Source organism: Atractosteus spatula, chromosome 21, assembly GCF_055471065.1.
Source record: "Atractosteus spatula isolate fAtrSpa1 chromosome 21, fAtrSpa1.hap1, whole genome shotgun sequence".
In the NCBI taxonomy this organism is placed as follows: Eukaryota; Metazoa; Chordata; class Actinopteri; order Semionotiformes; family Lepisosteidae; genus Atractosteus; species Atractosteus spatula.
The window spans coordinates 14,933,848-15,005,936 of record NC_142726.1 but is presented as its reverse complement, the minus strand read 5'-3'; the positions used below and the strand labels follow the sequence as shown (position 1 = coordinate 15,005,936).

Genomic DNA, 72,089 nt, shown 5'->3' with positions numbered 1-72,089 from the left:
GTCAGCATGGGAAAAAAAGGACTTACTCCTTATGGAAGAAACAAAATCTTAATTCTTTTTTTTTTACTTAAAACTTTTTCAGCCAAGTTCCCTCTGCTTGGAGAGATGGACTTGATTGAAAAGCACTGGTGTGGCAGATCAGGTCAAAACACGGAAAGAAAAAAGATTTTCTGCTCCTAATTCGGATATAAAAAGTGACTTATTTACAGACCACTGGTGCGATGTAAGGTGTCAGTTTGGGAAATATAACAAACTGTCTGTCACAACAGAATCTCTCAATATAAAAACTTTTAAAGTGCAAACCATAAATCATTCATTTGGGATTAATATTCTGATGTGGAATATAAAACAAATATCTAAGTCATTTTACATTTTGGCACTTTTAATTCCCTAAAAACACAGAGGAGTATCAAACAAAATGCCCAAGTGCTGTAAATCTCACTGCAGGAACACAGTTTCTAAGAGGGTCACTGAAGAGTCACAGATTTGAGAACCTATAAAATTGTTTCTTTATGGCTATTCCAATTGTTGTACATTAGAATTATGTGCATTGTATTACCTCTAATGAATGGCATAAATTCTCAGTTTACGACTAAACATTTATGAGGGAGGGTAATTGTAAAACATATGCTTTTTGCTTTACCAATGTTAACCATTTTTGTGCCTTGAGTACAGATTGGACAGACTTTTTTCATTAAGAGATTTTGTATGAAAAAGGGTGACTTTTGCACTAAGAGACCTCGGTTTTTAACAAAAGAGAAGAAAGAAATCCATCTAAAAAAGGATTTTACCATTAGAACTTTCACCCCAAACACAGGTACAAGTTGTCACTGAAAAAAATGGCCATTTTCTTTTTCTTTTGTAATAATAAGAATGTTGCACCTTTAGTCTTTAACCTATGCAGGCTTCACTAGACCTCTTAGTTCTGTTACTTTATTTGGCTGATGATTTTGTCTAAAACAACTTACCTTTGTACCCATTTATACAGCTGCATATTGTACAGGAGTGATCTGTGTCATCTTCCAACAGCTGTGCCCCTCCTGGGAACTGAACTCATAACCTCCCAATTACAGTCCAGAGCATATTTTATCCAGAGAACAATTTCATTTTTTAAACGCTAATCATCTGATGGGAGCTATAATATTCATTAAGTGCATTCTTCACACATTTATGTCCATAAAGACCTAATATTAGACAACATAGACAACATGGGACACCTTTGCATAAAGCTTTTTCTTAAATATTATTATAAGTAGGAAATTCTTTTTATAAAGTTGCTCAAACATAACATAAAATGAACATGATATTTCTGCAACAGGTGCAGTCCAGCTCTGCCCCCTGCCAGTATGTGATAACAGTTGTTCATGGTCTCAGAGCGACACTCCCCAGCAGCAAACTCTTCTGTGCCAAAAGACTGGGTGATCTGTCACAGGAGAAATCGAGGCTTCAGGGGTGTCATCACTTCTGAAATTTGCTCAGTGCCAGTAAGCCTTGCTTCGTATATACACATATAGACACTCATGTCTGTTAATCACTGTTCCAGACTTGTATCTGGGCTTTGTTACAATGAAAAAGATGTAAAAGGACCATATTTTGCACTGAAGCATAAAGCTCAGAAAGCCATTTTCACAGTTTTTTAAATATTTAATCTGGATAATGTTACTTTTCTGCTGGTGTGCGGTCTGCATCTCTTTACTTCCTTGGCACAGATCCACGAGCTTGCCATGCACAATCCATTCACAGCCACCACTGTTAAAATCTATCCCACAACTCATTTCCACACAGAAAGAGATAGCCGTTTCCGATGTGTAAATCATACGACATTATCTGGACACGGGGCGTGGACACTCTTAGCAAACACTAGCTACCACCCACAGACACAGATACATCTGCTCAGAGTGTTTACTTAGACCTTAATAGAAAATCCAGAGCCATGTAAATTCTATAAGAGCTTTATAAGTTCATCTTGGATAACTGCATCAGTGGCATACCTACGCACTCGTCTGGTCATGTGACACTCACACCCCTGTGTGATTGACACATCTCTGCTTAAAAACCTCTCCTGCTGTTGGAAGAATGCAAATGGGGGGCACAGTTGTCGGGGCTCTGACTAGAAGGTTGCGGGTTCAAATCAAAGGTGAGACACTGCTGCACTCTGGAGCAAGGTACTTCACCTCAAATGCCACATTTCCAGCTGTATAACTGGGTGTAAATGGAAGTCTCGTTGGATAAAACTAAAGCACCCAGCACAAGCCAAGCAAATCTGTAGTATTGAAAAAAAAAACACACATACACACAGCAGGTGTGTGTAGGACAGAAAACCTGCAGTGGAAAGAAAGAATGCTTTGCTTGGTGCAGCCTGCTTCCATTCTTCCAAGATAACCTGTGATTTACAAGTCTCCATTTGGTGTTTAATAGCTGTATAATGCTAGTGCTGTTTGGTTTTTCACTAGCTTGAAATACGGTTGTTGATAGAGAAGTCCCCATAATTATGTCAGGTCTTTATGTGTACCACTTATTGCATGTGAGGTAACAGGAGGTAATAAACAATAATGCACCTTAAAGAGATCCCCTGGTCACTTTATGACTTATCTATCAGCAGTTGTTAGGCATACAGCCATGATGAAATGGGTGCAGGCATTTGCAAACATTGTGCTCTTCTAACTTGTTTAAAATCACTGTATTTTATCCATTATTCTGTGCTGCAGAGAGGTATAGTAATTTCTGTGCATCATGGGTTGGAGAACTCAGTTTGATAGTATTTCTTCCTGTATATAGATCACCTTACTTACTAAAGGCTTCTAGAAACCGCAGAATACCCTGATAGTTAACATCTTTTTTTTCCTTGCCTTCTTATGCGATAAGCTAAGCAGTGAAGGGAATTTCTAGAGCTAACATCTTCACAAAGTTTTTTTTTTTCCACAGAAATGAACATGATAAATTTTCACTATATCTCTAAATGACTAAATCATAATAACTCCTACAACTATGAATACAGTTTTAACAAAGGCCTGCTCCCCTGATATAAGCGATTTCCCCTAAAATAATTGGAAGCCTGTTAAAAAACGACCGCAAATGAAGCATTCTACAGTGGAAACTGTGTGAGTCCCTTTTGACAAATATAGCAATTAAATGGTGTTATTATATCTATATTTTTCGTCCCACACTCCATCTATAATGGGCTTGGTACATTTCAGATTCACTAGTCTAAAAGAATGAATGAGAAAAAAGGGATTAAAATATCTTGCTAGTACATTGCGCTTACTTTTTAAAACGTGTTATCTATCCATATTCAGTTATGTTAATATAATGATGAACAATATTACATAAAGGGCATAAAAATTGACATTATGAGTGTCGGCCAGTTCAATGCAGCGATTATGGCAGGAGTCTGTATTCAGCTATATTCCAGTGCTCTCATCAGTCTTTTGTATGCTGTTCTTTGGCAAGAGAGAAGTGCGAGGTGATAAGGCGTAGAAGACATAATCAGAGACCTTCATTTCCCATTGACAGCACCATGCAGTCAATTCACAAACATTTTCATATCAATATTGAGCAATTTCCCTACATTCTAATCCATCAAAGTGGGCTATTAATCCTCCCTGCACTGTTCTCTTTTCAAATGCTAACAATTTTCTTCTCACAAGCTGAAACATTTGTCCTACAGCCCCTTGCACAAAGACACCGCACTGTCAGCAATGATTGATCAGAGGTATAATGTAAATGAGGAAAGCAATGTACATCATATCAATGATGCTGTACATCTGCACCTGAAAAGATACTTATTTTCCAGATGATTAGAATGCATAAGATAATGAAACCTTCACCGCAACAGCTTTTGCAGTCCTGGCCTTTGCAAAAAAAAAGAGTATTTATCTTTTGTAGAAAAAAAAGAGTTTCTCCTAGTCAGCTGTAAGAAATGAATGAGGAGAATGCTGACAGGGTTGCATCTGAAAACAGTCGTAGTCCTGCTTATTGAAGCTTCTCAAGGCTGAGCTCTGAAATATTTTTAGAAATACAAAATCAAACGGAGAAAAAAAAACTTCATACATATTTCCACTAAAATAATTCTAAAATATTAAATATATCAAGTATTTACCAAAAATGAAAACTAAATCCTTTAAAGAAAGTGAAGAAACCTGCAGTAGCTGAGAGCTGAGAGATGTTTTGGGACAACAGTAGTAAAATATGAAAGAAAATATAGGAGGCCCATTAGTAACACATTTATCATCTCCTGTAGATTATTTAAAACAATGACAGGGTCAAGTCACTTTAAATACCTCAGGGAAATCAACATTTGTCATTGCAAAACAAACCTGCCTCTTAAGTCACAGTATTAATTCATTCCTCTGAGGAACTGAAACTGCTTTTGCATTCTGTAGTTTAATTTCATTTTTGCAAAACCACTGGAAACAAGTGCACTGCACATTTTATTTTTAGATAATTTTGCCCTAACTCCATCCAGTACTTTAATGAAGTCAGCTCTGCTGTTATGTATTACATATATACTATATATTGAACTATATGATTGATTAAATTGAATGAAATGATCAATTCTTTGTCAGAACAATACAATATAATGTTTTTGATAAGACATTTATCACAACTCATTTCCTTTACTGAACTGAGATACACACGCTCAAATTCCAAAATAATTCCAGAGCTTCGGAGATGAATGGTTCAGTAGGAAACATAGTGAACTTATGGGATATGTCTATCAGCAAAAACGTCAGCTGAGACACTTGGATCATCCTCAGCCCGGTCTTTAAACACACCAGTAGGTTGGATTTTATTCTCAGGAATGTTTTTTTCTGTAAAACTTCTCTTTCTCTCTAAAAAGAAATACTCAGCTTTAAAGTATAGATCAAAGAACTATTAAAGAAAATGAGTTTTCATAAAACATATTAGCGAAAACAAGTGTCCAAGAAAAATGACAAAAAATTCCTAAATACTACTGAGGACCAAGCCAAGTGGAATGTTAGTAAAGCTCTTAGGGAAGAAGATTGGAATTCTCCTGATAAAGTAGCTGTTTAAGAATGAGCAGCTATTTAACTAAAGCTCAGATATGAGACCGTGCGGTATGTAAATAAGAGTTAAATAATGAATGCATTCCCTTTAGTTTTATTTACTTAAAAAAACACACATATTGAGACAGACAGGAATTAGGGCACATTTTAAAAGAAATGCTATTCAGAAGGAAGCTGATGCTGGAATATCAGTGATTATTTTTGATGTTGCAATTTCTGACACTTTGATGCAATCAGCGAATAGCCCCAGCTTTCCACTCTCTCCTGGGAGCTGACTGTCATGACTGAAAAGCCAGTGGGTAGATAATTATCTGAGATCAAACCTTCCTAGTTAGTAGGCAGGAGCAGGAGGCAAATGCCAAAAACCAGCCAATGTTTCGCAAACGCATGTTCAAGGATATTCTAATTGCTATAAGTGGTTCCTTCAGGACTGGCACTTCAAAAGCAGCCCGGCGCATGATGTCATCACTCTCACTCTCCAGCACATTCACAATAGGTAAATTAGGGAAGAGGGCAAAGACAACATGCAGGAGGAGAGTTTTCTACTTTCTTGGCTCTTGGCCTATAAATCAGCCCCTGTTCTAGAAAGCAGCCATAGTACAAACATCTCTCTCTTGAAACATCTGTGTGTGACGCTGCATGGCAAATAGTCTACTCCAAGATGCTGGCACAAACATTATTTCCACTGCACACATACTGTCCAGTCATTGTTTATTGGACTGGCCGCTCCTTTAATCCTCTGAATCGCTACATCAGAGTCAACATCTGGAGGGGGGACCTTTTATCATTTTAAAATTCTAATATTTTTACAGTGTTCATTCCATGCTGGCATTTCTATCTCAACGACACCAAAAATAATAACAGAAAAGCTGACATCAAGAAAACGCTAAAACCAGGGTTCATTTCTGTTAATTATGTGCATATTATTCGCCTGTAAAACTTGGTCAGAAATAGGCAGTTTTTATTCATATTTTGCATTTGTATTACAATTACGACCTCTCATCCTGTTAAATGCTTAAATACTTCCCGTAGGAAGCAGATTTTTTTAAATGAATGCATGAAGAAGAAACATTTCTCAAGACAGCCCAAAAACTTTTTTTCCCCTTTTTGTGCGTGTGACTTTTCTGGGGTCATTGAACAATCTCATTAAACTCGTCTTCTAAAGAGAGTGGGTCCTATTCACACAGTTTAGGAATTTTCAGACATTCACCATGCACCCCTCTGCTCCCCTCCACTAGCAAGAGAACAGCAATAAAATAATAAAATTAAGTTTTGGTTGAAAGAAAAAAAATGGGGTCCGTCTGCCCTGGGTATAAAGCCCAGCGTTTAGCATAACAAAGCTTTTCATAGCTTACTAATGGCTCCCCATCTCTGACACCATGGAGTACTATCTGTGCTATGCCCCTTCACACACTGCTTTCAAACACAACTGTTTCACTTAATTCTTTCACCTCCTTCAGTTCAAATGCAATAAAACCTTTCACAGACTGACAACCAGAAAGGCAGGAAAGCTTCCAACTGCTGTATAATTCAGGGAGCACCCTTTCTTATTTTAATTGCCTCCCTAATTGGTAATGTTTATGGGCGCTTCGTCTGCCTGCGATGAAACCAGCAACCAGGTCCTGTGCAATTATGGGGAGAGACAATGCGGGAAAACAGGGGGGGAAGAAAAAGGAATAAGAAAGACAAATTGCTGTCGGTAGGATTCAGAAGAGGGAGGGAAAAAAAATGTAGAGGAGGAGGGTTTGGGTCGGAGGGGGAGATAAAACAATCCAGCAAGTTCAAGAAGCTACACAAACTACTTTTAACCAAAAAACAGCAAAAAAGAAAAAGACGGAACCCCTCTGCCGCCCCCCCCCCTCCTCTGAAGAATAATGTAAGGCATCACCAGGAAAGAAGTGATGTCAAGTTGCACTTATCCAGCAGTAGGGGCCTCATCTTCTTTGCTCCCTTTTGATGTTAGCCTAACATGAAGGACAGAAGGCTATCTGGCGACTGTCAGGTTTATAACTGCTCCCTCTCGCAGTGGCTGGAGATAAGGCTGTAAAGCGCAGCACTTGATGGACTTGATTAATTCCCTGGAACGAAGGTTTGTCTTCCTCAGCTCACTGAATGACTTCATTCTAGTAGATGAGGTCACCAGAGTCAAGGCAATAAAGTAGCTGATATTCACATTAAAGCCAGCTTTCAAAGCTGTCAGCCCTGAGAGAGAAAAAAATCCGAGTGTTTCTTCTTTAGTTCGTCTTTAAATGAAAGACAAGGAGATCCACTGCCCCTCTCTTTCACACTGTTGGCAGAGTGATGGTAATTGGCTGAGGAATAAATTAAAGCAAAGCCACAGTGACCAATCACAATTTACAAGCCGGATATCCCTGATCATTTAAAACTGCGTTAAAGTTTACGTTCTTCCCCCAGCAGGTTGAAATTAAATTAGTATGACAGGCAAAGTACAGCCCATGATGATGATTATTGTTGTTTTTATTATCATTTGCATTGTCTTGAACGACATACTGACATATTGTACAATAAATAGGGGTAATAGAGAATAATAAAGAATATTGGGGAGACAAAGACTCCCTGAACAACAAAATAATAATAAATGAACTGGTGCCATCTCACTCAGCCGTTCTGCAGAAAATAAAATATATAAATCAGAATGCATATATATATAAGTAACTTTCAATTCTGTATTTATGGCATTATAAAAAGGGGGTGCAATTTCTTGAAATGTGCAATAAATTTAGTTTTGCTGAATTGCACTTGCCATCTTATCATGACAGTTGCTTTCTCTATACAGTCCACTGAAGTCTAGTCACTTCATATAATCTGAATTCACAAATCAACTGTCGTCTCCACTTCAGCGATTCATCGCTGATGGGCCTTTCACAAGGTAAAAAATCTCCCCTGAGTTGACAAGAGTAATAAATGGAGAGGTGAGGGCTGCCTATCCATCCTGCTGCTGTACAGCGCAGCCTGCGGTGACACATGGCAGCATAAACTCATAAACCAGCCCCATTTTTTGACCTCTGCGAGAGAGTGGAAACAGAGGGGGCGTTTATGATGATCACTATATTTAACAGCCAATAATGACTGAAATAACCATTTAAACCTTTTAGAATCCAGCAGCCCGGTGGACAGCTGTGCAGGAATGATATATTCTGTCTCCATGATGACAAGGTCATCATTTCAAAGGGAGGAAATGAAATGCAAAAAAAAACCCCTCAAATGCCTTTCACTCATATTCCTCCAGCTGTGTTCTGCTGTGGGGGAGAAACAGCTTCTATCAAATGGTGAGCAGAGAGGGCAATTTCTGGATCACTAAACTGGGGTGCACTGGTGAGGACAGAGGGCAACTTCTTTATCAGTAAACTGGGGTGCACTGCTAAGCAGAGAGGGAGATTTCCTCATCACTAAACTGTGGTACACTGGTGAGCAGAGAGGGTCATTTCTTTATCTCTAAACTGGGGCGCACTGGTGAGGAGTGAGGGCCAATTCTCATCACTAAACTGGGGTGCACTGGTGAGCAGAGAGGGAGATTTCCTCATTACTAAACCAGTGCGTACTGGTGGGGCTTTGGTATTATTCTTTAGGGCAGGCACACTCCAGATCACTTCCTTTAACCTTTGCCTTTACAAAATGTTCAGAGAGATGTTTTTAAAGTAACTTCTTTGCTTGCTGGAGTGAATCCTGAAGAGATAACAGGTCAGAATTTTTTGCATTCGACATACTGTTTACATCTGCAATGGCTTCATTATCAAGACTTGGGAATCCCTTGAAATGAAGCAATAAAGAAGGTGACACAGTTGGGTGAGGATCAGGGGATTACAATGCGATTTACAGGAGATAGTTACAAAACTATAATAATAATAATTTATAGAAAGCAAGGTTACAATTAGTTGAATCCTTTAAATTATAAACCTCGTTATCTGGAATTCTTTAGAAACTGAACCTGAATTATGGCACAACAGTGTCCCTGGACTAAGATCATAACATCAATTAATTAAACATTGGCAAAGCACAGTTCTGATTTTCAATAAAGTCTCGAAACCTAATTGAGAGAAATCATGAAAAGAGTGCTATGTCACAAGCTGGCACCTGTTCAAGCAACATATGCTCGCATAATCTTTTAAAAAGCACGATCCAAGCCTAAATTTAATTATGTAATAGCACAAATGGAATTACACTGCAGATACAGGAGGGCATAGATACAATGCATTCATCCAATAGGCTCAGATCTCTTTCATTTGTATATCACAATTATTGCAGAATAATTTCTGTACCTGAGAAATGTGTCTGATCCCAGCTGCCTTTCCACTCCCTGTCTATTAAAATTAAAACAGAAAACACTACAAGGCTGTTTCCTAATCCAAGTGACATGCAGTGCTTTATGGAATTGAAAAGAAAATCATATTACTGTACATTCTTCTAATAGTAAGTAAAGAAAAGTGGATATAAACAATAACATAGGTGCACATTGAAGATGTTATGCCAGAATAAAAGCATTCCAGTTGATGGAATGTGAAGGTACTCTAATGTTTTGGCAGATGTTAAATAGCTACATAATCCAGCATGAAAGAATAAAATTAATGAATTAATTAAAATCATGGACCACCTTTCAGTCAGCACACTCTGAGCATTTAACAATTTAAAAAACAAATGTTAAATTGCAACGATGTTACAGAAACAAATTCTTATTAGGTTACAGTGGCCAAGTCAGAATATTATATAAAGGGGTTTATATGTACTACAACCTTATTTAAATGCAAGAGCTCTTAGCATAGAAGAATGCGATTCTGTGCTGAGCAGGCCTACAGAAACAGAACCTGTTTTGTGTGATACAAGCTATTTATAGGGAACAGACTTTATTTTAGATGTGAAGGAAACAAGAATCTTTTACAGATATGGTAGAGCTGCATTTTCTATTAAAAAAACACATCCTCAGATATCGAGGTGATACATTGAAAGAAATCACAAAGCATACTGGGTCACCTTTAAAAATATTCTATAAAAAACCTATTTAAGCACCTTATGGGCTCCAGTGTCTTACAGAGCCACTTTAAACTGTGAATGCTGTACTTGGCACAAAATGATAATGTTCCTAGAGCACAATAGCCTAATCTGCATAGCACAGGTAGCAGTTTGATTGTCTGCGATCTGCACCCAACAGCCTGCTAGGTTTGTTATGGCATTAGAAAAATGCATCCCTTTGTGCCTCGTGAATTAATTTAGGAGGATTTACAGAGGGATTGTTTATCTGGAAGTTTTCCTGTCTGTGATAAAGAAGCTAAACAAATCTGGCTGTGTAAATACTGAAGTTTTCACTAACTCACAGTTAATCTGGAGTGTGTTTAAGATTCAGGCCCTAGATTTAAACATTCCCCCTCTACACACACGTACAAAAGCCATACTGCAAAGAGCCTATTGGAAGAAGCTGACACTGTCACAAAAGATGGCTTATTTTTACTGATTATATGTAAAGAAACAAACAGAACTGATTACATTTTCTATTATGTTTTTAATAAATGTTAAATAAATGTGACAAAACATTATTACAGACTGTAGATAAAATATTCAGGTCACCCACTCTACACTCCTTCACTTTTTTAATCCAAACAGAGCACAATTTTACTTCCTAAGCTTACATATTAATTTCAGTGCCACTACTTAAAGACCAATCTTAACTGCTCACACTTCAGGAAAAATACCCTTAAAAATAACATAATGGGGAATGGAGCAAAATCTTTATATTCACTTTCCTGCAGAGAAAGGCAAGTTGTAGATTTTCCTAGAACTTTCTGCTACCAGACTCTTCACACAATCATCAGTAATGAAAATAAATATTGTTCAAATCATAACTACTAAGCCCAAGTGCAAACAATGGATATTTATAATATCCACTCAGTGTGTATTATCTCTTTCTGTGTCAAGCAACTCTGCTGGTATGTAGAAATTGTTTTTAGTGGTTTGCGCAAAGGATTAAGGCTTCCCAGAGATGACACAGAAAACTTTGTTTTATTACGTGGCAGAGAAAAATGGAAACGACAGGCTGAATCTAATTGTTTACCAGCTGACACTTCTCTGCTGTGGCTGCTGATAACTTCCCTAACACCAACTTCATGTTTCAATAACACAGCAAATGACATGCCTTTGATCATCGCTTGAAGTTGATAAGTCTTCTTATCTGTTATAATGTTTTCAGTTTTTTTTAATTAAGGTTATTAGCAGCATTAATAAAAAAGTAATGCCAAGATTAAAAAAATGGTGTTAGCATTAGAATGCGTAAATTTTATAATCTATGCGTCTGTGTAGCCAATTTCCATTTCTAAGGGATTTACATACCGAGCACCTCCAGCACTAAATCATTTAATATCACAGCAAATCCTAAAGGAGACGCAGCAAAACTAAGAAAATCATCGGGGCCATACTTAACTTTAATTACTCTTCTAAAATCAAGAATTAGCCCTCCAGTCAAATCTCAATAATTCGATAAAAAAATTAAATGTTCCCCAACACAGGGTCTAGATGGAGAAAATAACAGAAAACAAAGCCTGAACAAGGAAAAAACCTGGGGAAAGAAAGAGGTTCTGCAAATCCATATGCTAATAAATGGACTTACTGCATTAGTCTGCAACAGTTCCAACCTCAGGTGTTTGTCATCTGACCCTAAAAGTATGACTAAGAAAACATGCATACATATAACATTTAACATATACGTATGTGTACCTACATATTGCTTCACTGTAATCACACTTTCTATTAAATTTTCCACTGGGACCTAAGAAAATCCTAATATTTAAAGATGCAAACCTGTGAGAAGAGCATTCCCACAGCTAAGCTCTCCAATTTAAATCACTTCACAGTCATGGTGCAACAGACACCTCAGGGCTGAAATACAATAGCTCATTTACCGCAGGATTACTGCTGAAGTTTTGGGGATGTGGGAGGAGTCTAACAGCTGAATCCACAAACTAATAATGCAGTAAAATGATATCACAAATATTTAAACTAACTGCCTACTACGAGTACAGTTTAAATCTGAACTAATCACCAACACTTTGGTTAGTCAGATATGCATGATACCCTGAAGTAATGAGCTTGTATTCAATTCTTTTTCCTTTATCTATGTGACACTTTAAATGCAGTTTGCAGTAAAAAGAATGTTTAAATTTAGATACCAAGAATCTTTCGACTCTTAGAGGAAATTTGTTCATACAGAATTCATCTTGTTTTCTGTGTAATAGCCCTTTTGCTGTTCCACAAGTGAAATCTACGATTAGTGAAAAAAACTAGTGAAGCTATGGACTCTTCCATGAGTGGTATGTGATCTGCCCTTGTGCTGCCCCTCCCAGCCACAGTGTGGCAGTGTGGAGTGCAGTGCATCCTCACCAGAAGCAATGGACTGGGGGAGGTAGGGAGGATTCAGATGAATTCCTGGCCCACTGTGAAGAACTGTGCTTCTGCATTAACTCTCTGCAGGTGAACTGACTCTTCAATTCCCTGACTGAAGTGTCCAAACGGCCAGAGAATAGTCTTTCGCTGCACTCAGGTGAAAATGGTTTTTGCGCATGTGTAATGAAGTTGGCCAGTGAAGTCCTCATCTTGCTGCTGGAGAAGGAACTCCTGCTTTAGTTAAGTAGTCAATGGTTTACCATACGTAGCTGTTAAGATAAAGCAGTACACATGAGTACGTGTTTGCCCATTCCCATATCTGATGTATTTTTCTCCCAGTTAGAATGAATTACTATTCCATTCTTAAGCAGCTTTAGCAATGGCAACATTTACAAAGAGCTGGATTATACACAGTGACAGAGGTCTGAGTCTTCTCCGCAGCCAGTGCGTATCTGTCATCCTCTCCACTAGATAAAACTGTTTGTTTGATTGGATTTTCACCTCTGAGTGAATTCAGCATTCCGCTCAAATTTATCATTTCCACTTGCTACTTACAATTTTTCTTTATTTAAAATCTTATATCATTCTGAAAAGGAAAAAGGTGATTTGTAACAACCAGAAGACACAAGTGGAAACTACAATGGTATGTGGGTCTTAACACAGCTGCTCAAACCTGTGTTGAAGCAGATATACCGACCTCTTTTAAGAAATACGTGGATGGGATCCATTAGCAACCAAACCAAAAATACGTGGATTAGCTATTAGCAACCAAATGAGTTAGACGGCCACATTGTCTCTAGTTGTTGCCAACACTTCTTATGTCCCATGTTAAAACTCCCATAACAAAATCAACATATATAAATTACAGAAACTGACGAAGGAGCACTGTTAGAACAAGAGCAAGGGTATAAACAGGGGTATGTGCTGATCCAATATATAAAATGCACAGCTCTTGCCGGTATTATTCAGCACAATAAAGTTCATTTTATACTAATTAGAAAGCTTGCAGACATTTGCATACTAATCCACACTCTATGCGTAGATTACCAGAGCAGGCTCAATGAGATTTGAAAGCAAGCTTTCAGGAGAAAAAAAAAGGGAGAAAGAAGAGCAAAGATAACAGCCCGGCAATAGAAGACTATAACAGTGCATATACTTAAGGTAAAGCTTTTATCGCAAGGAGAAGACCTTTCTTATGTAATCTGTGATTTCATTCAGCTGTTATATCAGATGAGTGTTTGAGAAAAGAAAACCCATTTTGCGGAAAACGTTCTCCTGAAAAGGATAGACTGTTCTGTAGCATGCCCCAGAATGTTGAACTAGCTGAGTGGCACTGGAGGTCACTAGAATTATTTGACAAGTGGTACATCTGGTGTAACAGACAATGATACAGCCTTAACACTCATTTAGAGGTGTCGTTTTCCAACCTGACCCTCGTGGTAAAATGTTATTTTTCAATGTTATGAAACTTGATAGCTCTCTGGTGAAACAAGAATCTCCAGTTATAATATAATACCTCAGCAAGCACTGATGGACTTTGGAGACTGCAAGCTTCACCTCACCTAACAGCTTCTCACTGTTTTGCAGAGTCTGTCTTCAGTTGCTGCTCTGACTGCTTTATCAGGATAAATGCTGCTTATTACAGATTTCTTTAAACACCTTCTAAGGGCAGAAGAGTCATGTATGAGTTTGAGATTGCAGTGTTCTGGAGGGAAAAAAAACGTGTCGTATATTTTATCAATTCATGACAGCCTTATTATTGGCCATATCGTACAGTATGCACTGCTGCAAAATTATTGTAAGGTCTTAATACAGGCAGGCTGAATTTTACACCATAGGTATGCCATTAGATCTGTAGTATCAGAGAAGCCTACATCGCTAAATGCAATAAAAATGGAAAAAGAGAAACAGCATTAATGAAGATATATTTAAAAGTCTTGAATACCAAAAAACAATAAAGACAAAGGAGAGCTTGAATCCACTGCTTGGTCAGGAAATGAAAAAACCAGTGCAGCTGAAAACAGTCACTTGTATTAGGAGTGGGGGATACTCCAGTGCCTCCTGGAGAAATGTCCACTGACACACACAGTGCTGAGTGACACGGGTTTGACTCCCTCTGGCCCAGAGGAGAGGGGGCTTTAGAGAGTGAAGGTGTCAGAGGTGGCATCTCTGCAGCTAAAACCAATGAGGGAGGAAAGAGAGGAAGGGATAGAGGGGCTGGGGGGCTGGTCTTCAAAACCAGGCTCTGCCATCATTCAAAGCAGATGGCATCTTTCTTAATCTGTCAGGGCTTATTTTTGGGAGCTGGTCTCTGGCAGACCTCTTCATAATTGCTATTAGGCATGTGCAGGTCGTGCTCAGCCAAACCACCTAGGGTTTGGTTGGGAAAGCTCCAACCCAAACTTAGTGGCTCTCGTCCGTTTTCCTGCAAGCTTGAACTTGTGACAGGAACTGAAGATCCGTTTTATTTTCCTCTCTTTTCAAGATAACAGTTACAGCCCATATGTGACAACCTTCCTGAGTTTCAAGATCTCTTATATTTCAATAGATCTTTTTGTAAAAAATAAGTAATAGCTTCTGCTCATTACCACTAGAGGAGGCAGACCTTGGTACACTTCATAAGATGCCAATCCCCAAAATTTGTTTTGCTTACAGGACATACACACAAAGTTTTTGAATAAAAAAGAATACTGGGTCGGTTGATCGGCTCTCAATTTTGTTAAAACTGTTCTTATTTTTGTTCGAACTACAAAAACCCTTTTATTCAGCTTCAGCCACAACCATAGTGTGACCCCCAAGACTAAAAAATAAACCAGAAGCCCAAACCCCTCCAAACCCTTATTTAAGTGATTTAGTATTGTTAAATACTAAATCACTCTGGTAGTGCCAATAAGTATTATTTTACATAGGGGTATTCAGTAGTCCTTACAAACAGGGATTGGAAATAGCGACTCACAGAAAGGTGAACACAATCAAGCCAGCATCAACAGCTAGTTAAAACTGACATTTACAGCCCCGATTATTGAGTTGCAATTTTATGAATTGCACCTAATGGGGCACACTGAGGTAACTTTGCGTTTATATAACTGATACTATATAAACGGCAATTTGCATCCCCTAAAATGAACATTTGACAATCCCTCTCCCCCCCCCCACGCCACACAAACGCACACATACACACAGCTGCTGACTCAGACGAGATAATTACACGGACATTTCTTCTGCAGAAAGAAACAGAAGATGACAAGAGAAAAATGTGGGACTATTTCTGATGCACAAAAATCCTCTCGAATTGCCAGCTGTCTGAATATGGTAATGTGGCTGTAGATGCAGACCAGGCCCAGAACCTTTAATAGCACCTTACAGACTTATCTCTCCAATTCCCCTTATCCTCCTCTATTTTATGACTAGCTTTAGGAATGACCTCCAGCTAGGCCGGGCCCTTGTTCCATCAAGCTTTTTTTCCCCACTCTTTTTTTTTTCTTTCTTACAGAAAATAAATTAAAAAGGTGTGACCTTGCTGTGGGCTTGCAGGGAAAATGAGGCACATCTTGTCACGAGCTGAAGAGGCTATTTGAAACCCGGTTTGTTCAATTTGAAAGGGCTGCTGCTTCACTCCGATCAGGGGTCCAGATAACGGCGATGGGATGAAAAGGGGAGGGAAGAAACGTTTCTTTTTTTTTCCGGGAGATGAAATTAAAACACAGGCGATGGAGGTTCACTCAGAGTCAGAGCGCCTGCTTTGTGTGGAGGTTTTTATCTGGGGGTCCTATCAGCCACACCTTGTGCCAGCACAAGAGGAGGCACTTTCCTTTGCTCACACAGATCCCCGTTATACTGGGGATGGGACATGGACTGCTGGCTGATAGCGATCACAGGACATGTTGGCCAGGCAAACACTACACCCCTTCCTCACAGCAGGTCGCGGAGCAGAGGAAAACTCCCGCCCAGTTTTCATACACCTCTTGGCAAAAGGTTGCGAGTCACACTATCGCCATCTCCGTCATGTCTTCCTCAACTTTGCATTTGCAGGGCCGCTTTGCTATCGATATCAACTGGGCACGTGAGTCTCTTCAACTATTTCTTGATTGGGATCAGAAATGTATTTAGCCGGGTAAAGGGATTGTATCGGCTCTCTCAACAGTGTGTAAGCAGCTAAAATTGATTCACGGGAATGACTGCTTTACTAACATGCGTGTCCTCCTTTTCCAGGACGAGTGGCCTCAAGTCCTGTGGCTTTGGACTTCAAAACCTACTCTCAGTTTTGCTTGAATCCTTCCCTCCCGCGTTAGCAACTCTCCCTCGTCGTAAAATAGCTCCCCTTATTAAAAACGACACCTTTTTTTTTGCGGCTGCATTTGCGCTAATGCAGTGTAAATGTTTAATGAAAGGAAATGTAAATCTCATTGATTACATGTCACATTGCACACGCTGGAACACTTTTGCAACATGTCACAAACCCTACAAGCCACAATCCACACAACCAGAGCTGGGCAATTAGCAACCAAGGTGAAGCCTATCACTGTAGCTCAAGAAACTACACAAGTCATACATGTCAGAGCCTAATATATAGAGAGGTTTAAAGGTATCATGTATCATGGTCGTAATTAGGATTGGAATGCTGTATGTACCCACAATGCTACCACAATGTGCTTTAATTGACATAAGAAAGAAAGGATGATTAAAAGTTCCTTCCAAGAGCAACAGACAGCCACAACAAGGAGCCACACACTACCAGTCTGTAACGGTGAATTCAGAAAAGCCCAAAGAGCTCCAACAAAGGTCAGACTGACCTCAGGATTCGAGCAATGTCAGACTCATTAAATTCTAAGCTGTACAAAGAGCTATGACTTGCAGGCACTTGGACCTAAGAGGATTAAGGTAAGTGTCCCACCTAAAAGCCTACGAAAACAAAGATTAATCTGTGGACCTGAAGAAAAGCAGAATTTAACTTTAAGCACTGATGTAGAAAAAAAGGGGAAAAAAGAAACATTGATAACCTCATTGTGTTTTTCAAGGCATGAATACAAGTGGAAGTTAAAATTATGAGAAAAATGTAGCCTATTCATAGCTAAAGGCAGGGTTGGCTTACGAATACTACTTAAACACAATAACAACAGCACAGGCAGGGTAACCCAGATGTCTCTTAATAAGCAGGAGAGTTTCTCAGAACAGCTTATTACGCTTAATGATCATTTTATGCGGGGGATGTTTATCTCTGTGATTAATCAGTGTTTACCTATCTGATTTCCTGCGTCATTTCGATGAGTCAAGCCATACAGACACACAAGGAGGTTTGCTTATGGCGGCGTTCTTATTCTTCGCTCACGCACAGACGATTCCTTTTCACCTCCAAGAAAATGTTTTACGTTGATTCTGTTCTGAAAGCTACAGCTGCTCCAACCACTCCATCACACCCACCATCCCATGTAGTGCACACTTCGAAAGAAATGGCCTGGGATTCGCATTACAGGATAAAAATGAAACCCAGCTGAAGTGTGAAAAACTGTAACAAAATGTAGTTAGTCTCTAATCGTAGTGTCATCAGAGCTGGCTGGACATGATGGCTATATTTCCCAATGCCCGGCTCTGCGTTCAGCTGTTTCTCACCAAATTCTATGATTGAAACCTGCATGTTCTCTATGTCGTTCTGCACTGCCCAAGATAATAATAAATCATAGAGCTTTATGATGTGCAACATCATTTCTACAAGTGATGCTACTCTTCCTTGAGGAGCACATGCTTCAAAATGGTGACCTCTTGCTGAGTGTCCTGAAATCTCTCCAGATTTTTTCACACAAGGGTAGAATACTCAGTAGGAAAAAAACAATCAAATTAAAAGCTTTGGGGGCAATCTTCGACCTCTTAAAGCAATGATCTTACATGATATTTATCCATGATCTGAGAAAGCAGATACCAAAATTTGAATTTGTCACCAATGTTACAATTTGGGTTGAGTTTTGGCCTGGGATGCCTTCTGTTTGGAGTGTTCTTGTTCTCTGGGAGTTCCAGTCTCCTCCCACAGTCCAAAGACATGCTGGAAGGGTTAACTGACATCTCTTAATTGTCCCTGGTGTGTGTGATTACGCATGCACCTTCCCTGTGAAGGACTGGCATCCTGGACAGGGAGTAAGTTAACTTGTCCCTGCCAGATTGGACTCATTCTTAATCTGCCTGGGACAAAGTTATTATTTGAAATGGATGGGTGCATATTAAGAGGTCACAAGACAAAAAGTGCTGGAAATTATATTTGTTTTGCTTGGACAAAGAATAGAACCATAAAGTACTAATCCATTATCTCCTTAAGCAAGAACTCATTGACAATGAGTACAAAGCTTGAAAGACTAGTTACAGAGCTATATTTTCATGAAGTCTATATTTACAGAGAAACCACTGGATGGAACTTCTATTCTGAAGGGAAAGGGGAGCAGTTTCCATCTGGAGAACGCATGCAATGTTGGCAAATTTGCGTCCTGATGATGAAGAACATATTGAAGGTCAATTTGAGCAGTCAATCCCTAGATCTGCTGCAAAACGTAGGGAACAGCTGCTTTAACAAGCAGCATTGTCTTTAATCAGACACTGACTTCCAAGAGGAGAGATCGGGTGCATTTCACATATTTTTTTCACAACCCACTGTGATTTCAAGAAAAAAGACTCACGCACACAGATCAGTGTAATATCTGAAATAAACAGTCAGTTATTAAAAGTCACTCCAAAAAAAGGTTTATAAGAAGATGTTATACTCCCGTCCCAACAAGAGACCCATCAAACCTTAAATCTTTATGCGGCTTAACCTGCATTGAATCGATACCACACAGGAGGCTTGTGCCGAGTGCCTCCTGGTAAGAGCATGTGGGGTTCCAGGCCTCACCTTGGCCGATCCAGAGGCTGCCACGTCACTGGCCAGAGAGCCACTCTCACTCCTCAAGGACTGCAGGTCACTGTGGAGGTCCTGTCCATCCGAGGGGCTCTTCCACCCGGGATCGTCCGGACACCACACTGCCTCACCGGCTCGGGGCTTTCCCAGAGCTGCAATCTCCTCCCACTTCCCCTGCGGAACACCACAGAGGCAGAAAGTAAGGCCGAATGTTGATGTATACAGAATACAGTACCCTGCCTTTCACTCCTATGTGCAAAAAACACTTGAATTGCTGGATTCAAATCTGACTACTCTGGTTACAAATACAGACAAACAGCACTACTACATCACATGTTGGGCAGTATAGTGCAGCAGGTGAGCCCTGGGTCACATGAAAGACAGGTGCAGGTTCGAGACCCTGCTGCGGACATTACTTTTGTACCTTGACCGAGGTATGACACCCCAGTTGCTCCAGTCCACCCTGCTGTATACGTGGGGACCAGCATTGCTGGGGGTGATCTCTGTGATGGACCAGTGTTCTATACTCACTTGCTCTCTAGTCCCCTTAACACTACAGACACCAGGATGAGCTCTGATATGGACTTTACCTTTTACTGCATCATAAAGATGCAATTGTTATCACTGGCTATCCCTTGCAGTACAGGATTGGCTTCTACGATCCTGAAAGTGACCCATGACAGGATTTGCACACTCACTGGCAAGTAGATATAATAAATCTAATAATACATATATATAATAACACAGGTGGGTAGCTGCGTCAGCATGTGTAGGCTGCAAAGGAACAAGTAATAGGTTTATTCCATGCTGAAAAGAGAAGAAAAAAAACACAATGTTTCGGCCGTGGAGCCTTCTTCAGGTATGAGGTAAAAAAAAGAGGCTTTAACCCATACTCTGCTATAATGAAACATTCAGCTGCTTCTCTTCTTCGTATTGTAATTGTCTATTGCTTGCAACACTGTTGGATACGCCAGCCCCAGTCTGTGCATATACCCCAGAGGTAGGGCAGTCTGGGTGCAAAAGCCCAAAAGCACTGTCTATACACAGACACCTACTGAAGAAAACAACTATTCCAATTCAGACACTAGAAGAAGCCTCACTATGGTGAAAGAGTCATGTCAGATTCTGAGAGCTGCCAGCCATAGGCTGCTGAAGAGAAAAACTTGACCAAACTTTCCAAAATGTGGATTCCTGCTGTTACCACCATTGGCTTCTGAGTAACAACCTGCTAAACGTCACGCAAATTGGATTTTATCAGGTCTGTATGAAGCCACAAAAAAGCATAATATTTCAATAGCTATGAAGTTGAAGAGTGTTTACAATTCGAATGAAAAACCTTAGCCTGGCAAAGACAGTTAAGATACAAAAGGAGAATAATTATGCAGTAAAGCAGGTACATTATTATAATAACACCAATCATGAGATCAGTCATAATCCAAAGGACAAATGGTGCTCGGTTTTAGTCAAGAATAGGAAAATAGTAATACTGGAATCACTATGTGGGGATTTATTAAGCAACATCTGAAAAAAAACACATCCATTTGTTTTATTCTGACATATTAATTTCTCTTTTTTCTTCTGAATAATTATTATATTACATTATAGCCTAGAGAACTATAATGGGCTCTATTAATTCAACATATTTTTTGACTTATGCTAAATTTCTCAATTGTTCTCACATTTTGTATTTAAATATTTCATAAGCAGATGTGAGAAAGAGAACAAAGGTCTGTCAGTTAAATGAAAAATAATTGTTTCTTAGCTAATTTGCACTATGAATTTTCTATGCCCTTTATTGGCATATCATGTACTACTCAGAATATAATACAAATGTACAAAATGATTTTTATTATTCCCAATGACCACTGCAAATGCAGATAAATTCAAAGACGACAGAGAAAAATACATTTTCTGGCAAGTGCACAGTATCTCCTTTTATATAAACCCTATTGCTTTTGTGCCTAGTATATGCAGTGTGCATTAAACACACACACACACACACACACACACACACAAGTTTTCCCTCAATACCCACCAAAAACGCATCTACTCAACATGATAAAAAAACAGCAGCATCAGTTTCAATAAGAGCACTGGCTTTCAAATTGCTTTGGTGTCCTACAAAATTACCATATGAGAGACTATTTACAACTCTACAAAATTTCTATCTGTTTCTATGAAAGTTACGTCCATCGCTATCATGGAACAAAATGAAAAGCCTGCCTTACTTGTTGCATGCAATTAAGCCTCAACAAAAGACAGCACAGGCAGTTTAACATTTCATAGGGCTGTAATTATTCTTTAACTGTTAGAAAGTGCTGTCCCCTAGGAACTAATTACTGAAAAGCGCTCATCACACACAAGATATATACAAACAAATCCTTCAAGCACAAAGTAAATGTTTAAAGATTAAAAGGGACGAATACAGGAAGCCATACCAATCAGTTTGGTTCAGTTAATTACTAATAAGAATTGCAGCCCCGTTGTGTTAGATAATTATGACACCAAATCACACCTCAAAAGAAGGGCCTCTGGCTGACTGTAATATAGATCTAATAATCAGTGTAAAAGTAATCAAGCAAAAATGTAGATAGGCTGCTAGGGATGTGTATAGCACAACAGGCTTATTAACGGTATTACATGATAGCTTCAAGAACACAGGGAATCATGTTAATATGGGTAAAACATCATTTGAAGGCAGAGAGAGAAATTGAAGTGTTCCTATTAACCTTCCCACCTGAGGTGCAAGCCACTGAATTCAGCTAAGAAGGCTTCACACCGGCAAGAGGGTACATACTGTAAATAAAGCCAAGAAGCTTGCTTGAGTACTACATCCAGGAGCTGGGAAATTTAAATTCTGCTTCTTCAGTCTGCGCAAATGCCTATTTTGTCGGAATTTCACTCCAGTCTCTCCTTGTCAAGAGAGCCCGAGGCCCCTGTAGAAAAAAAACATGACCAATTCCCAGGCCAGCTTCACTTTGCATTCTGCACCGCGGTGACATTTGTTTTGGGAGCAAAGAGCTAATTGCCATACAAGTGACTTTTCTGAGCTCCTATTTTTTCCCCCACTTTAGAAGAGGCAATCAAACTGCCCTGCAAATATGAAAGGCTACTACAAGCCTATTACCTGGTCAGATTTAAAAAGGACAAATGTGATGTCAACCACCAAGTAACCAGGCATGACTCTTTGGTTTCTATTTGTATTGTCCTTGAGATTATTTTGTGTCCCTGCCTTATGTGATCTGAGCCAAAACCTCACAATCCTATTGAGGTAAATTAGCATTTAATTTCAAACCACAGCAATGTAAACCCTCTAATGCCGTGTCTGAAATGGATTGCTTCTGAAAACGGTATAGGTTTTATAGTGGCTGCATCAGACAAGAGCACAGATTATATATTTATAGTCTATATACATTTTGACAAAATCTAAGAAAATGTTACTCTGCAGTAGAACAAAAGGTTATGCCAACATTCAGTGACATAGGAGAAAACAGCTTTTAGGATATAAAACTTAAAATGAGACAAAAGCTTCATTTATGCATGACAATTTACCCATTCAATAATGAAGTTCTGCCTCTTTACGTTACCTGTTCATGCGTCCAGTCAGTCTTTCCACATGCTCTTCAGCTGAAGTGGTTAAATTATGCACAGTAGGATGCAATATTTCTTGCCAGATTCTAATACAACTCCGATCATCAGACACTCTTGCATTTAGCAGTTCTCCATTGAAGAGATGTTCAGGGGACATTTCAAAAGCAGGGAGAAAGCAGCCCCAACAAGGGACTAAAGTTAGCCCAAATCATTCCCAATAAAGGCGTTGCTCGATTTGGAATGAACAAAACAAAAACAGAGTTTGCAGCGTGCGCGTTCTCTTTTTTGTTTTTGTTTTATGGATCACACAGTTTGATTTGAAACACAATTAACTGCTTGCAGCTCATCTTGCCAAGGAGAGACTGTCCAGGCGAACACTTCCACTGCACTGGTTTAGATCGAGAACACGGAGCTTCAGAACACAAGATATCCAAATGCAATTACTGTAATGCCAATTTGGTGTCAAAATGTGTCTGAATGAGAGAGACAAACAAAGCTGTATAAATCCCATTTGGTTCAGAAGCTGCCCACATGGAAAGTTACCAACTAGTGCTAATACTGCTAATAGGATGTTCCACTCTAAATGGAAGCTCATGTTAATACCAAGATTTTCATTCATGCTGGAAATTGTAGTTTTAAATTACAGTTTAATGCTTTAGATTTTTAATAAAAAAGCCCCCCGCGTTAAAAAAAACCTTCACAGCAACACAAAAATTACCACAGTTTCAGCATTGAGCTTCAGATTCCTATTGTCAACCAATTACTGTGCAATCTCTTTCTTATGACTGAATAGCTCACTGTTAGCAAATAATGAAAAGGCAATTATAGCAAAGCTGTGTTCATATTACCCTCTTCATTTTATGCGGGCTGTAATTATTGTCAATCCTAGAGGCTTACTCTACCATGTAAGAGGCACTAGGGAAGAAAATGGAGTGGGCTGGTGCATGGAAAATTGCAAATGTCACAGCTACCTTTTTATCAGCACCGCTAGACCTTTACTGTTAAAAAAACCCACACACACACGTACGTGCACACACACAGAGGAGCGCGCGCGAGAACCTCGATGTGTGTTTTGCAAATTCTTTACCTCAAGCTGTTGCAGTCATTGAAGTACAGCACTGGCGACGTGGAAAAAAAAATCATATAGTGCTTTTGTTCTTTTTTTTTTACCAATAATTCCCAGAAGACCCTGCTTTTTCTGCTAGTGTCTGTCTGGAAAAGAAAGCCATGGAAATATTCCTTTTGCCACGGCTCCCATTAACTGTCTCCATGCTGTTCGCTAATGGGGAGTGGCATATAATTGATTCACTTTATGAGTTTTGATCTGTAATACTGAGAGGGAGTAAACCACATATGGACACCCTTCCTGGCATAAAACAATGTAAAAAAAGGGAAAGAAAGGGATTGTGACACGCATGACAAGGGGCTGGCAGCGTTATTATTTTAATGGGCGACTTTGACCCTTAAAAATACATTTCATCAATGCCTCCCTTAGTAACGATACAGAAAGTACATCATTAGAGCTTCACATCAATAAAGGCTGTGCATATAAAATACTAAAGTTGCTCAAGTGGCAGTGAGGAGAGAGAGAGGGGGGAAAAGAGAAAAGAAAATCTTTTGTCAATACACTCACACACATCCATGACAAATCAAAGAGAATAAACAATGTCATGATTTTACTATACCTAGACAGCCAGGAAGCAAAATTACAAACATGATTTTGACAACTGAAGATTCAAGGTCAGCCTTAAAGCACCTTAACTGCACTGTTTAAAGCTGCACACCAAATTCATGTAGACATTCTTGTATCTGGCATGCACATTTATAATAATTTCTTGAAAGTTTTTCAGAAGCTGCTGCTCCTTTCGTGTTTAACAAGATGCTTGAAAGGGCACATGAAGAAAAGTAGATTTTTTTAAGAAAACGCGTTGCATACATAAGCCGCCGAATCTGCTTTTCAAATCAGTAGTGAAGGCTGTCACTGCCATATTCGTCTTCTAAAGTAATAAAATTTCCCACCAGGTTCATCTCAAAAGGAAATGTTGCAACATCAAATCAGGATTCAGCAGAAAAAGGCATCTTTTAACTTTCTGAAACTCTTTAAGTTCTAAGAGACAACATTCATGAACAACTAGTTTATTTATTCCTTTTATTTATTTATAATTTATCCATGCTACAGAAAAACAAGGTAGTTGTGCCAGCTTTTTTCACTGTCGCTAGCACAGTCAGTGTTATTCTACTATATTTGCCTTCAGAAGCTTTGCTGTAGTCACATTCTTTAGTTTCTAGCCATGCAGCAATTAGATACGGTTAATATGCCATTAAAGAATGCAAGGAAACAATAGCTCATAATCACATGAGAACAAGCTAAATGTTTTCTTTTTTAAGTTACATCTTTCCATCTTCATGAAGGCCAGTCATACAAAACATGGTTTCTCTTGTGAAAGAATACAGATACAAGCTTAAAAAACAAAGCTAAAAAATAAAATAAATACAAAATAAGGAGTCTGAAGTCCTTACCATCACCACAGCACAGCAAATTCTCAGTGGTGTCTGAGAGGGCATTCATAAGGCAAGTATTTCAGCGAGCATGCTTTCCTGTGGTTTGTCTTTGTGGTTCACTCTCTGGAGATTAATACTGTGGGTATTAGTAGGTCTAAACTACAATGATTTGCACTTTGTGAGATTTAGTCTTTGTTCTGCTACAATGTATAGCACCCTAAATTAGAAGTAACAACAGTACAAAGTGTAAAATAGGTTTAAGAAACTTGTCAGTTCCAAAAATTAGTCTGTGCTGTACTTGTTTCACATAGGGTACATTTTGTCACATAGTGAAACCAGAAAGCAATAATAGAACACAAGACACTATTCAAATAACGTGTCCTAGTAATCAGTATGATTTACAATAGTGACACTTTTAGGTAAATGGCTCTGGGGTTAGGCATGTGTTGTTATTTTTTGTTTTTTAAAGGGAAAAATAAAACCTAGAGCCTAGTTTCCTAGTTTACACAGAGCTGACAAAGAAACGAAGCTTTAATGCCATCATTGTCACAAGACCTTGAAGTGAGTGTCCTCCATATTGAATAACACAGGCACAATTCTGTTTGAAGTTTGCTGTGTTGCTGTACCATATTTCATATTCATCACCTTGATGTTCTCTGAAAATGTCTGGATGCAGCCCTGCAATATGCATTACAGCAGAAAAAAAAATCCTGGCAGTTCTGGAAACCTTTTGGGTTAGGGATAATTATTTTTGCTACTTATCAGTCCAAAAACAGGTAGTCTGGATCTGAAAAATCGTGATGAAATCTAAAAAACTGAAATTATAGCTAATTAGACGAAATACAGTACAAAAGTAGCTTTAATATCCTGAAAGGCAGGCTGATAAATAAACATGCAATATTCTGTAAGCTAGTAGAAGTCTTTAGTTATCAGAATCATCTTCCAGTTATTTTCTTTGATTAAGTGCCAGAACCCTGATATCCCCGAATGTTCAAAGTCCTGCTGCAGATTGAATAAAACTATCTGGCACTTTAAACTGTAATCTGTGCCGTAAGTCCTACCAGCCTGCCAGCCTATGGCTATGGAGATATGACCTTACCATTAATATTCATGCAATGAAAAGAGCCCAGAAAGACAGAGTTTACAAAGCTAAACAATGTCTAAAACGCATTACTGGCTCAGATATTTTAATGTGACTAATTACACTGTTAAATCTTAACCTCGAATGAGACAAATCCATCACCACTAAAAAATACTAAGTTGGTGGTCCAACTGCAAGGCAGAGGGAAATCATATACTTCATGATATAATCAAGACTATCTTCTTCTTTCACTTAACATTCAATATTATTTAAACAGAATCCACCTGTATTCTCAAAGATACCAGAACATTGTATCACGATGATAAAAAAGAAACTACCACAATAATAAATGTGTCTATGTACAAAAGATGTATATAGTCATACACTAAGTGGACAGTTATATATCTAAAGCAACAACAACACTGTCAGCAATAATAATAAATGGATGCTATAATTGTGAAGCTGCCTGTTGTTTTTGGAACGGAAAGATACAAACTGTGTTTCAGTTGGAAAATGAAACCTTATTACTCTTTACTTCCAGTTTCAAAAATAAAAATGACACAAAATGATTTATTGGGAAATTCTGTATAATGTCAATGCATGCTGATGCATCCCACAGGCATACTAATAAGCTCCATGACATAATAACTTGTTATATCACACCAGCGGGACACTAAAATTATTCCAAAGATAACACAGCGCAACACCCTGAGCAGCAGGAAACTTCCACAGCGCCTTTTAGATCTTTAATAGTCACTAATCATGGGCTCGCCTGGAAAAGGCGAAGAGGAAATACAATGTTTTAAACGCGAGACAGTTAACGCAGCTCTCATCTCAAAGGAGCTGATAAATTACCCACAAGGGGAAAAGTCCAAGTGTACATGAAAGTTATGCAGTGTGTGCTCGGTAAGCAGAGCCTTATGAGAAAAACACATAAATGGGTAACATACCCTCTTCCTAGGGCTGCTTCCTTGTCTCGCAATTAACCTTGCGTACTTAAAAATAAACCCATGTATTTAGAGATGGAAATCATGAAAGCCAGAACTGTACAATCTCCAAATACATTGTTTGTACACCATATAGGTTCATAAGGGTTCAAATTACATTTGTTCTTGTGTATATGGTAAGGAACAAAAGCACTCTGTGCCTCATACAGGTGAAACCTGAATAAAAGAATCAGACAATCGCAAAAAGCACAAATGTATTTCTACACTGCTTTTTTTTTATTATTGGCAAATATCCGTTGTTGTTTTTTTTTTAAATCTGACCTCTCAAATAAAAAAATGGATTAAAAAAAATTGTATATTAAAATACAAATTGGACAGTGCAGCTGATTGCACCATCCAGTGTGTGTCTGTACGTGCTGCAGCTGGAATCAGTTCCAGAAATAATAAGACGAACAGTTCGCATTGGGATGCATCAGCTGAAGAATGTCTGAGTACCATGAGAACACAAGAAAGGCCACAAATTAGAGCAGGCCGTCTGGCCCATCTACCAGCTAATTGATCTGCGGATAATCAGCCATCCATTTCTTGAAAGAAGCCAGGGTATTGACTTTGACAACATGGCTGTGTAGGTTGTTCCAGACCCACAAACCACATCTGGCTACATATCAATGGCATGTATAGGTGAATAAATACACACACAGTACATACACACGCATGCTACGTATGCTCATGCTGTATACTACACAGAACAGTATGCATGTGCTCATTTAAACTGTAATAGACAACAGAGCCCCATGCTTCCTGAGCTAAAGACACAATGGATTTAATGATACGTTTCTTTATAAACAGCACCAGCTCTATCTGAAGACACGACAGCATTGCCGTGCTTCTAATTATGCAAAGGGATCCAAACTTCTCTCACAGCACTGATTTGTCTGCTGTTTAGTTCAGTGGCTTCACTTATCCTTTAATTAGCCTGTAGAACTACAGAATGCATAGGATAACAAACTGGCTGCCAGCTAGGACTACAGTCATGCAATCAAAACTGCCGTGACATCAAAAAAAATAACAGGCATAAAACCATTATCAGCCCTTCCATTAGGCAATTTGTGCCTGGGATAATACTGGGGGAAAAAGAACACAATTTAAAATGGGAGTTCAGTGTTGAAACCATTTTACATGCTGTGGTTTCAGCATCTCTACAGAAAAAGTCATTCCTACGTAACTATAGGAGAGTTGCACTGCACTGACTAGGAAAAGTTGGATCATAAGATGACATTTCATCATTTTTTATTAGCTGGATGTCCTGGTATGTGATTAGACTTGACTAATTTGCTGCAGGCTATTATTTTCATAGACAGCCGTCAGGCTCTGTAGGCCTGCAGTGCCTGACAGATACACACATCAGCCTTCTTGACCTTGTGAATCCATGTTAGCAAAAACTCTAATCTGAGGTTTGAAGTGAGAAGGGGACTTGGAGAAGGTCTCTCAATGTGCAACCTTACAACAGAATCCATTTGTGTTTTTGGAACTGTAAACCTGGTTTTCACGTCCACTTAAAACATTTTTAAAGACTACACTGAGAACTCGCAGTTTTCAATATGGTAGCAGTTGTAAATTCTAGAAACAAAAATCTGTGATTGTATTTTATTTCCTCACTGTACAGTATGAGAGAACTTCCACCTGGACGCCAGATTCACACAGCTTTTATAAATCCCCCTCTAATATTCTAATAAACTTGGTAAGGAAAGAGAAATCAAAGCACTTCCTGGCTGCCCATAGCATAGCTTCTGAAGACAAACACTATTTTTAGGTTTTAACATAAACCAGCAGTCCCAGATTAAACCAGGCCATTGTACTCACAGATGTTGTGATAATCATAAAAGAACTGACCAATACCGAGTCTTCTAAAGACTTCCTTTCCGATGACGTTGTTGCTGGGTCTGTGTATCAAAGTCAGACTGACCAACAGGTGACACCAATTAGGACAGAGTACAAAGGTTCCAGTTTGCAGTATTTCACAGTTGTCCTCCACAGCCAAGAGAACCAATTCATTTATGGAAAGAAATAAGGCCTGCTCTTCATGATCTTCTCTGAAAATTCCCATTTGTTGAAATATGTTCTGAAACGTTATTGTAGCGGCCATTCTTATTCCTTTTAAGCTTCAATGAACTCGTAAAAGAAAGAGAAAACATCTTTAAATCACTCATAAGTGTAAGATTTCAAATTCTTAATTGAAAGGGGCATTTAAGAACAGCTGGCCTCTTGGAATATGAAGTAATAGGACAATTCATTGTTGTCTCACTGTTGACTCATCTTATTGGAAAAAATAAAGAAAAAAGTGCCTTTGTTTTCCAACCTGTTTTTTTATACTTGCCCTTAAATTACATATATTGAAAAAATGTCTTATTGTTCTTTTAATTTACCAATTATACAGGACTAACACCAGCGGGGTTTATTATTATTTCATGTTTTGTAGGTCATGTGTTATTCATTACTAATTCGTACAGAGTTGTGCTCCCATGAGCTCAGAGTCTCACCTGAAATCTTTAAGTGTTACAAACTCTATTGAGCTCAGCTTTGATTGTCTTCCACACTGTGTTAATTAACTCATTATACTTCCAGGGGCCTTTTGTTTGTCTTCTTTGGAAAGCATTTACAAAGAAGAGCTTAAATGAGATGCAATGTTTGCTCTGCAGTAGAAATCCACATTGGAAACCAAACACTAGGAGAAGAGTCCAAATACCATTAATTCCTGCTGTCTCCTCCTCCCAGATCTTTTCAAGTGGGATGCCTCCTCACTGAGGAGACAATTTCTTATTTCTCTGGAATAACATTTAAATGACTTAAAAATTGTGCCCCAAATGGAACTCCAAATGCAGTCATCCTACAAGAAAAAAAATCTTATTTAAAGCCTATTTTACATGCTGAAGGGCAACAAGATGTTCTTTCAGTACTGCTGGAAATGGGAAAAAAAAAGAATAAAGATATTTCAATGTCAGCAAATCTTATAATACCCAGTATTACAATTTTCCACTAAATTTTTGGACACACATTCATTCTTTTTTGTATTATTATTATACTAGTAATCTATTCACACTTTGCGTCCTTTGTGTAACATAATGTAGAAAATGACGGTGGAATGAGTAATTATCCATTTAAATACATTTATCTAACAATTTGCTCTATTGAAGTCCTTGACAAGCACCTAATAATTTGCAGTCTTCTCGTCCGTGCCTCTGAGAAAGCACAGTTTCAGCTGTCAGAAGTGTTTTAACCCTTGAGCAGTGTCAGATTTCTCCCAGAATGTTATGTGTTACATGATCAGTAGGGTCAGCATCTCGTTCAATATAATAATAAAGGACATACTTCAAAACGTAATTCAGCTACAGAAGCACTGCAGTCACTCTGTTGCTGGAGATCTATTGAACTCTGTGACTAAGACATTCCAGAACCCCAGACCCCCACCACACAAAAGAGCAATGCACTATATAAAAAGACGAAATGCAGCCCACAAAATATTTCTCAGAGACAAATCAGTAGATATATGGACAGTTTGGGGAATACACTGAATAAAAAAAAAAACAGGCTGCAAAATACCTCAGAGTTACTGAAGGGTAGTCAAAGGTGTGGAAGGCATACACACTACAGTACGTTTCTAATACTCACATTTGGAAACACACATGGTGTAGCAGTTTTAAGAAAAACAGGACAGTCCGACTTGGAAGCTGACATCTGAGCAAATCAGACAAGCTCCAGCGTGATTAAGCACTTCACGTAGAAGAGTATGTCACTCCTGATGTCACATGGTCTCTGCGCTTTAAGGAATGGTACTTATGACATTCTTGTTCCAGTTCGAGTTTTGAATAGTTTGGGTTTTTTTTTCCCCATCAAGGAAAAAACTTGGCCTCCAAAGGGGGGGAAAACAAAATGACCACTGTGAAATGAAATAAATTATGACCACAGGCAAAAAAAAAAGGGTTTAATGAAGGGATCCTAATTTACAACTTAGCAGAGCTTTCTTACTTTCACAAATTGAGAGAAACCAGACCCGGAGCCAATTCAAGTGGCTTAATAAAAGCCATTAAAGAAGGTGCCCATAACTTAAAGAGGAAAAAAAAAAGAGATGACCTTTTTGTTTGACTGCAAATGGAGAAACAGCAGTCAGGAAGCTGCACAAACTTTTTTTTCCCCCAACAAAAAAAGTAAAACATAAATTTTGATTCAACAGTCAGGATACAAACATGTTGTGAAAATATTTCTTTAAATGGGCCTTTTCATTTGCCAGCAGATTCATTTTAGAACTAAGCAACCTTTGTTTTATTGTTTAATAAGCTAAACTAATTAACCTAATTAATTTAATTCAGAACTTTTGATTCTTTTAATTGTTCACACGGCAGTTCAAGCCATTTTGAAACCCTTAATTTGTATTGTATTGAAAACCAACAACGTTGTAAAATCTGCTCTGCGTCTCCTATGCGTCCCTATTAAATTAAGAGATGTGTTGCAATAACTAAAGCACACCCCCCCCCCCTCCCAGCACCTGCAATGATAACAGCCGAGCTGGCAGAAGAAGGTATTTCCAACGTTTGCTATACGGAACGAAATATCAGACTTAACGATCCAGAAAACTCCACGATGTTAATAATGATAAAAATCTGCAGGGAGTTGGATTAAAAATACCGTTATCCTGGAATGTTTTCACACTGGATTAATATCTGCCACTTTCCAGTAAGGTGCATTCTCCCACATACTTTAAACCCAGCCAAACACTAAGCACTGTAAATTGCATATCGGGCACTAATGCAGGCTCCTAATCCTATTTGCATTCATATTAGTTCCTAGGTATCTTCATCCTTAGATTTGCTTATTTGGATGCCTCTGTGAGTCAAATAACCTTATGCATGATATCAGTATCTTTAGAATTCCCCATCTATAAACCCAATTTCTTTTGAATACACTTCCTATGAGCAGGTAAAGGTACTCCACAAACTTATTTGAAAATGGGTACAGATCAGTAAACATGTACATTCCAAGACGAGTAATGGAGTCTATCACAGACATACTTGCTAGAGAATTAAATTCTCATATAGGATCCCCAGTGGAGTTTTTATGGCTTAAATCCCTGCAGACTGATTTGTAAATCCTCACCTTAAACACCCATGCTTCTGTGCATACACTGTACAGGGTAGGAAGAGGGCCTGGCTCATTTGCACATTAATAAACAAACTGAATAAAAAATAAAGTGCCGGCATGGTATACTTACTGCATACAGTTATACTTACTCTACAGTGAACACAATTCCTTTTTTTTTTTTGCTTTAAAAGACAGCACTGCCCTTTGTGGCCTCAGATTCTGTCATTGATGTACAGAAGACAAGTGGATGCAATTTGATTTTTTTTTTGCACTACAGCAAACACTCCATGTTGCCCTGAAACAAATATTGGGGTAATGTGAACCCTGTTCAACAACCGGGTCTTTGTTGCTCCCATCCCATGTTGGGGTACCCCTCACATTTAGCATCAAAATGTGTGACCATCTGCTCATAGAAAGAAGCTACCGAAATCTATAAAAAAGAAAAAAAATGGTTCCGAGTGTGTCTGTCAGAATATAAGTTAAAATTAAATTTATACTAACTATAACCAAAAGGGAACCAAGTCTAAAATTGTTAGTTAAAATGAAGTAAGGGGAAATCCGAGCATTGTTATGCTAAAAAGGAATATGTCCCAGAAAATGCAATACATTTATGACAATTGTAAGCAAGTAAATAGACAAACAACATTAGCAGGCTGCTTAGGAGTGAAGTTGTTTATAAAAAAATGAAGTAAAATGTCTGGGATACTGATGTGAGAACACCGATTGTAAATCTACAGTAGCACAAAATAATTCCTCAGGTAATTTTCAGTTAAAGGAGCCAGACATCAAAGTCAGGTTGCGTTTTTCAATTTTACAAACACACACATGTATATGTTCCGTATATTTATATAATCATATATATTTTAACGCTTGCCAAAGCAGTAAAAAAAAAAAGAATAAAAAAAACAACAAAGTGAACATTTAAATAATATGCAAGCATCTAGACAGTATAGGTCACATGCAAAGAGGCTAGGGTCACGCAGAAATTGTCCATCAGCCAGACAAGCAGAACTGATTTGGATGCTAAATAATGGTTTAGATATTCAAAATTCTATATATATGCGAAAGGCTTCACTGAACATTGGATCTTCCCATCAGAGCTGCATTCTGCTTATGCATTCCTTTACGCACCCTTAGTGAAATGCATATGAATTTTAAACGTACAGCCCTGAACGATAGAAGGGTGTTTAGTAAGGTTTTGCAGGTCAGAGCACACATAAAGCTGGGGACCCGCGAGTTTTTGCATGCGTGAGCTTGGCTAAATTCTGTGTGGTGCGTGTGTGACTAGCCTGGGGCAGGGGCAGGGCGGGGCATGGGAAAATCCAAAAAAAACGCTTTTCGGCACATCTGTACGGCATCCACACCACACCGCTGCTCCACAGTCGCCACAGAGCATGCCAGGGGTGGAGAAGGCTTTATTGCACAACAAGACAAAAAAAAACAACAACAACAACAACAACAATGTCCTAAATTTTCATGATCACCATCATATGGAACAATAAATCTAAATAATCGCCCAGGTGCTATAACAACACAAACTCAAATACTGGAGAGATGTAATGAGCTGCTAGTCTGGATCCATAAATTGGAGCATCTCCAACTCAAAATTAAGTGTGGTTTCTCAATCGATATTTGTGGTTACTGGAAATTGAATCCCTCTTGTACTCAGAAAAAAAAGAGGAAGCCAACCTATAGGACATATCTCATAGCCGAGAGAAGTCATATCATCTTTAAAAAGTCTCATTTTTGGTCGATCGCTACTGAAGATAAAGTTGCAGACAAAATCTGCGCTCCGGAAAAAGCCATAGCAAAGTGGGGGACATCCAGATGCCGTTCTGACATCTGAAGCAAAGAGTACAAAGTTTTAATCAGTAAAAGTGTTTATTTCGCTTCCCGCCTGATCCTCAGCGGATCATTAGATGTTACATTAGCAAGGGAAATCGGTCCTTCCATTTAAAACTAGTGTTTGTTCAAAAGAAATCCTTTTTCGGGAGACGCTGAGACAAAGACAAAGGCACGCGAAACAATGGCTTCGCACCAGAAGGCCGGGGCAGCAGTGTGAGAAGGACACGGTTTCGGAGGAGCTCTAGCCTGTTCGCACGGAGAAAAATCCCAAACAATACAAACCATAGAAATTCCAGGCCTACCTTTGTAGATAAAAAAAAACAGATGACAGTCCACACACTCCCTGTGTAGACCAATCAATGGATCCCAACCAGGTCACCAGGCCTGACCAGAGAACATGTTGGGCTCCGGACACTTTTCATAAAGCACATCCATCTACAGAGTCAGTGCTCATCCTAGAGCAAAACATCAGCCTGTGTTTGTTTGCAAACACTGGTAGACCAGTAGAGATTGGATCTGGAAAGTCTGATTCTATCCTGAATAAGATTTATTTCTGGAAACAACACTTGAACCGTTTTTTTTTTCCCCCCACTAGTAGATCAGTTAAGACTATTCCTCCCCTGTTTTTACATAACACAGAGCAGTTAAAGAAGGTTTCAGAAGGTTTAGAATGAAATACAAAACACTGTTGTGCGGATTTGGTTTTAACACATTTCCAATCAGGCAAAAGTGCCCCATTCAGGTTGTGCAATACGATCTCGGAGCCTTCATCATTTTTTTATGGAATTAGCGTGGAGCTGAGAACACCTTATTCTCTTGTTTACACACGAAGGGGGATCAAGAATTTCACACACTGGAGAACAGGAAAGCGAGTGTGAAAGTGGAACATTAAAAAGATGCCCCCGCCTTTCCCTCAGCAGATCTAGATCTAAAGACTGGCTCAAATCTTGTAATCTATGGCTTTAGATGGTTCAGATATAATGCATTAAAATTTAATAAGCATATAACTCTAAGTTTCCATTAGTTTTAGTGACTTTTCTGTCTTTTCCATTTCATATTTACATGCAATAAGCACTATTTTGTCATTTACACCAGGCCTGCTTGAGATGTTAAAATATGAATGTCAAGTAGCGTCTCCAACAAAGCAAACAGTATTATGAAGATGCAGCCAGTTTTAGAATATTAATGGTTCAGTAAAAGAAACTTCAAAGGAACTTTCTGAAACATTCTTTGAGGGAAGGTGTTGTAAAATCGTATCAAAGATGATAAACAAAATCAGAGAATCTGCATGGGTTATATACGTCCCTGCAAGCACATGTCTTGTTGTGTGGTCTGTTGCTAAGGGATTGTTTTCATAGCCATTTTTACCTCATTACACATATTTCATGTATTTTAAGTAGTGGTGCCTGGAGTGAATTCCTTCAGTTCAAAAAAAAATATCAAAGAGAGAGAGAAAAAGAGAAAACGTCAACTTGCATCGGCCTAGCAGAAACAAAGTCGCACTTTGCTGCTTGAGAAGTGTCTCTCAGGATTGTGGATCCAGGAGCCCATAGGAGACAGGTGAGCAGCGCGTCTGCCTGGGCCTGATCTCCCACACCATGAGGCAGCCTGACCCCAGCTCCTGTTGGAGCTCACAGCCGGGGTGCTGAAAAGCCACAGCACAGTGCCCGTGGAGCTGGAGAAACATCAGCTGACTACGAGGACTATTCTGTCTTAGGGAATAGTGGGGAAAAAAACGCAGTTTCTCCTTATTGAAATCACATGAAAGAAATATGCCGATAAATATGCCGAAATGCTTGTGAATTGTGCAGCTTGTTGAGTCGGGAAAATAAAAAAAAAGGCAACATAATCTCGTGAAACCCATCCCTGTACATATTTCTTCTCAGTCCTCTGAAAGCAGCTCACTCCAGGGCCCTGGGAATAGTCTGGAGTTTACTTGGAGATTGAACGAGCCCCTATGATTTAAACCCCAAAATCCTCACTTAATACCACAAGAATCTATGTCTGGTGGCAAATGTTTTCACACAAGCCCTAAATCACTCATGAAGACCGATACTGCAGTCGTTGCTACCGTGATTTACTTTCCATCAGATTTACTGATTGAGAGGAACATTACCAATAAAGAAATAAAATGAGACCACTGTGTGCAAGTTAAGAATTGGGGCCATCCCGAATGAAGAGGTAAAGCAGAGGCTATTGCATTAACCTGGCAGAAGCTGCTTTAATAGGGTCTTGGGCTTAAACTGATATATCAATTTACTTCCCTTTAGAAAACTTCAAAGCACAGCTCATTCCTGCCAGTGGTGTCTGCCCCCCATCAATCACTGTGCTCAACTAGTATCATCGCCTTTGCAACGGATGGGACCAGAGCAAGGAGCTGTGGTAAGCTGCAGCCTGCAAAGTTTACTCACTCGTCGCTCGTATTTCTTATACGCGCCGATCAGATAGCTTTAATTCCTGCTCGGAAAAGCAAAGCACAAAATCCACCACGCCTTTCAGAATCTCTCCATTTATATTCAGGTGCTTGGTCTCGTACTCAGAGGTCCAGTGCCAGCAGACAGAAACAGCCATTTCATGCTGCATTTGAAGATGCAAAACTCCTGCTGTTTTCCCTTTTCAGGTGCATAAGCGTTCATGAACAGACCATATTGTTTGTCAAACTTATCATCATAATTCCAATATGTGTAAAATTTACCAGCACTAAAAGGCAAGCTTTTATTCTTTATTTACTTAACTTGGATCACTTTTAAAGATATCAAAGACCCGTTCACAGTAAGAACCCTGGAGGGCTGTAATATCACTTCCAATGTAACACCTGAACAACGTGCAATATGTGCTTTAGCGATATAAAAGGCCTCTTTGTATTAGTTTGTGCTGCAGACGTCATGTTAACCAGTTTTGTCAAACAATTCCCAAATAAATACAATGACACACACTCAGTTATATGCATGTTTAAATCCATCCCACAGTGAGGGATTCAGGCATGCATACATTTCATTCCTCTTAAGTGGTAGTTAAAGCAAAAAAAAAAAAGTCTGTTTGGTTCTGAGTATTTCTCTGAAAGATTATTTCAGCTTTTAAGTGTTTAGTGTAAGTTTCAAATGCATTGACGCAACACCTGAAAAGAAGAAACGTACAGTATATAGTTTCCACCTCTATTTCTTTTTGGATCATCAAATACTTTGTTGGGGATAAAAATGCCCTTTTTACTCCAATTCCTCAACCACAGGCACAACTCAATATCTTCACATGCGCTGTACACATGAATAGTGAATTGTTTTTTTTTTCTAAAGATTTGGATTAAAAAGGGCCCTGACCATATTCTGCTCTTTATTATATGATTAATAATACAGAAATATCTACTTCATATATAATATTCAGAAATGTCATTATTCCTTCAGCTTTTGATGAATAAAGCACATGAAGGGGTACAGTATACTTTAGTATGCAGCATACCGACAGGAAAAAAACATTCCATTAAAATTTGAAGAAATAAATATGATGATCCAGAATTAGGAGAGATTAGGAAAAAAACATCCTGGCAGGAAAGCTTTGACTTTAAAGTGATCAGAGACATCTTTTAGAGGGAGAACAAAGCCAGCAAATATTTTAGGAAGAAAGAGCTACATGCAAGTTGAGAAAACAAAAGGGTTCATTAGAAAGAACTATGCAGTGTGAGTACAAGTGTAGCATATATCAGATGAAATCTCTGAATACAAATCAGGAGAGATGAGAGGGAATTTTACATCAGGTATTGTCTATCACCCACCTCATCTGCCTGTGTGATCACTACTTCTGGAATGCAGCTGCTTCTGTCATCTTTTTCATCTCCTTCCTGCCTTTCTCCTCCGCTTTGGCCTGCTGGGTCCGGAGACCCAGGGTCCCACTGAGTCGGGAGCTTTCCGTCCTCGTCTGGGAAATCAAGGCTGATGAAAGCCTCCGGATCGCATCCCTGGCCCCTGGTGAGGTTACCGTGGGAGGGTGGCCTCAGGATCACGCGTGGCTCGCCCTGCGTGGCAACGACAAGGGTCCAGGTGTTACGGACAGGTACGCGTACCGGTGTGTCTCCCTCCCCCCTTTCTCCTCCTCCTCACCAGCCATGGCAAACCGCATCCCTTGTCCTGAATCACGGGGACAAAAGAAAACACAGTGGGAAGACCAAACACCCGATCCCGCAATAAGGATTTTCCGACCTCTTGTTGTAACTCCGTTTTTCCCCATTTCCTTTTTTCTAACTCCAGTTACAGTCCAGAAGCTCAAACAATGACAGCCCGACGAGTTTTCGTCTCCGCCGGGGAGCAGAGGCGCAAACGCCATTTGCTGCGCTTGTGTGACCTTTATCGCACAACATCTTTCAAGAGAAGGCCTGCTGGAGGGGTCTCACATCAATCAGAGGCTAAAACCCAAATGAGATGAGCTGCAAGGCCTCTCCTTGCCTTTCTTGGGGCGCTGTCGAACCCCGATGTTGCCTTTATTGACTGCGACAGTGTACCCTGCTGCCCAAAAAAGAAAATAGATCACATTTGATTAAATGGGTGTGAATAGGCTTGTAATTGCGCGTGTGCGTGTGTCTGGGCCCCTGTGTTAAAAAACAGACGTCTTTGCTGTTAAATTTCAGTGTCAAATATTTGCCGTAAATTGCACTAGCCAACTCCTGCATGCACAAAGCAGCACATTTCTATAGCTTATTCAAATGAAATTACTGTACTTGGTGACAGGCATTTTTTTTCCCTCTCTTAACTACGGGCAACTCAGCTGCCTTCACATTTGTGTGAATGATTCATTTTACTGTCAGCGATATAGCGCAGGGCAGGTTTTGTTACAATTCATGCGTAAAGACAGTAGGAAATTCAACGCACTTAGTGTAACACTGCACTGTAGAATTTGGCATTACATGAGAGTGAGAGGTTACTTCTAAGTCTGACAGAAACCTGATCCGTGCTGCCTAATTACAGAGCCTCGCCTTCACAAAACTGACACAAATGTTAGGCCAAATTAAATGTTGTCTAATTAACTTACATATACAAGACTTCAAAGCAGGCTGGCTACATGTTATTTAGCAGAGTAACTGGAAACACCAGGGGCTGAGAATTATCAGTCAGTATAGGTTTGCAATCTCGGCTAAAGCCTGCAAGGTCAGACTTTCACTCTCTTCCCCTCTCCTCCGTTTGCATACGGCTTGGAAAATTTACAGGATAAGTAAAAAGAAACAAGGCCAGCAGTTTCACACCATGGGGATGAAGAGCTGATAGAGGCACTACTGGCATGGTTTGGAGCTAGTCTGATGACCTGCCTGAAGTTGTTCTGAATAGCCTTTGTGATGGGCTGATGACTGATAAACACAAAACAAATATCTCGGGTAATTCAGGAAAACACACACACAGCTATGACAACTGAAACTGCAGACTGACAGTTGTTTAGATAAAGAGGCTTTCAAAAGAATCCCTGTTTGTTATACACACAACTGTTTCTGTGTAAATTGCAAAAGAAATACGATTTGCTCCGCCAACTACCTATCTTCATGTTTTGTGATCAACACTGTATCACGCAAACACTGCAAGAAGGAGAGCACTTTCTTTTCTATAAAGCAGTTCCACTCTCTTCAAGGCATAAAGGGCTTCTTTTCTCTCAAAAAGCTTCCATTACATGCTCATAAAACCTGAGTTCTCTTGCACGCCCTGTCATCTCAGCAAAATCCAAGCTATTGTGGAAAATGAAATAACCTGAGGTTTGAGCTACTTTGAGAATCCCAATTAGCATATTTGCCTCTAGTGTACGACGCCGATTTCTCTAAAAGGACAGTAATTTTACAGTTTTATATGCATTTTTTTACATTATTCTCTACTTTTATACTGAGTACACTGTGGATACATGCAATGGAGAGTTTTAATTTGCAGTAATCCGTGCAGTCTGAAAGGTAGATTTCACACTTGAAAATGGTATGCATTCTAAGCAGATATTTAAATATTTAGTTCAATGCATTTAGTTCTTTTTCTTCTTTAGCATGACCGAAAAATTGAAAACAGAATATTCGTTGAGGCTTTCAGCTTTCTTTTTCCTCCTGGTATGGCACACCTCAGAAATGTCACATTTACAAGATGCCATTAAGCTGTGGAGCACAGTACAATACAGATCCCTGCTTCACTTAGTATTGTGTATAGGCCTTTGTGCAACTGTCCATTCTCTTAAAGTGCTAAGGGAAGACTGCAACATAGAGCAACATGTGTGCACAATTCCCACAGACCTGCATTTTCCTGGATGTATCAGAAGCCAGGGAGGCAGAGCTGCAACACTGAGGGGGAGAATGAAGGGGGAACAGAGATGGAAGGACAGCAATATAAAATGAGCAGTGTGGAATAAATGTCACTAGAAGGGGGGACTACCATACCCACATTCTGCAAACTGGGGCTCTAATCGCCTATATTGCTCCCCAGGCCTAGTTTTTACCAGTTAGAATATCTCTGAGTGTCAGCAGGAGAACAAAGATAAAATAAATGTGAAATAAACAATACAAGCGAACAGACACCTCTGTTTTAGGGAGTTATACGAATGGGAACGAGTACTACAGCTAAGATGATTAAAAGTAGAGAAGTACATTTTCAGGCATGAACCTACCTATGAACAGTTAATACAATATTTCACAATATGTCAGAAAGGCTGACACGCCTCTCTTCTGGAGAGCCAGAGGCAATATAAATGTATTAAAATTAGTGTTTATATAACTCTATGTACCTATAACACAATATATGCAGGGAATGTTTTTCAACAAGTTGAATCTGACTACCACAACTGCCAATATTTAACGTTGTCTAATATTTGAAAAATAATACCAAACCCAAAAAATAAACCGGAATGTGTACTCTGTTCACACCAGTCTTGTTTGTCTTGTTTGTTATTGATGCACTCTTGTCTTTAACAACGCCTTGTTAAACCTTCACAGTCAGGATTAATCTTTTCTACGCTTTCTTCCAGTTGCACAAAATTCTAATTACTGCATTCAAAACATACTTCCCCCCCCCCCCCCTTATGCATCTAAATCCTACTGTGTGCCGAGATCAAAGCCTTTTAGTCTAAATAACCTTTATTATTTCTTATTAGCAGGTAACTTAATACTGTTTGACAAGTACAGCAGTTGCAGCAGTCAGCTGCTGATGTCTGTACATGGCCCGTTTAGAATGAGAAGGAAACTGTGAGACATCTCGGTAACTAGGCATTAAGCATAGTTCAGCCATCATACTGTGTCCAAACCAAATACTTCTCTCCAGTTAATTTGGGCAATGAATCCCTCTGGGTCCTCTGCCATCCACTGGTATAGTTCATTAAATCCCAATATCCGACTTTCCACGCTGTATCACTGAAAGCAATTACACTCAAAATGTAATTAAACTTTAAATAAACAAGAGCTCTTTTCTCCCTTGTTTTTTTTTTCTCTCTTTTTCTGGGCTTCACGACGACGGTTTAGAGCTGACAAAAACTTGAGCCCGTGTCAGAGTGTTTTAGGGGTGTGTGGGGGTGGGGGGTGGGGAGTTGGTGGGTGGGTGGGGGGGTGAGGGTAGCTAAGTGTTTTTTTTTTCCACCCAGTTGCGAAGGGGTATTCGCAGGAGCAGTAGTTCTTCATCCAATTAGAGATCCAAATACTTTGCGTAATGTGTTACCGCTGGGAATTAAACTTGCATATCTCTTACAAATGAGTAATGTGGCAGGACTGGCTCTCCAATGAGGTGTCTTATTGAAATATCCCAGGCTGTTGCTCTTGTCACAGCTGTCGTTACAGCCATTTGCACTTCCCCTGTATTGCTTTCATTACTAAAATAGAAATTTGTGTCCTAAGTGCTGTAACATTACTAATGCTAAATATTTAATTCCCCGGGGTTCTAATTATGGTTGAGTACTGGCAACATGGATCCTTTTCTTCTTTTTTTTTTACATAACAACTGTAAAAGCAATTTGAGCATTTTTCAATTAATTAAACACATAGTTTATAAGTAACCTCTTGTCACTTTGCCCTCCAGGACCTTAGCTAATTTGTGTAGAATACATTTAAAAAATGTTTTGGATTGCTTGCACAAATATGTGATTCCGTTGTGCCCCTAATATTTTTAAGAAGAAAAAGCGTTATGGGAAAAAAAAACTAAAACAACATTTTGTCTTGATGAAGAGGGACTGATGTCCATAAACACACTTTGTGCCATCTCCCTTATTACTGCATCTTTACCAACTTATTTATCCATGAGCCAGTCGTACCCAGGTTGTGCCACAATAGTGTTACTAAAACATGTTACTGCATTATAGACCAACTAGTCCTTGTTATATTTTTAAGGTATGGGCAGGATGCCATGTGGATGATAGCACATTTGGTTGAAATGATATTGTAAGTGCCTACAACAGCTGTCAGGGGCACAGATGATTTAGAGAGGTTCATAGGAGGATTAGTGTCCCCAGCCTACTGGCTCTAGACTGACTTTGAAGTCTGCTCTTCTGTTGGCTACGAGAACTAAGAAAATAAAATGTAAAAAAAAAAAGTCAAGGGCCTCTTTACTCGTTGCAGCAGCCGTCATTCTAATATAAAGACAAAGCCAGGGAAAAAAAAAAAAGGCGAGCAACATCCTTTCCCGTTTATTTACTGATTGAAAGGTCGCCAGAGTAACTAGGCTACTCTGGAGCCCCACATCTCTCAACACTGCAGAACCGAGCTGGCTGGCCCGGCAGCAAATGTAGGCCGAGAAATGTGTAGTCCTTGCAGAGATTTGCAGGAGTGCCATTGTTGTTATTCCCCCCCAAACGTAACATGAATTGCGACAGGCCAGAATAGGAAAGTACAACATCACTCGCTCGGTGACGGCAGAGCGAGCTCAGCCCTGGCAGGCACCTGCAGTGGGGTCGCAGCTAGCGGCTGAGCCCCGTCCCTCTGGCTGGACAGGGAGCTCAGCTCAACGAGTCGAATAAGACAAAGGCTCCTGTCAAAGGGGCGGATCACAGGGAGGCCATGAAATTGAACTAATAGTAATTATGGGATTTCTCTCACCCTGGCTTCTACCTGTTCTCTCCAAGTCGCCCTTTCAGGATGAATTTGCATTGTTTTTCTTATCAGCATTCAGACCCCCCCCCCCAAAAAAAAATCACCCAGCAGACTGGCAGTCTCTTGCGTTTAATCAAAAGGGCGTTTGCGTGGGGAGGGGGAGTGGTGGAATATATCCGCACACATGCCAAATAAACCATGTAAATTTAATTAAATTTAAATGCATTCTGTACATCTACTTAAAAAAAATACGCCTGTTACACACTTTCTTTAAGGGAGAAGAAATAGAACATCTACTCTTTTGTGCTTTTCATTTCAGAATGTGAAGAAATGTTATTTGCTTTGCGACAGTGAAAGCTCCCAAAGTGCTCATTTGTTCCTGCTCTGAGCCAATGGCACTGTATTTGATTCCAGTGTGGCATTTATTTCAAAGCTGCACACATACGGGCCCACTAAGTCGTAGAGGAATCTCACTTCCACGCAGCCCCCCCCTCCATGTTTTCTTAGCTGACTGTTTTCAAAATATTGAGAAGAAGCTTAACTTTCGTGTCTGCAAAACCTTAGAGTGGCACTGAAAGACAAGGAAGCAGAAGTCAAACCACCTAGTGTTAAGCTGTGAAAAGCAAGCCTTCGGTGGAGTAATTACATGCTACACTGCACTGGGAGTGATTAGCAAGAGTTGTCTGTTAAAAACTGTACTAGTCTGAAAAACAAATATGCTTCAGCTTAACACTGCTCCCACTGATATACTGCTTTCCCGTCTTCTCCTGCTCTTCAGGTTTGAGCATTTTCTTTCAGCGAAGAGACCTGCTCTGCAGCTTAGCCTTTGTTGACTTAAAGCAGAGCAAAGTTACCAGTTTAGAACGAGAACCCACTTCTCGCTCATCATCTGAGGCTTCAATAAATTTCTGTTGACATTTTCAGGTGGAACGGCAGCGGCAGTCAGCCTTTGATGTTCTTGCATATCCCTTTCTGTTCTATTTACATTCAATCGGTGCGTGTACCACTTTGGGCTACAGATGTTGTAACGCTGAAAGGTGAACAGCCACAGATGCCGGAGTTACCGTAAACACATTAAGCAGGATAATCACAGGAAGAAGGCACTGCAAGCTTAAGAGACAAATCATTCCCATTAGCATGAAGCTTTCAGAGGGGTTGAGTTTGCTCTGAAAAGGAAATAAATAAGGGAGATTTTAAAGAAAAAAAAAACAGAGCAAATACCCAAAGGACTTTTTGTACCTTGAAGTAAAAAAAACAACAACACCTGAATCACCCAACAAAACGCATGCACAAGGTACAGGGTGCTAGGAAGTGATCTTATTTCAAACACAAACACTTACTGGCCTCTGCTGTATTAGCCTTGTGCTTTAATGCTGCAGCCCGAGTGCAAAATATCATGTTGCTGTGTGTGTGCAACAGTGCAAATATTTCTCTCGATATCGCTGCCTTTTCAATTGCACAAGCCTGGGTACTTATCTACAACATATCAGCAGAGATGCGGCCAAAACATTAAAAACAGATACAAAGAGAGTGATATTTAACTAAGTGTATCTTACATGCTTAAATATATTTTAATAGAATTTACAGTGTCTCTGAAAACGCATGAAGACATGTTCAATTTGTGATCAAACTATATATAGGCACTTCTACAGAGTGTGCAGAAATACGCATTTACACTCTGTGTCAATCAGAAATGTAATTACTACTGGACAGGATGAATGAGAGTTCAAGAGACTGATATCACTGTTACATGAATATGGGTTTATAGAACAGCCCTTAGTACTTTAATAAATTAGAGAAGAGCACTGCAAGCAACGGAGTTAGTGAAGGAAAGTAAGTGAAAAAAGTAATGGAACAGGCAGGAATGACTGCAACCTAAGATGTCAAGCCTGATGAGGCTAAAACCTACAAAATGACTTAATATTTTTTAATACAAAGACATAGTTCTGACAAAAAAAGTACACCTACGGAATGTAATGTCTTACCAGTCATCTTCTCTACCCACTGACAAACGTAGGAGAAAACGTATTAAGTCTTGGGACGTTTTTATTTTAGCTTTACTTACCGAAGCTTTTTCTCTCTTTGTCTCAAAACCACTCATCCCTAAATAAAAGCTTTCAAAGATATCCACCGTGCAATTTGCAAGGAGTACGTCAGACAGTCAATTATTTTATTCAAACTTGCAAAGGTACTTCACATCAATACACAACAAGGTACAACAGACTGATTTATCACTTCACCCAACACCACTTCACAGGAAAAAAATAATTCAGCAGATTCAGGTTTTTCTGCAGAAAAGTCCAAATGACATTACTAACACAGTGGCTTGAAATCAAATGAAGACTCCAGTCAGATTATACTAACGACAACACAACTCCAATCATGGCATGCTTAAGACTCCGTAGTTCCACTGCTACATCGGGATTGCTTGTATGTACGATTTCAAGGCAATATACTATTCGATGAAGAAGACCGGGGCCTCATTCAAATACTTCATTATAAAAGAAGAATTAAAAATAAAGTCATGCTCGTATTGTTATTTCATCAGATTATACATGACACATAAAATAAAGCTATTGTAGCTGTTTAAACGCAACAAAGACATTTAAAGAAATTCAATATCTCTGCGCCTGAAGAATGAGAATGAAATTGGGCACGTATGGAATGCGAAATGGCAGGAGAGAGCAATTTAAATTTTAAATCAGAAGGATGTTTCCCGTTCAGTGTTTATGAAACATTTCTGCTGGGACTAAAAAGGTAAGAAGATACAGCATCAAAGCCATTTCTGTACAAAAAAACAGTGCCTCATGGAAATCCATGGCAGCATAAAATGCTCATGTTCCTGTTCTACCAACGTTCTTTAATTAGAGTTCCTGGTATTCCATAAAACTAACACAAAAAGTATATCTTACACTTCACCTCTTTGCTTTAATTAAAACACAAGGCAAACTACGCAGGCAGAAACAGTAGGGGGAGAACTGTAACACGATGAGATGAATTTAATATATCATATTTAAAGCTTGTCGAGAAGAAAGGTTTTAATTTTAGAAGAAAAGAGGTTGAAAATGAAGGTATGCTAAAGTAGATGTGTGGTGCGTCCTGTGTACAGTAATCACACAGGAGTCAGGAAGTCTGCTGGTCCACCAGTTTGTGATTTACAGCAACTCCAGCAAAATCCAAGTCTGGTCTAGAACTGCAGTTTGTTTTCTTTTTATAGCCACATGTAAACAGCATTACAAGCCTAATTTCAGAAATCCTTTGTAATTATGTGCAATCTCCAAAAACGGCCCGCTTTTTGACTTAACGTGCCTCTGATACAGCTGCACACACACAGCACGCTATTCTAAGTTTTCTTCTTTTTTTATTAAATTACATGTTAACAGTAGGACTCTTGAAAGTTTTTTTTTTTTAGTTTGACTTACAGAAATAGAAACAGTTGCATAAGATATGTAACATTTAATAAGCCAAAACACACAAACGAGAGTTTCGTTTTCAATATGCAAACTCAGAGATGTGACAGTTTTCAGTGAAATGACTGTCACCTCTATCCTTCAACATTGTGGACTCTTATGTGCAGTATACACAGGCACAGATAGGTCTTGCAGTACAGATTTTGATGACTTGACAAAATTATAAATAGATGTTTAAAAAATATATTTATATATATATATCAGACCCATTTAAGCTTGTGCTGTAAATTACTGAGGTGTTTAGAAGAAATACTGCATATGCTTTGCTCATAAATGCATTGTGTGGATGAAGGGTTTCAGAGGAGTTATAGCGTATGCAGTGTATAAAATAATCGAAAAATAAGTTTCTGTGTTGTTCAGAAAAGTATTTAAGTTTAAATAATTAAAGGATTGTTTTTCAGGAAGTATCAGACAAAAGTCCGTTGGCTGTTTCTGAAGAAATGTACAGTTTACATTCTGTGAAACGTCCTTTTCTTTCTAAAGATGGCTAGTGTTACAAGGTGTGTATAGGTGTGTATCACCTATATCTCAATTTGAATGCTGCTATCACAACAATGCCGGTGGAGATAATATATCTGAAGAAGGGTTATGTTTGTGCACTTCTATTATTAATATCTGAAGCCATCAGTTCATACAGTGATTAATTCTACCACTTTAATTCCAATCCTCAAGCGTACTACATTTATTATATTGCAATACATGAGGTGTGCATTTTCTACAATGTAGAGTGGAATCACTGCCCAGCTGTGCACTGAAGTAGCACGTGCTGAACCTTGGATATTGCGTGTACAGTGGGCACAGAGCTAGATAACTGCGCAGAGAACACTCCTGCTCTGAGTGCAAGCTATGCCCTGATGCATACTCATGTGGCACAAAAACAGAGCAGCAACTCTTTGTCTTTGATGTGCATAGCACCAGAAGGTAACCTCTTACATGCAGGCACATCCCCTCAGTCCTCAAAACTGGAAGTCACACTGTTTGACATTCAGTCAGCCCTGATCATGCCCCGTTGTTGTTAACTGTCACGAATGGGAATCTTGCTGCTTTTTGGTCAACCGCTGCCTCATTTTCGGTCCGGTCTGCTCTAGCCAGGTGTTCCTGCAGGTGACACGTGCGCTTTTTAAACCTAGTGACAGAAGGCACTTCTTTTCTGAGGGGTTTTGAAGGAACTGTCCCTGCTGAGGCCCTGCTTTCCAGGCTCTTGCACACTTGGTTCTGCAGCAAACTGGAACAGCGGCCGGGTTAAGAACAGTGGGAACTCCCTTTGTCCTTGTCTCACATTCTGCCTGGTACATATTCAATTGCTAATACTTGCAAGTGATCAAAACCTTATAACTGTTGTAAAGTAACAGCAGAACATGGTGCTGTCCGAGAAGGGCCAATGAGCTCAGGCAGCTTGATACCCTGTCGTCTTTGAATTCCAGAGCAATCATGATTGACATGTGGCTCTGGGGGTGTCAGAAGCCATCAACCCTGTCACACCACAGGGGGTCCCCAAATCCAGCTCTCAGGTGCTTTTTAAAATCACCAGCTGTTTTTGTCAACCAAAACCCTCCAAACACGTGGCCTGGACAGAAAATAGGGGCTTCCTACACTCTTAAGTCAAAGGAAGAGGCTCCTTATTAGAGGTATCAGAAAATATCTGATATATGGTTATGATATTACACCAGTGCCGTATGAAATGGTTATTAATGGTTTGCAGTTACAAAGTATAAAACAAGTTTAGACATGGATAAGTAAAAATATACACAAAAAATTGCAGCCTGAAAAAGTCTTTAGTTTTAGTCTTTTGTACCTTTAGAGACAGTCCATGCTAGTAAAGCCCAGTATTGCAAATCAGGCTGCACATGAAAATGAGCGACCGAAAGGGGTTAAAGTGATACCTCTCATCGGCTGAGCCCATCTGTAGTCTTTATGCTGAGAAATGGCATAGAATTCGCTAATGATCTGCCTATAATCTGCATCATTTCACAAACCAGCAGCGACGAATGAAGCAGCGCCTGTAATGCGCTGAAAAGAAATCCTTTGCCAGGCTCCTTGAAGAGCTCATTTTCACATTACTCAGGATTCATTATGCTGAATCAATATTCGTTTAGTCACTGGGGTTATTGACATATTTTAAAATAAAAGTATACCCTTCAGCTACTGTGCTCATTACAGGTAATTTGTCTTGTCATGGAGCAGGGAATATTATCCCAGTCTTTCAAGCTCTGACAGCCCATGGAAATACCTCCCCACGGTTACAACTGTAAATAATTTTTAGGTAAAATATTGAAAAATCAATGACTGCTTCCTGCAATCTGTCACAAACAAATCAATCATAATCTACACAGCTAGCAGTGAGATACGGGGGAGATGGGAGCAGACGCAATCTTTGTCTGAAATCTCTCATTTCAAAATCACTTCACATAATAGTGTCATCATTTAAACACTTAGCAGGCCCTGAGACTGCCATTCACAGTGAACAATTGCAGAGAGAGCACACACAGAGGAGGAGGAGGAGGAGGAGGGAGATGCCATCACAGCAGTATAAACAAACACTTCATTTAAACAGACCCTGCATGAGCAAGTTTCACAAACGAAGTCCACATCACTGGAATTACCATCGGTCACTGTCTGATCAACAGGGTTTTTCCAGATGTGCTGAAATGAACTACTGCCAACACCAACGTGTTCATTATTACAATAACAACAGAAACAACAAGAGCAATGATAATACTAATACTACTGCTACTAACAATCATCATCATCATCAGATTAATGGTTTGGCAATGGAAGACAAAAATATTTGATAATTACAAAACTAAAGCAGTTTACTTTAGCATAAAACTGAAATTGCTTTATTTTTTAGTATTTTGCTCAGCCAAAATAAAAATTTCTGTTGTGTATCTTGAGGTAATTAATTCATTTATCAGACTTTCCTGAACAGGAACGCCACCCCCCCAAGATATTATTTTAATTATTTTTAATTAGTTATTTATAAACTGGGCCCTGCTTCATGCTTCACATTCAATATTAAACAGGTGAAGACTGTGTGATTGGGGTTCTGGAGATGTGTGTGGCATTTCAGAGGCAGACAGGAAAGATGTGTAAACACACCATAGTGTCTGTCTCATCCTCACATCTCATTAAACAAAAGGCAAAGAAAAAATACTAGCTTTTTTTAGCAATCTACAGTAGATACTATGAAATATAAAATAGAAAAAATACATAAAAACTTTAAGATGCCCCGTAAATTCAGTTCCTCCTGAGATACTAAATATTCCTATAACATTTTATGTAATCATTGAGATTAAAGTAAATGAAGATGTTCCCTGTGAAAATCCTGGTAAGACTGCTCGTTAGATGCTACCAGTTGTCACACAGGGACAGCACCAAGACATTTTAATAGCAAGGTTTTGGAGATGTGCAATCTCAGAGGCCAGAATTACAGCACTTATTTAAAAAGAAAGTGTAATCATTTTTAAAGGCAATAACGGCACCAAGAAAAATTCCTTTCTGAGGAACCTGCTGTTAACATTTTTCGCTGCTAACCCACAATCAGTCTCAGTCCGTTTAGCAATAAGCAACGATGACAGCAGGACTACACAGGACCACAATAACGTGCTTACAGAAAGAATGGCTTGTGTCTGCTAAAACCCTTTCATTAAAAAAAGCTTAGAATCAGGCAGAGTCCTATGATGTGTCATTTACCACTTGATGTGTAGTGTGGTGTTCGTCAGCACCACAGAGAGGTGTTCCTAGAGTCTGCACTCTTCAAACCTGTCCGAAGACATCACCTTTACAAATGGATTGCTCTTGCCAAGCATCCAAAAGGAATTAATGGATTGATCTGGGTATGTGAACACCTAAGGTGAAAATCCCATCATTGTGCATTTTACACATCTGGTTGTTGCCAAACTTTGTGGTTAACTTGCTAAAGCACAACATACGTGCAATGCAAAAAACACAACAAAGCCTTTCTACCTCCCTGGTCCCCTGTAGCACTGCAATGAATCACAGGAAGGGACTTCAACTTTCTTGGAATGCTCCAAGACAAGTGAACAGGCCATTCTTCAAATTTACTTCAACATATTATTCTACTAAAAGATATGGCTTAATAAAAGACCCATATATTCTGTAATGCTATTAGGTAATAGGTGTTTGACATGGTAAAAATCAGTAGAATGTACAGAACATGTATAAAAAGGGAATTTAAAGCATCATTACATGAGTAGGAGGCAATGAGTGTGTATTCTTACACTTGTGTTGAAGCAGATATGCCATCTGAGTTGCAATGCACTTTGGCAAAAAGAAAAACAGAACTACAGCAATCCAGTGTTGAGGAAGGAACTTACCAAAAACATTTACCGAAAAAAAAACAACCTTAATGTATAATATTCCTCAATTTGGCTTAAACCATAAATTAAAAAGCCTTTAGTGTTAGTTCTAAATGTTTGCTCTGCATTGCATTCTGTGTATTAGATGCAAAACCTAAGTCAAGTTCAATTATCTTTTAATGCATCTGCCTTCATATTTCACAGCTAAGAAGACATTTTCTCGGGATGTTAATTAATATAATGATGAACACCTGTGTAGTCATTCTTTGGCGAGACAGGATAATCAATCATAATCCTTTAAGTACATTCAAAGACAGCAAAATGATGTGACGGAACCAATCTGTTGGCATTCTTTGTAGTACTTTTTAATGCATTGCTTGTACACAGAATGATTATGCGAGAACAGACTATTATGAATGTAAGGCTATAGGATTTTAAAGCTCAGACTCAGAGCAGCTATTACAGTAATTAAATAAAAGACATAATATCTGTGCTTCTCATAGTACTAATGATACACTAACACAGTAACAAGCACTTACTCAAATTTTAGACGCAGCACAGTGCACTCTATAAGGGCGAGTCTGAATGCTCTGATTGTGCCTTTTGTTCTCGAAAGCTAAGTTTACATGCCAGAGTAATTATTAGGCATGCCATTGCTATACCCCTGTGGAATGCCAGGCCTGGCTCAGAATGTGCTTTTACAGTGATTGAATGCATCTACATGAAGTTTCTGATTGTTAGATTTAACTTTTGTTATTGCTCATAATGCTTCTGGGATAATGACGTACCATAGCTATTATCCAGAGCTGGAAACAAAACGATGATCAATTTAAAAAAATCCTCCACAAGCAGCAGGACATGAACAAAACACAAGGCAGATAAATCTAATTCTACCACTTTCCTATTCTAAAAGATCAACTTTGTACTTTCTACACAAACGCCTCGAGTGTGGTGGCGAACTGTGTTCAACTTAGACGGTGTTCCACTAAATATATCTATATATGTGTGCATGAGATTTTAAAATGCAGTACCTTGTGTGGAAACGCTACCGTTTTCACAGGTGTTTTGAGCCCCAAACACCTGAGATGTAGCGCACTAGGATTGTGCCTAAAAAAGCACAGGGTTATTTCCTGCAGCCAGACTAATTTTAAGATCTGTGTGACTCCACTAGATCAATCCCTGCAGGAATTACTTATTTAATTACACTGACAAAATACACAAATGGGTGCACACCTGAGACACGAAAATCCGATTTTATTTCTTCAATATAAAAAATAAATAAATTACATAAGAAATGCACATAATCCTCATAATTAGGACGCGTGCTTCTCCTCGTTAAACACAATGTACTTGATTTTTTTTTGCTGTGAAGACGTCGTAGCCGTGTTTAGCATTTAGCGCACAATCGTGCACATTTCCCCTTTCCTGTTCTCCTTCCCTTCTTTTTCTCAACTAAGATTCGGTAGAGCATTCAGAAATACAGACTACAAAGCTAACCCAAAATCCAGAAAGAAGAGGAAATTGTGACACTACCACACGCAAACGCCGACTAAGGTTAGGAATCCCGTAAGCGAAAACAAACCACAAGGCGCTCGCGGCGCCGCGAGTGTAACTTTGTTTCACGTACACTTATTTTCAATCACATTTAGTGCCAATTAATCCCTCTTTTGTGAAATTCTCTTACACATTTGTGTGTAAGTTTTTTTTCCTTACCTCCACTTCCACCAGTCGGGCGGCACAAGTGAGCAGATCCTTAAACCGTTTCCTTTGAAGCTCTGAATTAACAGAAACAGACGTGAATCATTATCTAATATTTTATAGTATTAACAGAGCTATACTATACAGATCTTTATATAAACTGCACAATTGCACAATTATATTGCGTTATTTATCAGTTTTTTATAAGAAACAGATATAGGCAAAGAGCTTTTTTATCTTAAATTGCTTAAATTCTATTTTAACAATAGCAATTTTATTTCAAGGTACAATTGACATTTCTAGTTTTATATTTTATAACATTTTATATATGAAAATGTTTATAACAATTACTGAAATCACAATATTTTGTGTACATATTTTATGTACGAAAGGGATAATAAGATATTTCTTTTTTAACTTTTGAGAATACGCATTATTACAATTAATCAATGTTCTGGATTTATTTACCCCTAAATGGTATTTCCTAAATACGAATCAATACAGGTGGACAAAGGCTAGGCGTGGATACAGAAAGTACAGAAGCTATATTTAAGAAGCATTAAATAACAGGGGCTCTGCATTTCCACATGCATGTGTATTTTTAATCATTTAATAAAAAATTGCAAGGTCAAAAATAAATTACATCCATTATTTGCCGCAGATATCCCCTTGGCACAACGAGCGAAACTCTTTTGAATTTGAATTGGCTGCCGAGTGGCAGACCCCTAAGCTAATACATCAAAGTAAATTTGGCGTCTACTAATCGGTTTAGGACACAGATTTGGAAATGCTAAAATCCTTATGAATCGCTTGAACATTGTGTGCGTTACCAGCCCGCTACTTAAATCGCAAGGGGGAAAACACACTTAAACTCTAGGACACTGTGCAAACCTGCCAGTTGTTGTACTGTAACAATTTAACTTAAACAACCACTGTGTTTGTGCAGTAATTAGTTCGCTACAATAGGCAATGCTTTCTAATAATAGTCTGCAAATCCAAATTAGATTACGCGTAGTCCCTAAGGCATTTTGAGTTTCAAGTGCACCAGCCTGCGCGTGGTTCCCGGCGAGCTTCTATGGTGATTTATGCACTGGTGGTCAAGCACAGGGTTATGTCAGCTCTTACATTATTATTAAATAATATAAAGATTATATGGTACAGGATGGCAAACAGTGAGTTTTTTTTTTCGGGTCGCAATAGAATTCTTTTTAGCCTGAAAGAAAAAGCATTATTTCATCAATCGTACGACGGAAATTTTTAAAACACACGAGTCAGGCATGCACGGCAATATTAATTGTATGTCACGTTTTCTCCAACTTTAATAAGCCACCTGTCCCGCGAAACTACAAATTCCATTACCGCTTGTTTGCAGTATATATCCGGTAATCCTATAACTCAGAAAGATAAGCGCACGAACCGTTTAGCTGAGCTAAGCAAAACAATATACAATGAAGTGCACTCACTTTATGTTTGAATTTAAATTGCGGACAAGACAACAACAAATTTACAAACATAGTAGTAACCGAGTATCAACACAGTAATACTCAGCATGTATCCTACCTCTTTCCTGATGGTCTGCTTGATATAAAACCTTCTTAAAAATATTTACTAGGTCCAGGTATTTAATTTCGCCTCCTCTCTCCTCTATTGCTGATATAATAAACTCCTTATCAAGCTCAATTGGAGTCGAGGAAGTCATTATTGCCTGATAACAGTGTATCAATGAATGATGACGTCACCCTTCTAAACAGCCGGCTATCTGGTCTTCCGGTATCCTTGACAACCGGTACGCTCTTTTTATTTGATTGACGAACACGTCAGCCAATTGCATCTTGGAGCACCGATACCATTCTTTTTTTTAATTCACCAATGAGCTATAACCACAGAGCCAAGCATCATGGGAGATGTAGTTTTATTATACTACTAGCAATCCATGATCATTAAAGCTTTTAAATTGTATTTACTGCTACATTTTCATCCTTTTCTACAAACACAGTCATCATTATTCTCATAATCCCCATTATTATTATTATTATTATTAAATTCGAATAAACTCAAAGATGTTTAGGCTTTCAGACGATATTTCAGATATTGGCTGGTATACATCTATTAGATTACTGTTTGCAGTGAAGCTTAAATACAATTTCTTGTGAATGATGAATAGTAGGAGAAGAAGGGCAGGTAAGCGAACCCCCGTCACTGTTAAATTAGGAGACTGGTGAAGGGACTGCAGTCCAAACGCACAGACGCAGTGAAGTCATTCCTGCTCCGGAATTGCACCGCGCTGAACAGCGGACCGCGCGCTGGAATCCCAGACTGGTTTAGCACGCAGCAGCACGTGACGGCGGAGAGCGGCAGCGGCCGGGCTCGTTAACAGCGCCTACAGCGATCCCTTTCGGTTTACAGGGGATCTCCGAGATGCTCCACAGCAGCTGCCGTCGGGGGAGAACTGCGATCGATATCAACTATACCGCGTATTATGGTGCCCCACAGAGAACATCTTCAAAATCGGTTTATTGTGGAATGCCGGCTTAATTTTATTCATAATTATTAGCTCTTTAGTGTTTATTATGCGCCTAGAAAATAGTGGACATTTCAATTGTTCTAAACGTTTTTCTACCAAATGTATCAATGAACTGCTTAACAAATATATCCTTTATTCCTACTGGTTGCAACCAGGGTTTTTCAAAATAATATGCAAATTCTAAAAAAATTAAAACATATGGAAAATAAATGTAGAATAATATTTGAATAATAATAATAATAATAATAATAGATTCCACGCAAAAGCTAGTAGACCAAAGGGGAGATAAGCACCAGATTAGGAATATAGCCGATAAAGCAGACAGAATTAAATAAATCGGGATATGCTGGTGTCGGGAAATATATCTGCTGGAATCAAAAGAGATTACATCCTCTGACTGCCGCGGATTTACCGTACTGCATATGGTATTAATCAGCTTTCGCTTCGTCCATTTTATGAGTTTTCAGGAAGGCAAGCTCGAGTCGTTCACGCCTGGATCACGCCACAAGCAGCTAGCCCTCAGCACCTGTTAATTGTTATATTCTCATTAGCTGTTTATCAGCTTTTTTCGTAGCTAGTAACACTTACATCGTCAAGCACGTTAATAAAAATAGTTTGTTTCGTCCATCAATCAGGTCGAAAGACAGCGGCATCGCTTTATGTATTTCTTAGAAGTGATACGTCTCGGACTAGCGAGGCTAATTAACACTGTGTGCAAGCCGGAAATTCAGCACCACGCGAACAGAATCGAACAACAACATCAATCCGTCGGAATCGCTTATTTCCATGACACAACTAATGAAACGTTTGAGATCAAATAACGGAGTCGAAACGGAGGCGGTGTAAACAATTTTGAACCAAGTTCGGACTCCGCATTCCCCTTCTCCTCGAGTCTTCCTTTAGAACAGACCTGCACACGGCTGTCCGCGATCACACAGCTCCGTCGAGATTAATGCGCAGGGTTCAAAAGGTGACAAAATTAAAATAATTTATGACTAAGAGGGGGAAGAAAGGGGAAGAAAAAATCTGGGAAAAAAAAACCCGATTATGAAATGCTTTCCCCCCCCCCCCCCCCCTTTCCTCAGATAAACTGGCGAGCTCTCCGCGGCAGACACCACCTCCCTCGCTAAAAAGAAAAAAAAATCAAGTCTACAAGTGACGGCTTAGAGTATTTAGCAAATGAAGAAAGTTGAAGTTGATCTGTTGGACTGCTTGCAGGAGATTGCCACCAGGAGCTGGCGCACTTGAGTCTAGCAGCAATGAGCCTTGTTAGTGGAGAAAGAGGGGAAGATCAGGGGGGCACACGGAGTGACAGGCTGGAGGGAGAGAGAGAGAGAAGCGCGTTCATCAGGCAGGGCAGGAGCTTCGCCTGCTCCTTCACTGACAACACCCAGAGAGGAGGAGCGATCCACGCGCAGTAGGCGTCAGAATCCTCAATTTCCAACTTAGCATCTTGGCAGGACATTTTTCCTAAGCAAAGCCCCCCAAACTGAAGGCAAAAAAACTTCTTCTGCATGATAGAAAGAGAGAGAGAGAGAGAACGGAGAAAGACAGCGCAAAAAAAAAGAAAGCCGCGAGCAAGTAAACACCTAAGTCGCAGATCTGCTTCTGCTGACAGATACCCCCCAAATCAATTTGAAAGAAAATACAATAAGCACGTACCGAACAGGGGGTCTGCCGCCGCGAGTCTCTATGATTTCTGATCAGAAAGAGCGTGATTGAGTCAAAGAAAAAAGTACGCAAATAAGTGGCTTGTTTTCTGGTGGTTAGCCATGGCGTATCCTCAAGGCTACTTGTATCAGCCGTCCGCCTCTTTGGCACTGTATTCGTGCCCGGCGTACAGCACAAGTGTGATCTCGGGACCCAGGACTGAAGAACTTGGGAGATCTTCTTCGGGCTCCGCTTTTGCTCCGTATGCAGGATCTACAGCGTTTACCAGCCCCTCGCCGGGCTACAACTCTCATCTGCAGTACAGTGCGGACCCAGCGGCGGCGGCTACATTCACTTCGTACGTGGTGAGTGCGCTTGTGTTCAATACAGCGCCGCGCATGCAGGCTTAGGAGTCGATACAGCTGGCCTTTGCGAAAACTTTGAAATCGATAGCTCGATCTGTTAGCCGGGTGTCGCGGTGCTGAAGAGCTACAACTCCAGGGTATTTCTTAAGGACGCTTTCTGTTCATTGTTGTTCTTTCTGTTTCGCATGAAACCTCCTGCCCCCAGGAAAGATAACTCTATAAGCACAATTTGACTATGTTTAAGCAGGCCATATGTATATTTATGTATGTGGATGTGTAATCAGTTCTAAAAAAATTATTAGGCTATTCCCATGATTAGTTGTAAAAACAAATGCGCAAGAACGGAAAATGTTTTAGTTCCCAAAATCTGGCTGTGGGTGAATTGCCTGTTGGTTGATTTTTGTGGGGAAAGATAACAATATTGTGGCAGAATGACCTAAACATTATTATTATTATTATTGTTATTATTATTATTATGATTATTATTATTACAATGGCTTTATTTGTGCGCTTGCGAACGCAAAACGTTCTAGTGAGTTGATTTGATTTCCCTGTTCCAGTCCACCGCGCTTGGGAGTAAACCTGGTTCTTATTTTTATTCTTCTTTTTTCTCTCTTGCAACAACTTTTTTTTTGTCTTCCCTTGATTGTTTTTGATTTGTTTTGGGGGTTTTTTTTGTCTTCGACGTAATTTATCCCGTTGTCTTTTGGATTAAATAATTGATCACAAACGGCGGCTGGCTTGAATGTGAAATAATTTAAACATATTAGGAAATAAAGGAGTTTGATGTGTTCTCCCTGATGCGTCCCGAAAAGCATCGGCACCATTTATTACCTTTATCTGTTTATTTTTCTGCCTTGCGTCTCCTTTTTAAGGGCACGTACTTGGCTTGAATGGATAGGCAGTAACATTTTAGTGCGCTGCGGGATATTTTGCAAATCCAAACATACCCGAAATGTTAATTCAACATTGTAACGGTGTATTAAGTTTCCGCTCCGCGTGTTAAATACTGACTTGGGGAAGGGAGGGGTAAAATAAATGTTGAAAAAAATTGAAACATTATACTACCACTTTACACTAGCGATTCGCCTGAATTCGTACATTAATATATGTAGTATATATGTACAAACAAACAAGGCCTACATATACGATACTGCTTATTTAATCCCCTTCATTTTGGAAGGCTTATTCACATTGTCCATCGGTGCCACAAGTGTGGTGGGTATTTAATGTCCTATAATCTATGCGGTTTCTTTCAGGGATCTCCGTATGATCACACCCCAGGGATGGCCGGCTCTATAGGGTACCACCCGTACGCGGCTCCGCTAGGCTCATACCCTTATGGAGACCCAGCATATCGGAAAAATGCCACCAGGGATGCTACAGCCACGCTGAAGGCCTGGCTCAACGAGCACAGGAAAAACCCGTACCCCACCAAGGGCGAGAAAATCATGCTGGCCATCATCACCAAAATGACCCTCACGCAAGTGTCCACCTGGTTCGCCAACGCCAGGAGAAGGCTAAAGAAGGAGAACAAGATGACCTGGACCCCACGGAACCGGAGCGAGGACGAGGAAGAAGAAGAGAATATCGATCTTGAGAAAAATGACGACGAGGAGCCGCACAAACCCACGGAAAAGGGAGACTCGACAGACACCGAGTCAGGTCGGCAGAAAATTAATGAATTTTTCATTTCAGTCGTTTCCACTCAGGGAGCAAAATTGATTGCTGGTTAATGGTGGTATATTATTTATAATGCAACAATTGCTTTTTAAATAATAATCAGCTTGTCCTCGCTTCATTTTCCCGGTTGTGGGTTGAGAACTACTGCCAATCTATATCTTTTAAAAGTAATTAATTTTATCCTAAACCGAAGAAACGCCGCAAAACAGGCAAAAACTCTACCACGCATATCTCTTTAACACCGTCCCGGTCTTAACTGGAATTTGAAAAACGAATCTTGTTAATAATGCTACCAACGTATTACTGATATTTTTGTACCTTGAAATGTTTCGTGTGTAAAGAATAAACAGGTAGGGTCGTGATGACAATCGTTAAGTCTGAAACACGTGTTTGTGAACTGCCTTTAAAAGATAGTAAGCCCGCAATAACTGGCTGTTTGTATTTCTCTACAGGTGAACACAAACCTAACCCCGGGGACATTACTTGCGACAGATTCAAAGACGAGGGTCCTGGAAAAGAAATAGATCCCATTTTGACTGACTCGGAATTAAAAGATCACGAAGACAGGACAGAAATCCTGCCCGAGTCGCCCAAACCCACCACCTCTACCCCTTCCGCCGTGCCTCGAGGAACCGAGATTATTGCCCACGACAAGCCGGCTGAAATGGTGCACGCTTCCAACACAGGGAACTCTGTCCACAGCAACAGCGTCGTCACGTCTGTGATCCACTCGCCCCCCGTGGCGCCCAAACCCAAACTCTGGTCTCTCGCTGAGATTGCCACTTCTTCGGACAGGTCTAAGGGAAGTACCGACGTCCCACAGCCAGCAGGACCGGCTCAGAGCTCAGTGATCGCGGGCACCCCGTCTTCTCCGTCTCGGTCTCCGTCTCAGTGCACTTTTCCGAACAGCACAGTATTGTCTCGGCCCATCTACTACGCGTCTCCCTTCTATGCAGGTTACACGAACTATGGTACTTTTGGGCATCTTCACAGCAACCACGGCTCCACCACTGGGTCCACTGCACACTTCAATGGATTAAATCAGACTGTTTTAAATAGAGCAGAGGCTTTGGTTAAAGAGAGCAAAGTAAGAGTCCACACACAAGTAGATCTTTGTAAAGACTCCCCTTATGAGCTAAAGAAAGGTATGTCAAACATTTAATATCGGCTTCTTCTCCGATTACTGGGACACTTATTTATTATCGTTGTTGGCAAAAAATAACAATGATCTGAAATACGTCGAGAGAGAAAACAGAAAGAAAAATATTTCAGTGAGGAAATTTTAGTTTCTGGATATATGGTTAATCCAAAAGATGTAACATCCAAGAATTGTCTTAATCGCTGCAGAATCCTGAGACTATTTGTATTAAAACTAATATGTATATTTAATGTAGCATTTTTGTATTTAAAATGGACAATACACTATCTTTGAAGTAAATTATGAAAAAAAAAACTTGTACAGCCATTAATGTTGTTTTTGGGGATATAAATATAATCAGTACTTGTGTCCAAAATTCTTCATAGTTATAAAAATAAGAATAATTTATCTATTTTTTGATCCTTGATTCCCATAAGTGTGTACTGATTTTCTCATATTTCTTTCTTAAAAAAGAGAAAGAATTATATTTATCGGACAGTTTACCGTCGCCTTTGTAAAATGTAAAAAATTAAAGAGACGTTTAAGAAAACCTATCTCACTATCTATTTTGTTAGATAAATAGCTAAATCACTCCTTTAAAATCTGTTTATATATTTATATCTTTTGAAAATCTATATTTAAAAAGAGGAAATTTTATACACTTATTAGGAATATATAATCGGAATATATAAATGTGGAACCTTCCGATTTGAAATAATAAGAGGTCTTTTTTAAGTGTACATAAAAAATAATTTAGTCTTTACCGAAATATTACAAGGCACAATACAATACAACTCGTCAGGAGTTAGACGGTTTAAGGTAATTATTGCAAGTACAGTAAGAGAGGTTACACGTAAAGAAAGGTGGATGAGTTTGGAAAATATTTCGGCAGGTGAAAATTGATATAATAATAGCAGCAAAACTGCAGAGTAATCATTTAACCTAATTACACCCAATCCGTGTCGTGTTTTATGCAAAGCAATCAGGTGGCGAACTTTGCTAATGAGTTCGATTTTATGCCAAATTTAGCCCTCATTACTATTTCCAAAGCGCGGTAAAGGCATTAAAACAGTGAGACGTAGCACTTCACAGCACAGACACACGGAGATGCACAACGCAATAGCTATTATTATTATTATTAGTTCGTTATTGCTGTGAGCGTTCGTGATTAGTTTTATTGAAGTTTAAACCTCCTTAACATGCGTTTCATGCGGTTAATGGCAGAGTTAAGACTTTGAGGTTTGGGCCAGTGTATTGATGCCATAGGGTTTAAGATTTACAGCCAGATCTCCACCGCTGTACTCCAACTTTTCCAACTTTGGCAGGTAGGTGTCAGACTTGCTCTTAATTTCAGGGCTGTATTGTTAATCCGACGTGGAAAACGATTCCTGTTTGAGTGGCCTATACAAACACAAATTGACCCACAGTCATGCCGAACCGCAAGACTCCTCTAGGCCTTAGGGTCTCGTCCCAGTTTAAGACATCTACATGAAAAAAACAATAATTTACGAAGCCACCACGATCCCTTAAATGTATAGCAATATCATTGTTGTTTTTATTCTCTTTGACCATGCAAGCATTGATGATTTTCATCCGTGTTGTCTTTAAGGAAGCTCCTTTGCGGACTCATAACGCGCAATAATGTGTGTAGGAGGAATTTTGCACATGATGAGAATGGGTTAGACGTCTTTAGATTGTAATGGTGTAATTAAAATTAAAAGTATATCAATCACGACTGGATACGAAATGTAATTCAATCTTCAATTTAATATTTTTGACACAACATTAAAACTCATAAACAACACCGAGAAAAGCTGTTAGGTTCTCGATACATTTAACATACTGAAACAGTAACATAATGTAATGTAAATGGTTTGTATTTTAAACTGATACGCTGGAATGAAAATGTAAAAATTAAAATTATAATGCATCCTTAATATACGTAAAATTATTTGCGCAATTAAAAGATTAAGGTATATTATGAATACATATAATAAACCTATAATTATAACGCGCTTAAACGATAAATGTACAGTTCTTAAATGCAGTTATATAAAACAATCAGAAAGTGTTGAGGTAAAAGCGCTAAATTCATTTACAAAGTAATGGACAATATTATTGTGCTTTTATCATCATTATTATACAGAATTGTATTGTAACAGTAAAGCAAAATTATAGCATACCTTATGTAAGCAAAGCGTGTATATAAATCTGATTACAAAGTGTGCGTAGGAGGTAGCACTAATGTACTATAATTACATTTATATGATATATAATTTTAAAAATAGTTGTATAATAATGATGACCGTAATAACATTAGCAAAAACAGGAATAGCAGAGCTCAAGAGCAAGTGTAGAAAATAAAGTCACTCTGGGAAGTTGACTCAGTGGCCCAGTCAGTGTCTTGATTACCGCGTGTCTGAAGGGGAATTTCTCCCCATAAAAGGTTCTATCATCAATCTCCATAGTTTACTCTCTGCACTCCGACAGAAATCTCCCAGGGGCTTTATATAATTCTCCGCTCTAATGTCCTCTATTTTCAGTCACAAAGATGTGGGGTTTCTATTTTTAATCTGCTAGAATATGCTGGAGCTGTGATTGCTGCGCATCAACAAGCTAAATAGCATAATTATGTTTCTTCTTTCCTCGGCCCTCCAGGAATTGAAGAGACGAAGAAAATGGTCGTTTTGCGTGAAATAAACTGTCATTTAATCACACGCTTTTTTTCCCTGAGCACTGTTATACACACATTTCTTTATTTACTGGGGTATAACGTCCAGACCTTTGATATACTTTAATTGTGTCACTGTAGTTATTTATTACACTAACTGGCGCTGGGGCAGATGGACCAATCTCTCTGCAGAGTATAATCGTCTATTAGACTTTTACACAAAACGAGGATGGAGGCTGGCACGTTTCCTTTCATCTTAGTGACGGGGTATGTGTTATAACCCATCATTGTCCAGACGTCTTATTTTTCCACGAAATCGTTGCGGTTTTCGTTTGTGCATTGGAGACTTGTCAAACTGTCACAAAATACTGCAGAACTCGGAGCCTCGCCATTTATTTGGCGATTTACTTTGAGTTCAGATGTATCACTACTTACACATTACACAGGCTAAATATACACTTCTAATCTGAATGCACAAAAAGTTAGGACTCAGCATTTTTGAAAAGGCACCAGCGTCACTGTAGTCCATTCAAATTATGTCATGGTTAGAGCATGATTCAACTGAAATTGGTCATTTAACATCCTGCATTTGTTTCACGGGAGCAAAACACAATTACATGTCTTCTTCCTTGATGGCAATCTATTTAAGTCTGCACGTCTGAGTTTTTTGTTTTCTTGAAGTGCACACCTATTGCTGATTCTACTAGCATTTTAAACGATCGGTTAGATTAAAATAAGACAAGAACTGGATGTGTTGTTCTAAAGCGTTTTCGTGTTTAAAGATGATGTTAAGTTTCGAATCTGTCTGCCACACCTTGAGTGAATAATATACTGTACATACGCCGTGTTAACTCCGGAATGCCAGGCAGCACCAAAAACGCGCTGCCCCAATGTCACGATAAAAACATCACAGACAATTCTACAGTTTCCTGCTCAGAATTTCTGTGTCTCACCCGTCTGCTTTATTATTATTTTAGATGGCAGTTTACGAGCCGGGCTACACGTTAGTTTCATACGAGCAGAGCAAGCCTGAATTATTTTACGCGACTTCGTAAATAACCCTGCTTGTGGACCTGTGCTGTGTTTTTTTTTTGCAGCTGTATTTGTGCGACCTGACCGAGTAAAAGAAACAGTTTTTATCTTTGTTTTTAAAAGGGGTGGGCAAGAAAGGGACCCGATGCTAATTAACCACTTAAGAAGCCATCTTAATGAAGCGTGTTTAGAATTCATTGCAGTCTCCACCAAAACATTGTCTTGCCAGCTTCCACGGTACCGGAGACACTCTCGGCTCTCTTCTTGGTGAATAATGAATACCGGAGTAGTGGGGGAAATATGCAGGGATCAGATGAAACTTTGCCCAAGTTTTTTTTTTCCTGCCTCCTTTCCAGTTGAATAAACTGGCTCGCAAGGCCATTGTCGGGAAGCTGCGCATGGACACACAATGTGAGAGAGAAACAGTTCCCACGTGTGGGAAAAAGAAGGACAAAGCGAGAGGGATGAAAGTAATTGAGACAGTTTTTGTTACACCACAACGCTGTATCATGGCGCGCAGACATATTTCCGAAATAAAACGGTTTCCTTATTTTTGATTACCAATAATTTTAAACTGCTGTCAAACAATGATACGTGCTGTTCTTATTATTAATGATCATACTAATGATACTTGACAACAAATGATTTCAAATTCACAGTATTTTGTGTTTTGGGGATGTCGGAAACTTTTGCTTCAGTTTTTCATAGTTCTTTTTTCTTTTCATTCTCGTCGAGCGCTCTGTTCTCCAAACTAACCCAGTAAACCCTTTTGTAATTAATGCCTCGTTTTGCATTTTAACTGTGGCGCTGTTCAGTTTATGATAGACTGGAGCAGAATCTTTACAGCCCCCCAGTTTCAGTCCGACTTCTTTTAAAGACAACTTGATGCTTCAGTCAAGGTAGGGGCGACGCCTTCATTCCATTTAAAATCGCCCGGCGGATTTCAATTTCAATTTATGTCGCACACGTGAAACGCTTTATTTGTAATACAAAAAAAACAACAACGTCGTTTTACACCTGTATTGTTTTTCTACAGCCTTTTCGTGCAAGTGAACTCCTTATATAACAAACTGAACGGCGCATCATGACTGCTAAACCAGTTCGGCGTTAATTACGACAAATGAGTATCCTAGTTTGTGAGATGTTTAAAACGTTCGGTATTTTTTTTCCCCAAAGAAATTGCTAAGTTCTTGATTAAAATATAAGATAAACCCGTTAATTAAATGATCTTTTTCGTTATTGCAGTGGTAACATTGAGTAAAATACGCCTATTAAAAAAAAAGACACTTGAAACGTGAAAATGATTGACAGCTGGCAAAAAGTTCTAAATTCCGGTGTAGATGTACAAATGAAAACTTTAAAAAATGTTTCAAAAATATATCGCAGCTGGCTTTGGGGAAGGTGCGAGAGACTTTCTTTTTTCACTGGGAGACGTGTCGCACGTGTGCTCGTTACACATATCAAACTGGACGGAAAACTGGGGGAAAAAAATTGGGCACCAGAACCTGCCCGCCTGGAGCTGGCGAAGCTCTCATCAAAGAGAAACACGGGGACCATCTTTCCAAGGCGCTGAGGATGAAGGAAAGCGCCGGTGGACTGCGCTTCGCAAGTGCGGCAGCTGTACACGCAGCGCGGCGCCTGTATCCTCTCCAACCCGGTTAATGTACGAGGGGGCGGTTGAAGTTTGGAAAGGTGCACTGCAGGGCCTGTGTGGGACACAGTGCAAGTTTCCCCCTACCGCCTGTACAGGCACAACGGCTCTTGCCTGAGACGTGTTTAGGTCATGATGCGATTAAAGACAGAGCTTCCGGCGTATGATCACTTTCCAACGTCTACTTTATAGAACTAAACGCGTTTCCACTGTTAACCGATAAAAAAAAGAGAATAATTGGTATGATATGCAGGTATTTTGTTTTTGCTTTTCAGTTCATTTATTTTTATTCTTTCTTTTCAAATGCATAAATCGAGATTTGTTTCTCTCAATTAAGGAAAAGGCAACGAATAGGTTTTTTTTTTAGGTACTGAGGTATGAAAGTAAACTATATTTTATTTACGTGTTCGTTCGCTGCAGCGAGCAGGAAGTCTTACAGTGCGAATCCTGCCAAATTCGTTGATTTTTTTTTTACAAAAAGAAAGCAGAACTCTGCTCTGTGTAAAATAACCTTTTATTCGCCGAATGGCTCTTTTTCTTTTTGCAACACATTTGCGGTATAATGCTATAGCAAATTGTTCCTCTTTGCTGGCTGTAAAAGTTTTAAAATAGTTGTAGAACCACAGATAATTTAATCGTGACGTGGGCATTTTAAAACTGTGAATTCGTTCACACTTTCGAAGGCACTGACACAACCAAAGCAGCGGTCTAGTTGATACTTTTGTGTCCAAATGTATCAATTAAACTTTTTTAAGTGTAGCCGAACTTCATTAAAGACAACATGAGTCAATGTTGCTCAATAGCTCGTAAGTGCTGTGTAGGTAAATATTGGTTGACATTACAGCTTTTGGATAGTCGGCAAAGCATTAATACTTTTCTTAGGACGAATAACAACAATGCAGGGAGCCCGCAGGATACTTCTGGAGAACAGCCTGCGAAATCTGCTGTTCCGCGCTGTAAAGGAACAGGGATGCACAAGTTATAGTTTTCCACACTTCTGTTTGGGAAGTAGTGTTCCAATTTTGCTCCAGCGCCGATCACACCTATCCTTGGCGTCTTTCGCTAATTCCTCCTGGCTTCATTTTTCTTTGAGGTGATTTATTTGCGAGGCTGTGGCTTATGTGTGTAATTATATAAGCTTGTGTTAAACGTGTCTCTGCATCTTTCTTAACAGCTGCTGTTATCCCGTTTTAAAAATCGCGAATTATGTGAAATTAAAAATACTATTTCATAACAACAGGGTAAATTATAGCACGGGTGATCCCGATTAGTTCCAGAGTCGCGTCATTTGCAGACGACACCTCGCACTGTACAGTAAACAGTCACCGCGTTTCTCCTTGCATTTCTTAAATATTAATTGCGTAGTCACGTTTATTTAATTTGCATAACAATTACCGTCAAGCCACATTAGCTGCGCCTGGGTTCGTGGAAAAGGGGGTGAGAAAAGACCTTAAAGTCTTAATTTATTTAGGAAGGAGAAACAGTGGTTTAAAAGGAAATTAAAGTAGAATGTTTGTCTGAAAAGTCCCGAATTCTAACCCAGTGTTCCACATGCGAAAATCTACTTTTACCTGCAGTACAGGCTAATGGGGGAGAGCGAGACACCTTATCCGAAGGTTCCATTAACTGGTAGCGAACACCGGGCCCCTTTAATGTCGTTACGTAACCAGAACCTGTTGACAAACAAAGTGCTACATTGTCAATTATTGTTAAAATGCAGACGCGTCAACAGAGCTCCCTCAAGTCTTACATTTACACGAACAAACCAAGACGACAGATCGGGGCAGTGCATGGCCGTACGCGGCCGATCAGGCCCCGGCCGAGCAGAATCGCATTCAGGCCCCAACGTGTAAAAGGATACCCCTTTCTTTTGACCTGCTTAGATTATTAGTGAGGACATCTGCGAGTTGTACCAGTGCAAGTGTTGCCAGAAACACAACCGGCTGTTTTTTCAAGTGAACAATATGTTAGTTCCTTAAGCTCCCACTGATTCCTCAAAAAAAAAAAAAAAACTGGCACAGCGCTATGAATGGGAAGAAAGACGAGCCCTTACTGACCAAGTAGTGGCAGTTGAGAATGTTCCTTTTGTGCGCGTCTCAAACGCAATATCGTGCTATTTTCCCTCTCGCAGTAGTCTCTAATCTTCTATCCACCCAAGCCTCCCCCCCCCCGCACTCGCACACCCATCATATGACCGAAAGAACTGAAGTGGGGTAGACTTTCACTGAATTCACATTGGGAGAACGGCCTCTGCTTTATTTAATCATCAAATCCCAGGAATGAGGCTGTTAATTAATTATGGGTGCTAAAAATTCAGCCCAGCTGTTTCTCTCCCCGCCTGTTCTGGCTTCGGCAGGCAGACAGGGGGAAGTCTGTGTGGTTTAGCGGCTCGCAGCCGAAGCAGAAACCTTCACAAATCGCCCGTTTTCTGCCTTAAAAGTCGACTCGCCTGAGGAGACGCAGGTCTGGGGCGTCGGGCTGCTCTGTCTTCAGTTCCGCGGCGCGGCCGGGCGGGCGAGGTGCGGAGTTCTTGCGCGTTTGCGACTTGTTTTCAGCACCGATGTCGCAAAGCCCCCTTTCAAATATTTATGATCGCACTGTAAACTGACCTAGATAAAGCGACAGATGATGATCTCCAAATATTTAACCCCCTTTTCTAACCCCCAGCAGAATAGCGGGAAAGGACAGTAACGAGGCAAGACCGGCCCAGAAGAGAGGTTTAACAAGCACATCCAGTTGTTTCTTTCCAACTCTATCAGTTCTCCGGGGACAGATTACATGTGATATTTGCAGCTGTTTGATGTTTTAAATGAAAGCCCGATACTTAAGCTAAATCTTCTTATTAAAACCGCGAACAAATGATAAGCTATGCGCTGTGAATGGCGCTGTGACACCTGACGTGCGATGGGGTTTTTACATCACATTGGTTATCCGAGAAACACCACCCTGGGGTAACACTGAGATTCTCGAAGAGCGGGAAACGTCACATGTAACGAACTAATTGTCGATTTTGTCAAATGTGAGAAATACAGGCCACATTAAGTCTAGTAAAACCCTGAAGAGGGCTCTAAGCGTAATGGCAACCACTCAGAGAAGCGACACATTTTAGTTGCTTTTTCGTGTAATGTTTACTATTGGAATTAAGGAGACGGGTGGCATCGATGCTTCATTTGGTGTTTTCGCATATTTGTGTGTTGTAGTATCATTTATTAAAAACATAAAATATCTGAAATTCAGTTACCGTCCGTTAAGAAAACCGTCGGTAGTAAATAAAGAAGGCGACAATCAGACTAGTAAATGTCCGCAATTGGCAATATTACAACAGGCAAAAGGTAAAATTATTAAACAATCTACTGAATCCCATCTGGGTGCAATGTTAAATTATTTGTAAACAAGGTATGGGACAACCGTCGTATAAATAAATCGAAATAAGACCGACTTCCTTAGTAGCCCAAATCTTGCAGAAATTAACCTCGCGTTGTTGCGAAACGTGACTGCATTAAAAGAAGTAATAACTGCACGTAAAAATATAAAACTGAGAAGAAATGAAATACTGGATACACCCGCGTCTTGCGTATTTATATATATGACAGACTACAGCTTTAATTTAAAACCCCCACATTTAAAGGAAGCGCTGTATATTATCTTTGCGAAGAAACTGAAAGGTCACAAACCAGAGACTATTCAGCTTATCAATGAGGAAGCTAATCTCAGCCAGTTTGTTCCACCCTTCCCCAACTCTCACAGCATTTTAAATCAATTTATTAAGTTCATTGGTTAATTTAATCTAGGTCCTTTTCTAATAATTTAGTCCAGTTCATTTGTGCATACCATTTCTGGTTTTACAGTACAAATGTAATATTGGCTTCTGAAAGGACTAACTTTACTTTTCACTTACATATGTCATTACACTTCTGCATGGTAGTTTCCACTATTCAGGACTGTTCGGTGGTGTTGTCATGTTTTTCTGCATTTTACTGGAATGTGCTTAAAAAAAGATTTTACATCTTTACTTGCTGTTCTTTTGTCTCTCACACACACACAGATTAGATTTAATTTCAAGGTAAAAAAAAAGTCTCAGACCATTTGTTTCTTTGGTAATCGTCTGCTTAGAGTGTGTGAGGTTTCTTTAGGAACCGGAGGTCAAGGACAGTGGGTCAGCAAGTACCACTGGAGAAGCCCTTCCCTCTCCACCTGCAGGGCTTCTGGACTGTGTGAAACTCTTGAAGACAGTGACCAATGTGCAAAAACAAGTCCACCCAACTCACTTCTCCTGTTACCAGAAGCTGTAAAGCAATTCCAGGCTCCAGTGGAAAATGGCCATAGGGTTATTTCACTCCTCCCTCTGCCTCATGCAATAAGCATTCCTCGCTGTTGATAATGATATGTAAATGCACGTTTTAGCTCAGTATAAATGTTTAATACAGTCTCCTTCCAGGCTGCTGTGGGAGATATCAGAGCCATCGTCTACATACAGTGTGTTACAGATTGTTGCACCATTTTGCTTTTGTATCTACTTGCTTTTGTTTCTTGTGTAAATTGCATGGTAACTTTTGAACATATTTTATTGCATTTTAAATAAGATCAACAAAAATCAAGATTTGTTGTTTTCTCCCTGCTCTTTGAAGATGTTTTAATAATAATAATGTTGCCATAGTTGGGGAAGTAGGCTGGGGATATACTTCTGTTTTAATATACAGCACATACAGTTAATTAAACTCGGAGGGTGATTTGAAACTGTAAGCCTTATTGTTTGCAAAGCAGAAAGAACCACTTTTAAACCAGATGCACAAAAAAACTGCTTAACAGAAGTCTTTATCATCATGCCATTAGATTGTTTTGATCTAGATTGATTAACGTTTTTGCTTTTCTGAAAGCCCAGGAAAGAGCTAATGAGTTAACTTTGTTTATTTTTCTGTGACGTCTTGTAAATCCCACTGTCTGTGTTTTCAACACCTGTTTCAGATTATTATTTAAATGCTTTGCCCCACAACCGCTCTGCAGGGTGTTCAGATCAGAGATAAAAAGTTACTATTATTACCATTTAATCTATCATATTTTGTTCAGACACCTCTTTGCAAGGAGATTGGCTTTTTATTTGCTTATAGCTAACCACAGTTTCTCTGTGCTCGTTCCTGATGGATGCAGATGTAAATGTGCACTTATTTAATTGGATCAGCTCCCAAGATAAAAGAGATAAATGCTTCCCAGTTTGCCAAGTTATTTTCAGAGGCGTGCAATGATGTGTAGAGGGAAAGTTAATGAAGAAGAGAGGAGACATGCTGTAGTTTAAAAAAAAAGACTTTGGGTCTGGGCTTGTTCAGAGAGAGGGAAGGACAGGAGGAGAGTGATAGAAAGAAGGAAAGGAAACTGGCAGGGAGAGCAGGAGCAGAGGTGAGTTCTAACCACGCCACAGTTATTAGAAGCTATTAATTCTGGTTTGTTTTGAAATGCGGCGGTTTGTAAGGACATTCAGAGGAAACAGGTTTCAATCTGTCAACAGGAGCACAGCTAGGGACCGACTCACTGGTCAGGACTTCATTTTTGTGTCTACACCACAGTGGCTGTCTCGCGAACATTTATTTCATTTGTTTCCTGCATTAGGTTTATCAAAACATTCAGTGGAAGGGAAGCAAGGAGTGGGAGAAAAAAAAAACTTCATTTTATGATTGTCTTTACTTGTGCATTTTTGTGTTGGACATCCATATGCATGAGACATTAACAGACGGTTATTGATACAAACATGCTTTTGTTGCTGAAGGCCTTCCAAAACCCAAGTCCCTGGCTGTGTGCCAATGTGTACTTGTTGGCTGAAGCTTTCTGATTAGCGAGATGATTTACAGCCAAACGGAATAGATAATCCCATCACAGCAGCGTTTTAAAGAGATAAAGACAGCTCACTCTCCCCCCCATCCCCCAACCCCAACCACCGCTTCGCTATAAACCACTGGACAAATCAAAACCTACACTGTTAATACCTGAAACAGTTGAACAATCAATTGGCCTCAGATTAAATGTAGTCTCCATTTCCAGTTTTACAAGTAATTTGTCAGCCACTGACAATAGCACCATCTGGATATATGCACCCACTTTTTACCTGCCCTCCTGCTTCAGCTGGGAGATATTTCAGAATGCCAGCACTCATGAGCTACAATATCTGTCCTGCTCCTTCCTCCTACAGATAGCCAGACAGCAGTACCCAGGAGGACCTTGCCACAAAGGGCATCATGTGATCTAATTCCAGTTTCATACAGTTGTTCCCCTTTGTCACACGATTGTGTCCTTGTTAATTAATAAAAAAAGGAAAGGGGGAAAAAACTCTTTTCTACGAGTGGCTCTTGATTTAAAAAGCCCCACTTCACAATAAACAGACCAGGCTTTGATCTGTGTCCATTCATGTGGGCCGTTTGGGTTGAAACCAGCGCTGAAACTATGTGGACTTTATTGTTCATACTTGCTGTGCACCCGGTT

The 72,089-nt window shown here is 39.5% G+C and overlaps 2 protein-coding genes across 2 annotated transcripts; one reads left to right on the top strand and one right to left on the bottom strand.

The window, feature by feature from the left end:
• Positions 1 to 18,934: 18,934 nt before the first annotated feature.
• Positions 18,935 to 54,603, bottom strand: LOC148817289 (uncharacterized). The gene is made up of 5 exons (XM_088939171.1): positions 54,465 to 54,603; positions 52,920 to 52,981; positions 38,168 to 38,407; positions 19,291 to 19,470; positions 18,935 to 18,943 (listed from the first exon to the last, which is right to left on the bottom strand). Exons 1-5 carry the CDS (start codon positions 54,601 to 54,603, stop codon positions 18,935 to 18,937), a joined length of 630 nt encoding a protein of 209 aa, XP_088795297.1.
• Positions 54,604 to 56,768: 2,165 nt separating this feature from the next.
• irx5a (iroquois homeobox 5a) lies at positions 56,769 to 60,814 on the top strand. The gene is made up of 3 exons (XM_088938707.1): positions 56,769 to 57,443; positions 58,703 to 59,108; positions 59,579 to 60,814. Exons 1-3 carry the CDS (start codon positions 57,201 to 57,203, stop codon positions 60,286 to 60,288), a joined length of 1,359 nt encoding a protein of 452 aa, XP_088794833.1. The 5' UTR covers positions 56,769 to 57,200; the 3' UTR covers positions 60,289 to 60,814.
• Positions 60,815 to 72,089: the final 11,275 nt, after the last annotated feature.

What these genes read in the sequence shown, in the direction of transcription:
- LOC148817289 (XM_088939171.1), bottom strand. Translation starts at nt 54,603, where the DNA reads ATGACTTCCTCGACTCCAATTGAGCTTGATAAGGAGTTTATTATATCA. An exon ending in CCCGACTGGTGGAAGTGGAG is followed by an intron (nt 38,408 to 52,919) that starts GTAAGGAAAAAA and finishes GTTGCCACGCAG; the next exon opens with GGCGAGCCACGCGTGATCCT. An exon ending in TGATCACACAGGCAGATGAG is followed by an intron (nt 19,471 to 38,167) that starts GTGGGTGATAGA and finishes GGTGTTCCGCAG; the next exon opens with GGGAAGTGGGAGGAGATTGC.
- irx5a (XM_088938707.1), top strand. Translation starts at nt 57,201, where the DNA reads ATGGCGTATCCTCAAGGCTACTTGTATCAGCCGTCCGCCTCTTTGGCA. An exon ending in CTACATTCACTTCGTACGTG is followed by an intron (nt 57,444 to 58,702) that starts GTGAGTGCGCTT and finishes GGTTTCTTTCAG; the next exon opens with GGATCTCCGTATGATCACAC. An exon ending in CTCGACAGACACCGAGTCAG is followed by an intron (nt 59,109 to 59,578) that starts GTCGGCAGAAAA and finishes ATTTCTCTACAG; the next exon opens with GTGAACACAAACCTAACCCC.